This window comes from Cryptomeria japonica, chromosome 9 (genome assembly GCF_030272615.1).
Source record: "Cryptomeria japonica chromosome 9, Sugi_1.0, whole genome shotgun sequence".
Classification (NCBI taxonomy): Eukaryota; Viridiplantae; Streptophyta; class Pinopsida; order Cupressales; family Cupressaceae; genus Cryptomeria; species Cryptomeria japonica.
In genome coordinates this window covers 368,107,495-368,179,583 of record NC_081413.1, presented here as the reverse complement: position 1 = coordinate 368,179,583, position 72,089 = coordinate 368,107,495, and the positions used below count along the sequence as shown (strand labels likewise).

Below are 72,089 nucleotides of genomic sequence, written 5' to 3'. Positions count from 1 at the left end.
CACTCATGGTTCAAAATAATGTTGTTGTCTTAGAAGATAGTACTCATGGAACTAATGATCAACAATTTTCTCATTCTGAACAAGGCATGGATGTCACCTTGGTCAATTGGCAAGGTGAAGAATTTTGCGGAGCAAATCAACCACAAACTCAAAATCAGTCCTACACTTCTATTGCAACCAATACACGGTCCAAAAAGAGAGCCATTGATATAGGACAACAAGCTGATAAAGGCATCAATCAGGCTTCTATAAGCCAACAAGCACCACCTGGACCTCAACCCACTCCAAATACACAAATCCTACAAAAAGGGCAACCGATGGTCAACAAGGATCAGCCAAGAGGTCAATTACAAACATCACAAGTTCAAGAGGATGCTGCTATTAAAAGAGGACAACAGAAGGTTAGTACAAGTTCATTTAATATTTTGGATCAATTGAAAAAGATGCATGTGAGTGTCTCAATGTGGGATTCCTTAGCTCTTCTAGGGCAAAAGGATTTTCTTAAAAATGTCTTGTCTAACATCTCTTTGTCACAAGAGCTTCCTAATGAGCAACCCAAAGTAGTCTTATCCAATGCCCCTCAGGAAAAGAAGGACGAACAACAAACTCAGAAGGTTAAACCCCCTCCTTTTGATTTGACTTTAATTATAGGTCAGCACCTAGTGCATAATTGTATGATTGATTTAGGTGCAAGTAGTTCTGTCATGCCAAAGAAGATAGTTGATAAGCTGGGTTTGAGATATGAGCCTCTTTCGAAAGGGGTAGTCCAGCTAGATGGGACAACAGTAAACATAGTAGGTGTGATTAGAAATTTGGATCTCATATTGCATGCATGCCCAAACTTCTCAATCCCACAAGATGTCTACATCATAGATCTTCCACCTTACTTTGCTTTATGCTTGTCCAGAGATTTCATAGCCAAGTTGGGTGGGTATTTATCTTTTGATTGGTCACACATGTTTTTCAGAACAAGATATGGTACCAAAGTGACCATAAAATCAGAATTGTTAGCTAATGATCATATAGAACCGTACATCCCAATTGTTGTTAATACAAATTTGTCTAGCAGGTATCCCATATACAACCTAATATCCCAGATCTAAACACCCCAATAGAAGGGATACCTGATGTAGTATTAGATGAATGGGCAGTAGAGAATGAAGAGGAAGATCCATTCAAGCATATGGAAGAATTAGAGCTAGGTGTCTACATGATCCATGAAGAAGGTGTCGTTGTCCCTAATCTTGAAAAGGGTGACAATCAATTGTCCAATCAATAGGGTGAACAACAGAGCAATGAATTGTGACAACTCTATTTTGATGGCTTGAGGAGCAAGGTTGGTTCTGGAGGCGGTGTTATGTTAATCTCTCCTGAAGGTAAAAAATACTTTTCAGCCTTTAGATTTTCTTTTAGCTGTACTAATAATACAGCTGAATATGAGTCACTTGCACATGGATTGGAGTGGGCTAGAAAAATAAATGTAAAGTGTTTGAAAGTATTTGGGGATAGTGAGCTAGTGGTAAATCAAGTAAGAGATGTCAATGTGACTAAAAATGATGTCCTTAAAATGTATAAGCATAGGATATGGGACATAATTGAAGAATTTGATGCTTTCAATCTGCTGTCCGTGCCTAGAAATAAAAAAAGGAAGCAGATAAGTTGGCTGCCTTGGGTGCTCAATTCGACATACCAGATGAGGTAAGCAATATTGAAAGACAACAGTATGTCAAAGTGGTTGTTAGGCCTTCAATTTTAGATAATATTGTCAATTGGCAAGTCTTTGATTCAGATGAACAAATTATTAATTTTCTTATTGAAGAGGCTGAATTTGCAGTTGGTAATCAACATAAATTTGTAAAGCAATATGAAAATCAGATTCTTCAATTGAAAAATAATAAGTTGCCAAAGGGATTGGTAACCCTTGAGTCAATCTTTAACACTGATGATCAGGTTAGAAAGGAAAAGGGCAGCATGCTAGTTAAAGAGGAGCACTACGAACCTATTGAGATCTTCACAGATAAGTTATTAAAACTTGGAAAGGTATGTACAGCTGAAGATAAACGAGCATTTGTTTTGCTTTGTCAAGAGTTTAATGACGTGTTTGCATGGCAGTATGAAGATTTGAAGGGATTTAACCCCGCATTAGCCCAACACACCATAGAGTTGGAAGCTGATGCCAAGCCTGTGAGACAAAAGCAAAGACCCCTTAATCCAAAACTTGAGCATCTCATGAAGACATAACTAAACAAGTTGATCCAAGGTAATATAATCTTTCATATAAAGCATACATCTTGGGTTTCAAATTTGGTTCCCGTAAGAAAGAAGAATGGTGAGCTTAGACTTTGTGTAGACTTTAGAGATCTTAACAGAGCTTCTCTAAAAGATCATTACCTACTGCCCTCAATGGAGCAGATCTTACAAGTAGTTTTAGGTTCAGATAGATTCTCACTACTTGATGATTATTCTGGTTATAATAAGATTCTGGTAAAAGAGGATGACCAATTTAAAACTGCCTTTACTACAAAATGGGGAACAATGGCATATAGGAAAATGCCTTTTGGTTTGTCTAATGCAGGAGCAATCTTTCAGAGGGCAATGCATATGGCTTTCCAAGGTCTTATAAATAAATTTGTTTTGGTTTATCTTGATGACGTAACCATTTTTTCAAAGCATGCAGAAGAGCACTTTTCTCACTTAAGGCAGATTTTTGAAAGGTGTAGAGAATATGGAGTATCTTTAAATCCCAAAAAGTGCATTTTTTTTGTACACGAGGGTAAGTTGTTGGGCTATATTGTCTCCAAACATGGAATAACCATAGATTAGAAGAGGGTAAGTGCTATTTTAGCTTTTCCTTTACCTGCACATAAGAAAGGCCTTCAAAGCTTTATAGGCAGAATCAATTTTGTAAGGAGATACATCCCCAATATAGCATTTCTTATGAAGCCATTGACTAGCATGCTTAAGAAAAATGTTACTTTCAGCTGGTCCAAAGAGGCTAAGAATAATTTTGAAGAAATTAAGACGACCGTAGCATCAACGCCTACTTTGATTAATCCAGACTTTGCAAACGATTTTATATTATATGCTTTTGGTACTTTTGATACTATTTCAACTATGTTGATTCAACAGAATGATGAGGGATTGGAGCAACCAATTGCATTCTTTAGCCAAGGCCTATAAGGGTACGAACAAAATTATTCTTTTGTTGAGAAACATGCATTAGCAGTCACTAGAAGTCTAAAGAAATTTAGACACATGCTTTCAAATAACAAAATTCACCTAATGGTTGCTTATCCTAGTATAAAAGAATTTTTGTTGAATAGAGATTTTAATGACAAAAGAGCTAGTTGGATCACGAAAGTGATGGAGTATGATGTCAATATCAAGGTAACGAAGATGATTAGAGGTAAGGGACTATGTGAACAACTTGTTGATCACACATAAAACAACGAACAAGAGAATGAAGAAGCTATCCTAGTTCATGAAGATAATGAACCAATTGCTGTAGCAACACCTCCTACAAGTTGGGTGCATGAAATGATACATTTTCTTTAGACTGGTGAGTGTCCCTAAAGGCCTAAATAATGCTAAACGAAGATACTATAGACTTCAAGCTATCCCTTATATCATTTTGAATGGAATTTTGTTTAGAATTTCTTTTAATGATGTATTGTCAAGATGTGTAGATTCAGATCAAATTGAGAGAATATTAGAGGAATTCCATAATGGACCAGCTGGTGGTCACTGTGCACCACAGACTACAACATTAAAGATCATGAGGGCAGGATATTTTTGGCCTGATTTACATAAAGATGCATATGCTTGGGTAAGGAAATGTAAGAATTGTGCAGTATTTGCAGGCAAACAGAAGATGGCAGCTTTACCCCTGCAACCTGTTCAAACTGAACAACCATTCATGAAGTGGGGTCTTGATTTTGTCGGAGTCATCAATCCACCTTCAAGTTCTGGGCATAAATTGATCTTGACAGTCACTGATTACTTTACCAAGTGGACTAAAGTTGTACCCTTGAAGGAGGCAACTGAAAGTGCAGTCCTAAACTTTTATCAGGACTTAGTAGCAAGGTTTGGTATTCCTGATTCAATTATTTCAGACAATGCATTAGCTTTTGTAGGATTTAAGATTACTGATTGGGCTGTCTAGAACAACCTATTTTTGAGTACTTCGTCCAATTATTACCCTTAGGGTAATGGACAAGTTGATTCTACTAATAAGAACTTGATTAGGATAATCAAGAGGACAATATAAGATAATTAGAGAACTTGGCACACTCAGCTGAAACATGCATTGTGGGCTGATAGAATCACCCCTAAGGGAGCTACAAGTATATCTCCTTATGTCCTCATTTACGGTAAAGAGGCAAGATTCCCAATTTCAGTTGAAATGCCTACACTAACTCTGATTAGAGAGCTAGAAATGTTGCAAGAAGAACCCATGCAGGTTAGGTTGGCATAACTAATGGAGTTAGAGGAGGCGAGAAAGCAAGCATTGATGATTATTGAAAATCATTAAGCTCAGATGAAGAGGACTTTTGACAGGAAGGCAGCTCTGAGAGTTTTCAATGAGGGAGATTTGGTTTTGAAATGGGATGAATTAAAAAGTAAGCTTGGAAAGCATACTAAATTTGATGCCATATGGGATGGCCCATACATCATTACTGGGAAAAAGCAACATAATGCCTTTCAACTTTCAAAGTTGAATGGTGAAACCCTTCCAATCTCAGTTAATGGGATTCATCTCAAAGCTTGCCTTTGATTTTTTCTTTTTAGTTAATAAGTGCCGATGCACATTTTGTTTTCTATTTTTGCTATTCCGAGTTTCAACAAGTGCTTACACATAGTTTTGTGGTTTCTATTTTAGGAAGCACCACTTGTTTTTTCCTAGTTTTCCTGTTTTGTTTTGCTGTCATGTTGCAGAGCAGCTAAATTTCAAGAAGTTCCATTTGGAGAGAGGGTTGAGATGACTCTATAAGCCCAATGGATAAGCCATGACTGGTCTATAGTGTTTAGTAGGCAAACACTCCACAGAGGTTGCAAAAAATGTTACCAAATTTTTGCACATGCTAAATTTGGTGGCCTAATGAGGCTTGGCCTTCATTTATATTGAAAGGTGTCAAGCAAATCAACAAATATCAGGTCAAATCATTAGCAAGAAATCAGATATGCACTTTTTTTTAAACTTGTTTGCTTCATGTGCGGATACAAAAAAAGTAAAATACAACATGTGGGTCAAAATGTGGCTCCCATGAGGGTTGAGCCCAACATGCTGATGGAGATGGGTGTTGCAAAGATAAATAGATCACAAATATTTTCATGCTCCATTGCACTTTCAAGAATGGCGTGACTATTAAAACCTTCAGGCAAATTCATTTGGCAAGTGTATCGCCAAATCCCCTGCGTGGATGATGGAAGGTAAAAGAAACTTCAAAACAAATGCAATCGGCTTGTGTAAGGCATTGTTTACCTGGGCGCCAAGTTGGGTTTATAAAAGAAACGAACTTTCAAGGGAAAGCATTTATCCCACATTGGTAGTGTAGAGGAAATTCATCGCATTTAAAGGCAAAACCGCATATATCCTTAGTGTCAAAGCTTACGAGCTTTTGACAAGGAGAATCTCAGCGTTGGTGGGTCCCCTGCATGCGTGCGCATCTCAAGGCACTCAAATTTTGCAGTAGAAGGGAAAATTATCCAACGAGCAGAACAAGGAAGATCAACGGTGATCAAGAAAGATCCAACAGTGGTCGCTATACCGCGATAGAAAGATGCCCACTGAATACTCCTGTGACTTGGCGACAAAGCACGTGTCGAAAAGAGGTGATTAAAGGGCATGCAGATCAAGAAAGGTGGCAAACAGGTGGTGCCTAGATGGTGGCTAGCTAGAAGCGTAGACAAACCTGAGAGTGACTTATCGAACAGACCTTGGCATCGATGGACCTCTAAAAGGATTCACCGAAAGCATCGGTTCCATCAAAGAAATCATAACCGGTCCCACTGATTAAATAAAACGTTTCAATGAAACTAAGGTATCAATGAGACATGTGAGCAGTTCGCCAAGGGAGGAAGTTTGGCCGAAAGAATAATATCGAACGAACCAAGGCGGACCCAAGTCTAGTGGCAGGTCCAAGTGGCAAGATAGGTGAATCTCATGAGCAAACCAGTGGCTGACACGTGGTGACACCATGTCATAAGAGAGAGTCGCTCAGAGAAATTAAAGGTTGGGCATGTCAAGGAAGATGAATGGTGATCAAGAAATATTCGACGGTTGTCGCTATGTCGGGATGGGAAGATGATTGCCGAATACTCACCACGACTTGGTGATAAAGCACGTGCAGAAAAGGTGAGCGGCTTAGGTGTTAAGGGTTGAGCAAGTTTGAGCTGATCCAACGGTCGTCGCTGTTCCGCAATGAAAAGATGATCGCCTATTAGTCATTGCGGATCAGCGACTGATGACGTGGCAATTAAGGTGGTGCCCAGTTGGATCCAAAGGCGAACAGGAAGTGACACGTGGTGAAGCCGCTAGAAGAGAGAGTAGTCCGGGTGAATTAATGGGTGGGTATGTCAAGGAAGATCTAGCAGTTGTCGCTATACCGCAATGAAAAGGTGCCTGAATGTTAATCCTCGCGACATAGCGACAAGCCGTCAGTAGTCCCGACGGTTGAATGTTAATCTGTCATGTGTTGACGGTTAATGAAGGCAATTAAGTCAAATGGTCAAGTAACCGGTAGCATCCAGGTGGACTCAATGCAAAATGAGAAGTCATCAGGTAGTTTGGGGTCCGATTTAAGATTGAGAGCAAGTTTGCATGAGTTCTTCTCATGATTTTGAGCCTATTTTGGTGGCTTTTTATTTCCACTCAAGGATCAATTTTCAGAAAAGATATTTTCAGTGGGAGTTCATCTTCAGTCATTCTGGAGTCATCTTTCCTCTAACTTTTTGGAAGGTTTTTGTATAAAGTGAAAAGGTTTTATCTTTTTTCAGAAGTTCTTGATCATTCTCTTGCTGGTTTTAGCAGAGAATACATTCTTGTAGCTCATGTGCAATTTTATGACAAAATACTGAATAAAATTATTAGCTTATGCCTTATATCTTAGGAGTTCATTTTCTTATTCATGATTGAGAGTTAGTTTATTGTGTTATTATCTAGATAACCTTTAATTTTTATGTCTCATTTGTAAGTCACAGGTTGTGCATTGTGATAATTTGGTTCATTTGGTTGATTGTGAAAGTTTTCTTTCCTTTCAATTTCTTGAAGTTTAAATCCTTTGCATGAAATATTTATGTGCTATGAACCAGGAGTCTATTTGTGCAGATTGGTGTTTTTAGGAGTGTATTTCCATCATTTTGAGATATCATATTGATGCTTCACCTTAGTTTAGCATTCGTAAAGTCATTCTATTTTCATTTTTAGTTTTCCTATCCCTTTTCTTGGTAAAGAATTTAAAGTTATTCACAGGGAACCAACCCTTCATCTGGAGGTTAATTCTCATTATAGGCAACCCACAGGCCTGAGAATTATCCCATGTGTCACCAAGTTGCTTGAGCTTTCAACTTGTGCATTACGGGTGCAATTTGAGTGACAACGGGTACAATAGTTGGATCACTTACTTTATGTTAAATTATTGCAATTGGATAAGATAGAATGATTAAATGCAAGAAATAGGGCTAATGATGCAAAATTGAGAGTAATCAACATAAACAGTAAGCTATTGATCGAATATGCAGACTCTAAGTATAGATCTAGAAATGAGAGTTAGAGATGAACTTGTGTCAACAATTTGAGACCAAAAATGATGCACTATGTGGCTAAGTGACCTAGTCTTGCATGTGTCTGATGTAGATATTGGAAACAGATTCAGGATTAGGAAGTCTCTTTGAATATCTTACTAATACTAGGTTTAATGCCCACCAAAATACCCTAGAGAAAATAACTAAACTATCCAACAAATAGAGATAATTTTTTTGTTCAAATCATCTACTAATGCAACATAGTAACCTATCATTACTCGAAACATGGCTTTTCTTCACATCTACGCATAAAACATTGTAACGTAGCAATATCTAATACACCATATAACACAAGCAAAAATAACATCTTAACCATATACATATTTCCATTCATCTATTCATTCTTTTATTCATTCATTCCCTAGGGTACTTCAACGTCACTACATACTATCAATAACACATAAACACATCCATAACATGAAATCATTAACACCTATTTCATTTAAGTTCTACTCAAATACTTTCTTCCTATCATGAGATTCATTTATTTCCAATGCATACCTATCATAACCCATTGACTCTTGGATTCATTTTAAACACTAAACCAAATGTTCCTAATTCCCTTGACTTTAACCATCCATCACAACATGAATCTGTATGCGGGAAAAGCGGGTCGATAGAACTCAATATGTGAAAATATTCTAAAAGACTTATCCACACACACATAGAGGACTTCTTGGTGCAAGCTATGGAGTAATGAAGTCTTACTCAGCTTCCCAAGGTTGGTCCCATGGTTCTCTATCTTACAATGTCCCTCAAACCAATGTTTTTGCTCTCAGATCACTGAGCAAAATGGTTTAGGGATGGCAAATGTAAGAACGAGGGATGCTTTGATAGATTTTAGAATGAAATGCATCCTAAGCTATGCATGATCCTATAAATGCAATAAACTAGATTATAAGATGACAAGGTTAGTATAAATACTATCCTAACATGATATATATTAGTCTATGATTGAGCTAAATGATAAAGAAAGTATTCTAAACATGCATATTTAGACTAATTCCTAGTTAAAGAGAGGCTAAAATGATGAGCATAAAAATGATATATGAAAGCTTGAATGTATTTGAGCATAAGTATGATACTACAAATTTGGAGGATGATTAAAATGGAGGAATGAGAGCTCTATTTATAGCAAAAACAGGGCAATGGATGGTCAGGATTGAAAGGTTTAATCAAGGGCCAAGCTTGAAAGTTGGGAATCCATGTTTGCAACTTGCACTAATGAAATGGTGACAAGTGTCAACATAGGGTTGGGTTGAGAGAAGGTGTTGGAGGCATTAAATGCCTGAGAAGACCTTATGGTTATCTAGAGATAAGGGTTAAGCTTAAGTTAGGCTTACCCACTGGATTAAGAGTTAATCCAAGGATAAACCCTTGTGCAAATGATTAAGAGATAATCATGGTCAAAGCATTAAAGGCTTGATGAGACCCTTGGGTTGGATGAAGGTTGAGTTAAAAGAAATTCTTTAACCATGTAAGAGGGTTTGAGTTAACCATTAATGGTTATTGAAGACTTTGGGGAATTAAGTGGTTGAAGACTTGAAGCCTTTAATGGTTATCAAAGACTTTGAGGATTTGAGAAGTGACCTCCCCTTGCTTAGGGATGTGACAAAGTTTAGAAGATGGGTTAGGCTAATTAGAAGCGATTAGAAGAGTCTAGAAGGGATTAGAAAGGGGTTTAGGAAGGCAAGTGGGAGATGTAGGATTTTGCAAGTGGATGGAGGGATAATAGGATTTAATTGAATTAAAGTTAATTTAATTCAATTTGGTTGTAATTTGGGGAAATTAAATAAATTAGATTTATTCAATTTAGGATAACTATTTAATTAAATTTGAATTTAATTAAAAGTGGATAGGGGGGATTTAATTGAATAAAATGATTTATCCATTATAGTGAATTTAATTTAAATAAATTGAATAATTTACTTAATTAAATAGAGGAATGTGGATAATTTAATTAAATTGGATTTAATTAAATAGAGAAATGAACATAAAATATTCATTTAGAAATATGGTCATTTTTATACGTCTACATTTTGCCCCTCTTTGAAGTGACGTGTGTGCACATGTTATTTCAAAGAAAACGATGCGTTATTGTAATTTATGATCAAATGCCATTTTTGTGTCGCTTTTTTGATTTGCAAGCCGTGCCCCAATTTTGATTTGATGTGTGATGCCCCAGATTTGATATTTGATGGTGATGCCCCCTCGGGAGATGGAATCAATATTTTGAAATTTTTTGATTTGATTTGATGAGTTGCGTGTGATGTGTAGGATTTCGTCTATGTGAAAGGTGGGTAAATTGATTCATCTCCCGATAAGTTACAACTGGTAGGGTATAAGGGAGACCGCGACCATATTACAGGTCCGTTTGGCTAACCCTAATTTCATTTTCCTCCTATAAAAGGGGAAAAGGGCTTTGATTTGATTCATTTGTGCCTTGTTGACTTTGGAGAAAGAGAATTTGGTCTGAAGAGAAAATGCCTATTCCGTATTTCAGACACCGTTTCGAGCACGTTCGGAGGTACCGGAGACCTGCAGCATATGGACCACCAGTAAGTCAACATTTTTGACCCTCTTTTGATTTCTGATTTGGTCGTGTTTAGTCATTTTTTTATTTTTAAAACTCGGTTTTAGCGTTTTAGCGCGTCAAAGTCATAGATTAGCGCCTACAAAGTTTTAAGTAGCGCATCAAGTCTATTTTAGGGGTGCGTCCAAAATAAAATAGGGTAGCGCATAAGAAATATAGGTTAGCGCATAAGCATAGAATAGCGCATGGCGATAGTCGGGTAGCGCATCAGGTCAGCAAGTTAGCATGTAGGATAGACCTAGCGCATAGGGGTCACAGGGGTTCGCATAGGTAAGGGGGTTTAGCGCGTAGGGTTAACCTAGCGCATAGGATCAAACAGGTAGCGCCCGGGAGGTATAGATTAGCGCGTGGGTAGGGTTTAGCGCATAGGATAGGTTAGGTGGCACATGGGGTGAAAAGATTAGCACGCAGAGTCAGGCTAGTGCATAGGGTGAATAGATTAGCGCGTAGGAAAAATAGCCTAGCACGTAGGCGGATTTTAGCACATTGAGAATCTGTTTTAGCGCATCTGAAAAAATTTTGCAAGATGAGGTGATTTTGTGAATTTGTCATGTCGTGCTGTCATGATTTTTATGGATTTGTCCAATATGAGTGTTGATATAACTTGTTTTGATTTGCGATATTTCAAGTTATGTATAGATATCAATGTGGTGTTTTTGATCGAAATATGATTTATTTGCATACCCTGTTTCAAGTTCAATGTGTGAAGCCTGATTTGTGTTACAAGCTGATATGGGTTGGAAACTTGAGTTTTTTTACAAGTTGATATGGGTCGGAAACTTGAGTTGTTTTACAAGTTTATGTGATTGTGGAGACTTGAGTTGTGTTACAAGTTTTGATATGGTTTTTGATAACTTGAGTTGTGTTACAAGTTGATATGAAATGATAGGATTTTGAACTTGATGTAGATGAGCAAATTGTTTCATATTGTTGATGTGAGTTTGATTTTGATATCTGTGTTTTGATGTGGAAACTGATATTGGATTTGTTTTGTTTGTTGACAGGAGCGATTGGGTGTGGTGCAGTCGCGAGAGAGATTTTTGAGACCGTGGTCATTGATACCGCGGTTGACCCAGGCTGATCTGGACATTATTGAGAGATGTGGTTTGACCTCCCTTTTGGATATGCCTCGGTTCACTATGAACCAGGGGCTACTAACAACACTTGCAGAGAGGTGGCACAGTGACACAAACACCTTTCATTTTGCGACCGGAGAGATGACAATCACACCAGAGGACTGTTACAGGATCCTACGCATTCCCGTAGTAGGTGCACTACTACCGTATGAGCAGTCGGAGGAGGGTGGGACAGAGGCACTGTGTCGTATCTTCCACAACGAGACAGTCTGTGGTTATGAGATCCCATGGCAGGAGTTTTTAGACCTAGATTACGCACCCCTACCATCTGTACTAGCAGGGTTTATTGGTGGATTCCTTTGTCCTGATCGCAGGTCAAAGGGATTTTTCGTGTGATGGGGACTGGTATTGGAGGAGATGGTCACACAGGGCCGGAGGTTTTCATGGGGATCAGCTATGTTGGCCCATTTGTACAGAGGCTTACATGAGGTGGTATACCTCGGTTATGACAGTTTGTCAGCTGGCGTGACACTGTTACAGGTATGGTGCTAGGAGCACATTCCAGCGGCGAGGCCACTAGCAGATAGAGACAGGCCCGTGGGGTGTGCATATGCATATGGATATAGGGGTCTAGTTGTCCAATGCAAGCTGGGCAAACTAGAGCATTGGAGAAGAGTACTCGATGATATTGATATGGTCACCTGGCGACCGTATACAGGATGCGAGGTGTGGGCAGAGGACGGGCTGGAGATGCCCTTTGTTTTTATGACTAGATACCTGATCAGGAGGACCCCGTTTGTGATAGAGAGGTTTGTGGTGATCCGAGTTTTGAGATAGTTTGTGTGCCAGTAGGGTATTCCACAGGGACATTTCCTATATGCACGACGGAGGCAGGATGTAGCGGATTGGGGTCCGACCATTGATAGCGCAGTGGTGGTGGAGGAGTTTGTCGGGTTGGCAAGGCAGATATGGGATTATGCCCCAGAGATTCTGGATGCGGGTATGACCGATGAGTTTGCCAGATTGTTTGCTGTGCGGGCAGTGGCCAGGATATCAGATCCGAAGGAGATGAGGCCAGCTTTTGATTCCGATGAGATGGAGGGAGAGGGAGATGATGATGATGATGGAGAGGATGGAGGAGATGGATGAGGGAGAGGAGCCAGAGGGAGGCGAGGAGGTAGAGGGAGGAGAGGAGATAGGGGTGTGGAGAGAGCGGTGAGACAGGGGGTGATAGACAGGGGGAGAGGTGGATTGGCGATTGGAGCTGGTGGAGAGGGGAGAGCGGGGGAGGTGTTAGCTGCAGTGGGGGGCACTGATGAGGCGAGGCGACCAGCGTAGAGGAGGAGGACGGATGTGCTCCCACCCCCAACACCGAGGATAGGCAGGGTTGGAGGGGTTGCCCCTGCATAGGTACCACTACGGGTTCGGGTCCCTACACATGTTGAGGATGCACACATCTAGACCCTACAGGTGACTGTACAGCAGCTGCAGGCACAAATTTTGATATATCAGCGACAAATTGCACAGTTGACCACTGAGCGAGACACCGAGATAGAGCGGAGGGGGTGAGTGGAGGAGGTGGTATCCAGTATGCAAAGAGCAGCGACGGGTGGTCCGATGAGAGACACCCTGAGAGAGATAGCATTGAGAGCTCAGGAGGTGGAGTACTATCGGCGGCACTATGAGGCGGCGGTACCCAGGGATCGTCGAGTATAGAGCTTTGCACAGTCGAGATCTAGTCGATCTCGAGATACTGGGTCGCGGTCTGAGAGCTAAGGTGTCATAGGGCCACCGAGACAGGACCCTCCTGGAGATCCAGGGGCGGGTACATCTGGAGCCAGACCATCTCCGTCAGAGGATAGTCATACTTGAGAGACGGGGTCTCTGTTGTATTTTTTGATCATTGTATTCTTTGTACTGGACACAGTGATGATATATTTTGCACATTTTGATCATTTTGAGAGATATATATATATATATACGGCACCATTTTCTTTGATCATGTGGTGTGTTTATATGGATGCATGTTATGTGGGTTATTTCTTCATGATGATTCAATGCTTTAAATGTATGATATAATGTATGATGCAGGATGTATGCTTTTATATGCTGTGAGATGTATTTTGAAAATGAGATGTATGATAATGATATACTGTGAGATGTATCTTGAAAATGAGATGTATGATAATGATATGCAACTAAATGTAAAATGATATGCAAATATGTTAAAATGATATGCAACTATGTTTTTGGTAGCATCCTCATTCTATATTTGCCATCCGATATAGCCATATGTTGTTTGCTTTCTTTGTAGGTATCATCATTGAGTATTGATTTGTTTTAGGATATGTTGAAAATTTATACAAGCATAATGGTATAATTGAACCATAATGACCTGAGAAAAATTTACATGATGTTTGATTTTGCAAGATAGCACAAGCATCAAGGTATATTTGAACCAAGGCGACCTGAGTGTGTATTGCGTAAATAGACAAGATTAAATCATTTGTATGCGTGAAGTGGAATCAGGCCTTCAGTGATATTCGATGTATCACGTCTCGAGGCAAGTATTCACACAATACAAGTGATCGCCTCCCAGATAGAAGACTAAGAAAATATTGGAAGTTCCTCATGATCTCTAGCTTTGAAGCATTTAGTGAGACAAGGAAGAGAATCCAATAATTCAAAAAGTTCAAAAATGCAAAACTAGTTAAGATTTTTATGCGATAATGCAACATTTAGTACTTCAGAAAATCATCCATCCTTGGTATTTCTGTGAATTGTTTTGTTTTGTTTTGCGATGAAGCATAGTTTTTGGGTGCTGGATGTCATGCTTTTGAGTTTTGCAAATAGCTTTGATGTCTGGAATGTTTGCAATATTTAGATGATTTGAATGCCCCTAGCTGAGTGTGCCTCTTGATGTGAATATGTACAGTGATTTCCAAGCCATGGTGGATTTGTGGTAAGAGGATATATATGGATAAACCAGGATAGTGGCTACGCTAAGTATGTCTTGAATGGATATGTGCTAAGTGTCGGGCGATGGTCGATAGTGTGTGTACAGATAAAATGGCCTGGCGATAGATAGAGGAGCCGTTCTTTCACAAGAGCACCTGTTTACCAGGTTTTCACCATTTGTTTTTATTGTACTTTGTTTTTGCTTTTTCTGGATTTTTTGATTTTTTTGCTTGTTTTGTCTTTTTCCGTGCACTAGGCTACTTAAGTGTAGTATTTCTTCAGATGGATGTTGTTAATTGGTTCATCGAGCACATCTCCTTCTGAAGTTGTTAGCTGATAGGCACCTGATCCATAGACTGATATGATAACATAGGGACCCAACCAGTTAGGTTCAAATTTCCCTTTCTTTTCTCGATCTTGCTGATTTCTTGGATTTTCTTTGAGAACTAGGTCACCAACTTTGAAGTTGCGGGGGATGACCTTGTGATTGTAGCTCCTGCACATGCATTGTTGATATGCTTTGAGATGAGTATAAGCATGCTGACATCTTTCATCTAATAGTTCAAGTTCTTGGAGTCGGTTAACTCGATACTCTTCATCTGGGATTAGGCCTTTCAAAGAGACTCTGAGAGATGGGATTTCTACTTCCAGGGGTAAAATGGCTTCTGATCCATATACCAATGAGTATGGTGTTGCTCCTGTAGGTGTGCGAATGCTGGTTCTATATGCCCAAAGTGCTGGATTGAGTTGTACGTGCCAATCTTTGCCTGCATCATTCACTATTTTCTTGAGGATTTTCAGGATAGTTTTGTTAGATGCTTCCGCTTGACCATTTCCCTCTGGGTAGTATGGTGTAGAGAACCTATGTTAGATTTTGAATTTTTCACATAGTTCTTGGACATCTTGATTTTTGAAAGGCCGTCCATTATCTGTGATGATTGAACTTGGAATACCATATCTGTAGATCAGATAATTGAGGATAAAAGAGGCAATTTGTTTCCCAGTCACTGTGGTCATGGGAACTGCTTCTATCCATTTGGTAAAGTATTCTGTTGCTGTTATAATGAACTTGTGTCCATTTGAAGATGAAGGATGAATTTTGCCCACTAAGTCCAGTCCCCACTGACAAAAGGGCCAAGATGTTGTAAATGGCTGCAGTTCCTATGCTGGTGCATGTATCGGATTACCATGGATCTGGCATTTAAGATATTTTTTAGCGAAGTGATATGAGTCTTTCTCCATTGTAGGCCAGTAGTATCCCATCCTTAGAAGCTTTTTAGCAAGAGTAGTACCGCTTGAATGTGTGCCACAAATACCTTTGTGAAGCTTGTGTAAAGCAGAATCGAAATCATTACGATCAAGGCAATGAAGAAGAGTACCATCTAGACCTCGACCATACAAAGTATCAGCGATAAGGGTGTAATGGGCAGCTTGTCGGATAAAGTTACATTTTTGGTTATGGGATTGGTCAATTGGTAAGATATTGTGCTTGAGGTAGTCGTATATCAGTCCATATAACGGAGAATCTGAACCAGTCAAGGCATAGATAACCTGGGATTCAGAGTGGTCATAGGCGGGGGAGAACAATTGCTCTACCAGGAACTCGTAACGACTCTGTTGCTCTGGAATTTGTAGTAGTGAAGCGATAGTAGCCATTGCATCAGTTGCTTTGTTGTTTAACCTTGGTATTTGTTCGAAGGTGATGTGCACAAAATACCGTTTGAAGTCATCCACCATTCGTTTGTAGGGTAGTAGCTTGTCATCCTTTGTCTGATAGTTGTTGTTGATTTGATGGATGACCAGTTGTGAGTCCCCATAGACTTTTAACTCTGTGATTTTCCATTCTACGGCCATTTTGATACCTATAACCAATGCCTCATATTCAACCACATTATTTGTGCAGGGAAACATAAGCCTATATGATCTTGGTATAGTGTGTCCTTCAGGAGTGATGAACATAATGCCAACACCTGAACCATGTTGTGTATAGGATCCGTCAAAGTATAGGGTCCATTGTTTGGTAGAAAGAGCAAGAACGTCCCTGTCTAGAAATTCAATCTCCATGGTGTGTTTGCCTAGTAGCGGTGCTTCAACCAACTAATCTGCAATTGCTTGTCCTTTGATGGCTCATCTTTCTGTGTATTGGATGTCAAATTCATTGAGAATCATGACCCATTTAGCCAATCGGCCTGTAAGAGCTGCCTTACTAAGTAGATATTTGAGAGGATCAATTTTTGCAACTAGTTTAATGGTGTGTGCTAGCATATAATGTCAAAACTTCTGAGATGCGAAGACCACTGTTAGGAAAGCCTTTTCAATGAATGTATAGTTGAGTTCATAGCCATTCAATGTCCTACTGATATAATATATGGCGCATTCCTTTCCTTGTTGATCTTCTTGTGCCAATAGTGCCCCCAGCGATATATCTGTTGTTGAGAGATATAGAATAAGTGGTTTTCCTGCGACTGGTGGTACTAGAACTGGTGGATTCATCAGGTACTGTTTGATTTGGTAAAAAGATTCTGCACACTTGGTCCCCCATTTTAATGGTATATTTTTGTGTAGTAAATGGTTAAATGGTAGACTTTTATCTGCTAGTTGAGCGATGAATCGCCTGATTGATTGAAGTTGTCCTTGTAGAGATCTGAGTTGACTGATATTCTGTGGTGGTGGCATGTACATAATGGCTTGTACCTTTGCTGGATCTACTTCAATACCTTTAGCTGAGACAATGTAGCCTAGTAACTTGCCTAATGTAACCCCGAAGACACACTTCTTAGGGTTGAGCCAGACTTGAAATTTCTCCAATCGATCAAATATATTTGTTAGAATGCTGAGATGTTCTGCTCTGGTAAAGGATTTAGCTAGTAAATCATCCACATAGTCTTCCATAAATGTGTGCATCATGTCATGGAATATTGTTGTCATTTCTCTTTGATAAGTAGCCCCTGCATTCTTTAAGCCAAAAGGCATAACATTCCAACAGTACGTTCCCCAAGGACAGGTGAACGCAGTTTTATCTTGATCTTCTAGAGCTATTTTGATTTGATTATAGCCTGAGAAACCGTCCATTAGTGAGAGCATTGCATGGCCTGCTGTGAGATCTACAATTATGTCAATACTGGGCAGAGGAAAGTCATCTTTTGGACAAGCTTTGTCGACGTCTCTGAAGTCAGTACATATTCTAATACTACCATCTGGTTTTGACATCGGAACGATGTTGGAAATCCATTCTGCATAGTCAATGGGTCGGATGAATCCGACGTCTAATAGTTTCTTTAGTTCAGTTTTGACCATGAGTGCCACCTGTGGATTCATCTTCCATAGCTTTTGCTTGACTAGTTTAACTCCTGAAGAGATGGACAAGTGATGCATGATTAAGTGTGGATCCACTCTAGGCATATCAGCATATGACCAAGCAAAGTTAATTTGTTGTTCTGTAAAGAAAAGGATGAATGCTGATCTTTCTTTCTCTGTCAGAGATTCTGCAAGGTGTATGTTTTTGGCTGCTTCCGTGGTACCAATGTTGATTGATTGAGTGGGCTCAATCAATATGGGTGATCACTCATGAAAGTGCTCAGGAAGAGTGTCAAGTCTCCCATCATTAGGTGCCTTAAAAAGGTTTTCACCCTCTGATGCGTCCTTTGTTTTTACTTTTTTATGATTTAGAGCTACCATTGACTGGTTTTCAGCATCAGACCCTTTACTTGGTGCATTTTTGCGACTGAGAGACTTGGCACTCCCTGGTTGGTAGAAATTGTTACTTTGTTCACTGGTAGAGTCTGTTTCCGGATTTACGGTACATAGGTAATGGATAATAGATTCATCATCTGGGAAAATTGGTATATCATGGATTTTAGGTTCATCCCAGTAGATGAGGTTAGGAAAGACAAGCGGTAAGGAATCGTTAGGTGGATCTAGTTCGGCTACTGTGAATGTTAGGACAGAGTTTTCATCGTGATTGTTCTTGGTTTTAAAGAAGTCCAGGATTTCATTGAGGTCTTCGATGGTATTATCTTCCACATAGACTTGTTCATAATGTTTCTGTTTGCTTTCCCCGGTGTCATAGATATTTTGCGGTCCAAATTCAAGAGGTCTATCTTCTGCGTTATGTTCTTCTTGAGAAAGGGATATAGAATCAGTATCATTAGGGATATCTGTAGTAGCATTGGAGCAGGTACCCCATTCATATTCATTGGAATCAGTCTCTGAGGCATCATCCCAGATTCTATTAGTGCTGTAAACTGGTATGTTGTATGGTGAAAACAAATCTTTGATGATAGATACCATTTTGATAGTTTTTGTTGATTCTGTGTCAGATCCGTCTTCTATTTTCTGTATTTGTTCATAGACTGTGCTTCCTCGAGGAGAAACAAAGGTATCCGGAGATGATTTTATTTGTTCTTGAGATATTGGTATTTGAATATGAGCTACTGCTGTAGATATGGCCCTTTTGTGTTTTAGAAGCTTTTCCTGATGTAACTTCTGATCTTGACGTTCCCGTGCTTTGCGTATTGTTTCTACTGATTTAAAGAGTGCTTCCTGCCAGGATTCTTCTTTGTACTTCATCTTTACTTTCCATTGAGGTTTTGTAGTTAGGTGGGGTGGCCTTTTTAATAGGAAAGTGAGCTCACAACCCAATCCTGCTTTGTTTCCATTGGGCTATGAAGGAAGATCTATAGGTTCAGTGACTCCTCCTTTGCATTTCCCAATAGGTCCTTTACCGTGATATCCCATTTGCTGCATGATTAAGTATCCTTTTCCATATAGGTGTGTAGGTAGAACAATGTCTAGAGCAGCTGCTCTATTATCTTCTTTCTCATCTTTGTATAACCAGCTAAGAATATCCTTGTCTTCTGATTCATGTGCTAGAGTGCCCAATTGGATGAAGGTACCATCAAATTTGGTGATGAGCTGAGTGACCAGATGTGTTGATGTAGTAGGCAATCCATGAGATCTAGGTGATGTTGGCAATTTGGCCAAACATAAAGGCTCCAAAGAGTATTCTCCTATGCCTTGGTCTTTGATTTGCATTTTCTGTTTGAAGTCTCCCAATAAGGAGTTGGATTTTGCTATTTGTTGATCTGATGTTGAAGATCGCTGCTTTTCTCTATTATGAGGAACCAAATTGTCTTGGGCTGCCCCCATTGCGTTGCAATGTTGAAATGGATTGTGATCAACAAATATGGAGACCTCTTGTCTGTCATAAGGAAATTTGACACACTGGTGATACGTAGAAGGTACTGCTTGCATTTCATGTATCCAGGGTCGCCCTAACAAAATATTGTAGGTGAGATCTATATCTAAGACCTGACATATAGTATCTTTTTGCACTGGCCCTACTTGAATGGGTAATATCACAGTTCCTTTAGAGGATCTTTCCTCATCATCATATGCCTTTATGGTAATCTTTTTATAGGGATCAATAGATTCTTCTGAGAAGCCTAATGCATAGATAAGCTTTAAAGTACATATATTAAGTCCGGCTCCTCCATCTATTAAGACTCTTTTTACTCGGTGTTTGCAAACAATGACTTCGATATGGAGAGGAGTATTATGCGGATGGCTTAAGGAAGCATCGTCATGCTCTGAGAAGGTGAGGTTATGGGGTCCTGTCATATGGGCGACCATGGCTTGAAATCTGTCTGTATCCAGATTTTGAGGTACATTAGTTTCCAATAGCGCTTGTTCCAATATGTCTTTGTGCTTTGGTGATAGTTTTAGCAATTCTAGTATAGATATCTGAGCTGGATTTTTACGTAGTTGGCAAACCAAGTCATATTGGATTTTTGGTGTGGTAGTTGTAGGTGCAGTATTTCCTTTCAAGACATATTTCTGAGTTCGGGTTGTTACATTGACAGATTCATGATCATGCTTATCTCGGATGGTGATGACATTTACTTGATGATCTTCAGCTAATATGTGACTTATGGTGTTGTTGTAGATATGGTTGACACGAGCTCCGCGTGTATTATCCGAGGTTGAAGCTCCATCTTTGTAATTTGGAAGAGGATTTTTAAAGGCTCCATGATCACCATTTGTTTTGAGACCATCTATTGTTAAGTCACCTCGATCAATCATATCCTGCACCACGTGTTTTAACCTCATGCAATCGTTCGTCTGATGACCCTTGTTACGATGGTAATCACAATAGTGTGAATCATTCCACCAAGGTGGTTTGATTTGGGGTTCATAGTTGCTGATTGGGGGCAAAGAAAGAATCTTGTGTGCCAAAAGTCCTCTGAATGCTGATTCTAGTGATTGCCCCAGTTGTGTGAAGATACACTTTTGGAAATTGTTTGTGTTGTTGCGTGAATTGTTGTTAGGTCCTGGATTCATGTTTTTGTTTTGAGTATCATTGGTGTTGTTTGTGTTGAGTTGTCCTTGATCAGTGTTTGATGTATATGTGTTAGCATTTGGATTAGCATTCTTAGGATTTTTCATGTTTTGAAGATTCCTAGATAATGCGAGCACTGGTTGCTTAGATTTGGGATCATATGTTTCATTGTTGCCTTCGTTTTTGTTTCAAGTCCAAAATCGAGATTTGTCAAGGTTGGTGTTGTTCTGGTTATTGTAGTTTGATGAGTTTGTTCCTTCCTTGTAGAATTTGAGTGTTCCTTTTTTGACACATGCTTCTTCTACTTGAATGCCATTCTCAATTAATTTAGCGAAAGATGGTATGCATTGAAGTTTTAGTCTGTAACTCATTTCACTATTCAAGTTATCGATGAAGATTTCCATTTTCTCCTTTTCGGGAATATCTCGAGGATATCTGGAGACCATACGTCGCCAGCGCTGAAGAACACCATGAATGTTTCGTTGTTCTTTTGTTTGGTGTTGCAAACATCTAGCATGGTTTGGCATGTTGGATGTTATAGGAATATTGGGTTATGAATTTGTTAACCAATTCATCAAATGATCTGACAGGTGGCGTAATTTTGGATAACCATTCCATTGTTTGCCCTCCCAAGCTTCTTGGGAATAGCCTCATCAAATAGGTGTCATCATGAGCAAATTCAAGGCTCATGGCATAAAATTCTCGAACATGATCCCGGGGATCACTTATCCCATCATATTTATCAAATTTGGGAACATCTGAGTTGGGAGGAAAAGGCACCATGTTCAATCTTATGTCGAATGGATAAGGACAGATTTTGTTTAAAGAGTACCGTACTATTGTCCCTTGTTGCATATCCTGTATTTGCCTTTGCAACATTTGCATTTGTTGAGTAAGGGCAGCCAAAGGTATATTGTCTTGTCGAGGGAAAATATCTTCCCTTGTATTTGTTCTCAGTTGAAAAGGTGTGGTAAATGGTATATTTTGCTCTGGTGTTTCTAGTTTGGGTATACACATTTCTGGTATGCGTTGTTTTGGAATGCGTTGCTCAGGTATGTGTTGTTCAAAGTTATGAGTTTCGTCTTCTCTATGTTGCTCTTGATATGCATATTGTTGAGATCCAGTTTTAAAGATGTTTGAGTCTAAATCTTTGGGAAGTTTAATGCCTTTACTTGTAAGCATGAGCAGATATTTTTCTTTGTCATTCTCCATGAGCCTTTCTACAAGCTTTTGGAATGAAGGGTTTTCCTGACATTCTTGAAGAAGTGCTTCAGAAATTTCAGGTTCTTCTAAGTGTGGAACTTCAAAAGGATTTGACAATCTTCGATTCATACTAGACTCGACGTGTGTCTCGCTTTGTTGGTTTCTTTGAGAGCGAGTAACATGCATTTTAGTAGAAACTTTCAGTGATGAAGGGGACAAAAGCCTCGTTGATATGTTGCTTGGGGGTGGGTGGTTCTGGTTGAGGTGTGTTATAAGTGATACACTCGTCAGGCAAGAATGCTGGACTGATTTTTCCTCTGCGGTTTATGATTTGATTAAAAGCAGATTTTTGACAGTAGGCTCTTGTCTTCAAGGGTTCTTTGTCAAATTCATTGGATTTGTTTTGGATATAACATTTGACGTGATGAAGGAATACCCGATGAGATTTGAATAGTTGACGATTGATGTATAAAAACTTGTTTCTTTTGATGAATTTGGAAAAACTAGGTTGTTGTTTCTTCAACGTGATGTTATGATAAAGGTTCTTTCTTCTCAGAATATGAGGATTAGTCATGCATGAGTGATCAATGGGTTCCTTTGATTTGTTTGGATTCAGTTGATCTTGTTTGAAAAATTTCAAATCTTACTCTATCAAAGTGAAGGTTTAGATGCCCCTTCACGACAAAGTGTGTCAAATGATAGGGATAAAAGCCTCCCGATATGGAAACTTGATTTGACAACTTGAAAGTTTTAAACAAGTGTTTTTGTGAGATAAAATCCATAAGATGGTAAGGATTCTGTTGATACTAATGATGAGGTTTCCAAATTATGATAAGATAGACATGTTTTATCGTGTGATTCGTTTAGGATTTTACAACGTTTGTTTTGACACAAATTTAGCTCAAGAAATAGTCTTAACGGTTTGTTTTTGCTACTCTGTTTTGATGAAAAACGATGTTTGATGAAGAAGGCTTCGGAAAATGTTTTCAAAAATTTAAAATTCCTCACTGTTTTGGCCTCTATTTTTATGTTTTGGATCACGCGCTAAAACAGAGACTATATGCGCTACAAAATTTACCCCATGTGCTAAAATAATGACCACACGCGCTAGGCTGCCCCCAGACACGCGCTAAAGTTTTGACCGCTCAAAATTGTTTTCTATTTGTTTTGAAAAACCTATGCGCTACCCTGGGCCTACAACGCGCTAACCTGTGAACCTGATGTGCTAATGTTTAGCCTCCACGCGCTAAGTTGATGCTTTCACGCGCTAGACTGTTTCTTTGATGCGCTAAATTTTTTTCACACTGTTTTGTTTTGAGATGAAACGCTACTGTTTGGAACCGACACGCTAATTTAATGGTTGGATGCGCTAACAAAAAGTCCTCATGCGCTAAGAAGTTTCTCTTATGTGCTAAACTGCCCTAATTTTTCTTTCGATTGATTTTTTTTTGCAATTTTTGAATTTTTGCCTTGAATTTTTCAAGTTTGATGGATGGTTTTCTGAAGTAGTAAATGCAAGCACAACACAAAAAGTACAACCATTTTGCCTAATCTAACAAAAAGTGTATGTTCTGCGAGGATGTGTTCAAATCCCCAATGTTTTAACAGGTTTTGATATGAATAATACACTTCAGAAAGACTCTTTAGTCAAGGGTCATAAATAACATCATAGCCCACTAGTCTCGATACTCCGTCAGCTCAAACAGCCATGTCACCCCCTAGAGGGCACCCATTTTTTTGCCTTTTGCCAGAAATTAACCCAAAGTGAATTGATTTCACAATTGAGTAGTTATCTTGGGAGATATATGGTGAGTAATCTTGGGGGCGGATTCTTCCTCACCCTTGCACTATGATGTTATAAATGTCTGGTTACTGACTCGGTTCAAAGCTTCTATTTCTATGGTTTGTAATCAGGCTTCCCATTCGGCCGTCAATGATAAACTCCCTCAGGAGGCTTCCCAACCTTTAGAACAAAGGCTTTACGTATCTCGAGGATACTGGGGGAAGGCTAATCACTACGCACAATCATTGAAAAGGACTTTCGTCACTTTCCACGTTTGATTATAGTGGGTTGGAATTCTTGGCGTCAAAGTCATTCCCCACTTAGGTCGTTCCCTTCACACTGGCCATAAACGGCTTTAAGAGTTGATTTCAACTCCTCGGGAAGGTAGGCCTGCTAAAGGATTTATGCTTGAAGTAAAGAAAGCTTTAAGAGTAGTCTAGATTTTTGATCACCCAGTAAAGGGGAGAGCATATTCCTTCCACTTTCAAGGCAAGGCAAACAAGGTTTTTTTTTTTTTTTAATCTTTCAAGGCAATGATTTGCTAAAATCTATATGGAGATGTTGCTCCACGAAAACATGGTGTTTATTTTATCCTTTTAAGGCAATGATTTTCTGATCTATGAAAAATAATTGGTCAACAAAGTAAATTCGATGTTTTGTCAACAAAAGAAATCGATCAAAAGGGGAAGATCTTCCCTCTTTAGTTGCAAATGACTTTGGACATGTGTGATTCTTTTACTTTGCAAAAATTTGAAGTGAATCCTTTTATGCACCAAAGGATGGTGAAGTTCTTTTTAAATACCTTTGTTTGCAAAAATGAAAAATTGACTTGTTCTTTTTAAAGCCCAAAATGAAAATTTTGTCTTCCTAGGGAAAGCAAGAAAAGATTGTTTTTGTGGTTCTTTTTATAGCCCAAATAAGGTGAGTTCAATTTTATTTAATAAGAATTAAAAAGACTTTAAATTCTAACTAACTTAAACAAGCTAGTAAAAATTTAAACAATTTATAATTCGAAAAATAACACTAAGCTCCTCCCTGCAATAAGATGTCAGAAATCCTGTAAAATACCCACCACAGTAGTTAGAAAAATATAGGATTTTGTGGACTTCGACAAGTCTAACTTTAAACTTGGTTACAATTTTAATTTTTGCTTTCTGTCTGTGATTCGCTACAGAAAGGACTGTACGCGCTACAATATATCCTAGATGCGCTAAAATAGTGTCTCAATGCGCTACACTATTTTCTGGATGCGCTACTCTGTGCGTCGAAAGCGCTGCTCTATTTTTCTCCCGCGCTGATACCTACAGAAAACTGTTATAAATATGATGCGCTAAGGAAAAGACTTCACGTGCCATAGAATAGACTGCATGCGCTAAACTGTGAGCCAGATGCGCTATCTGACAGACCCGACGCGCCAAACTATTTTTCAGATGCGCTACTCTATTTTTCTCCCGTGTTGATACCTACAGGAAAATATTAGTGGAAGTCATGCGCTAAAGAAAGGACTTCACGCGCTAGAGTATAGACCCCACACACTAAACAGTAAGCAGGATGCGCTATACTGTTAACCGGATGCGCTAAACACTAAACTTAACATGCTAATTCATTTTTCCCGCATGCCTGCAAAAGTGGTTATATTTGAAAACCGATTTGATATATGGGGTTGGGCCCCACGGTGGGCGCCAGAAATGTATGCGGGAAAAGCGGGTCGATAGAACTCAATATGTGAAAATATTCTAAAAGACTTATCCACACACACACATAGGACTTCTTGGTGCAAGCTATGGAGTAATGAAGTATTACTCAGCTTCCCAAGGTTGGTTCCATGGTTCTCTATCTTACAATGTCCCTCAAACCAATGTTTTTGCTCTTAGATCACTGAGCAAAATGGTTTAGGGATGACAAATGTAAGAATGAGGGATGCTTTGATAGATTTTAGAATGAAATGCATCCTAAGCTATGCATGATCCTATAAATGCAATAAACTAGATTATAAGATGACAAGGTTAGTATAAATACTATCCTAACATGATATATATTAGTCTATGATTGAGCTAAATGATAAAGAAAGTATTCTAAACATGCATATTTAGACTAATTCCTAGTTAAAGAGAGGCTAAAATGATGAGTATAAAAATGATATATGAAAGCTTGAATGTATTTGAGCATAAGTATGATACTACAAATTTGGAGGATGATTAAAATGGAGGAATGAGAGCTCTATTTATAGCAAAAACAGGGCAATGGATGGTCAGGATTGAAAGGTTTAATCAAGGGCCAAGCTTGAAAGTTGGGAATCCATGTTTGCAACTTGCACTAATGAAATGGTGACAAGTGTCAACATAGGGTTGGGTTGAGAGAAAGGGGTGGAGGCATTAAATGCCTGAGAAGACCTTATGGTTATCTACAGATAAGGGTTAAGCTTAAGTTAGGCTTACCCACTGGATTAAGAGTTAATCCAAGGATAAACCCTTGTGCAAATGATTAAGAGATAATCATGGTCAAAGCATTAAAGGCTTGATGAAACCCTTGGGTTGGATGAAGGTTGAGTTAAAAGAAATTCTTTAACCATGTAAGAGGGTTTGAGTTAACCATTAATGGTTATTGAAGACTTTGGGGAATTAAGTGGTTGAAGACTTGAAGCCTTTAATGGTTATCAAAGACTTTGAGGATTTGAGAAGTGACCTCCCCTTGCTTAGGGATGTGACGAAGTTTAGAAGATGGGTTAGGCTAATTAGAAGCGATTAGAAGAGTCTAGAAGGGATTAGAAAGGGGTTTAGGAAGGCAAGTGGGAGATGTAGGATTTTGCAAGTGGATGGAGGGATAATAGGATTTAATTGAATTAAAGTTAATTTAATTCAATTTGGTTGTAATTTGGGGAAATTAAATAAATTAGATTTATTCAATTTAGGATAACTATTTAATTAAATTTGAATTTAATTAAAAGTGGATAGGAGGGATTTAATTGAATAAAATGATTTATCCATTAAATGGGTATAGTGAATTTAATTTAAATAAATTGAATAATTTACTTAATTAAATAGAGGAATGTGGATAATTTAATTAAATTGGATTTAATTAAATAGAGAAATGAACATAAAATATTCATTTAGAAATATGGTCATTTTTATACGTCTACATAATCTAATTAACTATCTGCCATGATAGGACTAGATCATTCCTTAAGAATCATATCACTTCTCATCAAGGTTCTACTCACATACATGTTCAAGGATTAGAAGAACAAGTATAAAACTTATTCCAAATAGAATCCCATATGTATATGCAAGGGTAACTCATGAACTCATACACTACAAGAACACATATAAACCAATAATTTATTTTCTAATCCAATATAGAATCCATATTTCTATCTCTTACACATTGAACATTGATTACACCATCCCACATCTTTACAAGCCATAATCTCAGCTACTACTTCATATCTTAATCTCATATACTACAAGGCATAAGAGTACATAATCTCTTTTACATTTACAATGTCATGATGATACATAAGACCATTTCAACACATAGAAATCAGCTCCGCATAATGAAGAGTCATAGAGTCCATACAAATCTACAACTACCCATTCATATCCATATCCCAAAGATAACTAACATTAAGGATTAGCAATTTTCAAATCAAGGCATACATGATCGTTACCATATCCACTACCACCCACAAGATAATCCAATCATATCACTCAATCATTTAATTCCCTTCCAATCTAGAATTGTATACAGATTGAATATCCATTTACATCAATCTTATCCAATACATCTCATTCTGAAATCAAGCTACTACAAGTCCTAATACATATGTTCACAAGATACTAGCTGTTACATCTTTCTCGAGATACAAAAACACATGATATCAATTCCAATTGCATAGTTTATGCTCCAAAGATCCATCCACATGATGAGATAATATAAATCCATATCCACGCATGCAAACATCCAATGAAGAACATCCCAATGGAAGAAGACATCAAACCATCTGACCACTTGGAACCAATTAGGAACCACCCTTTGTGCTAGGAGATGAAATGGGTCCCAACTCACACACAAGACCTAGGCTGACACCTAACAACCAAGGGACTTAACATGACATCCACAAAGATAACAACCAAGGACAATGGATCAAATCATATCATGAGGTTAATCATAAATCAATAAACTCCTAGAGGCATAATCAACAAAAGGCATAAGGATAATGGACACATGTAGGGAAGAGTTCCAACACATGCTATCCTCTCAAAGAAGGGTATAATATATAAGTATCAGGATCTCCACCCACACCCCTAATAGATGTGTGGAACCATCTCAACCTATGAGAAATCAAGGGATTTTGGCTTACTGTCTCCCAAGTCTTCCCAAGCTCATCCCAAGTCTCCACTCAAGGGCTATGAGGTGGGGCACTATAAATTAATTTAATTATCTTTATTAGGTGAATTTCCTAATTACCCAAACCCACTAATCAAATTATTAAGGTTATCACTTGCAATTACAAAGGAAAAATCTTCATGTGCTTCCATCCGGTCTAGACCCCTTCCTTGAGGCCTATTGCTTATGACCCTAGTCCTACACATGCAAGAGACCACTCCCCCTAATCATGGACCAATACCTCAGGGTGAACATAACAATAACATCACATGAACATTTAATCCAATAGCATAAATGATAGCCATAATCATTTACAAAGAACTATACATCAGGAATCAAGCCATACAGCTCACGATGCCAAATTACAATGGTAGTCAAAAGCCTCAAGAAGGAAAAATACACATAAATAGGGGCAAAACATAATTCCAAAAACACCACATAATCCTCTACAACGAGGGACATCATATCCTCTCGCTAGAGCAACAATAGTCCATCCTCAAACAACAAGGATTCACTCAACTTGCTAGAGCAACACTACAAAGCCTCAACAAACAAGTATGAAACTTCTCGTTGAAGCTCAAATGAATACAAATTCATCATATATGAATAGCACAATGCCCCCAAGAATCTCAAACACATCAAATCAAAGCCTCTGGAAATCAAACAGATCAGGAAAACCAACTTAGAAGGGTCAAAATTGTCAAAAACCCCAAAATAAGCAATATGACGCTATTGTCACTTATAGTAGCACTTTTGTTTCATAAAGTGGTATTTTTGTTCATAATTTTAGCACTTTTGAAATAGAATGCTAAAAACTCAGAAACGGGACCCATAATGACTTAAACTTGCCCAGATTTGGACACAGGCCTCATAATAGCGTAAAATCAACCCAGAAGGCTTGTAAAACCATAATGAAATCAAAATAAATCTCTAATAAGGCTAACAAGGTCAACCTCCATCCATTTGACAACATTTCAAGGCAATACATTGCACATATTTAGACACAAACCCAACCATTCCTTAATTTACTTAACCAAAGGGACAAATGACACAAGAATGTCCTGAAACAAGGTATGCAATGACAAATAAAGCCTCAAACAAAACCAAATCAATACCACAATGAAAGGAAATATAGATTTGTAAAGAACAATGCAAAATATACACTCCCAACAATACTTCATTTTCAGATTTTACACATATATTATTATACATATAAATCAATTTCCAAAACCAAAATTGCAATCTTGAAACACTAAAATTTCCCCTACAAACAATCTTTCAACATACATGATGAAAACAATCATTTTGAATTAAAATGCAAAAGAAGGGTTGAAGCTCCAACCTGGAAAAATCAAAAGGTAAAGAAATTCAAAGTAGAGTAAGTCCAACCGCCAATTCCAACCAAGCAAACTCCAAATCCAAACCTTCAATAATCCAACTTCAACCAAATTCAGAACTCCAAATGCAAGCAAGATTTTTTTCGAAAGGTAACCTGACAACATTATTAGAAAACTAAATAAATAGAAAATTGAATTTAACTATAGAAAAATCTCCACCAATCAAAATATTCCAATAAACTATATTACTTACCTACTATGCATAGTTACGAAGTAAATAATATAAAATAATATTATCTACTTAACCCCACAAAATTATCCAATAGAATAATAAGGTAGGTAAACTCTATAATATTTATTTACCCAATTAGTAACAAGAGGATATATTAATAATATAATATCCACTAATAAATAATACATCAAATCCCAATAAAATAAATCAAGGGCAGTATAAATAAATGCTCCAATTAAATATAAACTACAAATAATATAGATAAATAAACAAACAATCAATAATTAGATAACCGATAGTTAAATAAATAAATAAATGTATAGACATACATAAATACTCAACCAGTAATTAAACAATCAAGCAATAAATAATCATGTTCAATTAAATAAATCAAAACCAATATAAATAAATGTCATAAATAAATATAAAATCATAGCCAACATTAAAAACAACAATTAAACAATAAATAAATAATCAACTAAACAATAAATCACTAAACCAATTGAATAAATATCAAGACACCAATAAATCAATAGTATTAATCAAATAAATTAAGCTCAATAATCATTAATCAAGCCAATAGAAATAAATATTAAATAATCATCCAAATAATCAACTATCGAATAAATCTATAGTATAAATACTATATTAATGAAATATATTAATTAAATATTAATCACATACTCACAACACCTTAAGGAAATTCGACATAGGGTTGAACTTTGACACAAGACTCTAACCACCAACTCGCACCACAACACAAACTAACAAGGTAGAGAACTAAAGCCTAAAGTATAAAGAGGGAAACACATGTCATCTCCACAACTTGCCATTGGGATAAGACATGCTCAAACCTGTGAGACTAGGTGGAGTCGATGTCTAGTACTTGCAATCTTGTGAACCCCAATAACCACAATACAACATGAAAAATAATATATCATAAATAATCAAGCAAGTGATAGAGAGTCACAACACCATATCATGCTTGCAATGAGTGGTATGGCAACACCCCTATCATGAAGACACTAGAAGACAGTCACAATCGTCATAACATCAACTCAATCATCATCATAACCATGGAGTAGGGTTAGCATAATCAAGATGCCATCATAACCTCACAAGCAATATAATCCATACATGAATAGTGAGTTCATAAGCCTGGTCAACATATTAGTCCAGTACATAACTTCATCTACATAAATCATAATGAATCCACTAATGTCAAAGAGACTATCAGAGCACAAATCTAAAAGTGTATATTACACCCTCTCATAAAGGATGAGTCGGGGAGGGGCACTACAAATGATGAATCACTGTGTGTCACTAGTAGCTAAAGTTAAAGCTTTTGAAAATCTTAAAGATAGCTCATGATTAATCTCAACAACTTCATCCATATCATCAAAAATAATTAGTATTCACATTATTATTATCAACATCATAATATTTAAATTAATCACAATAGGAGATCTCATGTGTGGTGGACATGAATAAGAAGAATAATTTTGTATAAATTTCAATTTTTGATGAGGATGATTAAGATAAGATCCTTCCTAAGATTAGCGAAGGTTGGGAAAATGGGACCAAGTCAATAGTCCATGAATTAAGGGAGGAAACACTTTGAGAAGCAACCTCATGGCCTTGGAACAATGTCTTAGTCAACATTCTCTCACACTATGATTTCTTTAGTTACGACTTGAGGATTGGGAAGGTTGGGGATCACTCAACATAAGCTTCTATTTTTCCTTTGTAGGAGGAATAGAAGAAACCTCACTAGGTTGATAGATATAGGATGCTAGATGCTTTTATCTTTGACCTTTATAAGATGTAGTAGGGGGAACCACAACACATATATGAGGAATAGGAAGAATAGGAAGAATTATAGGTCTGAGATGTGGAGGCAAAATATCCATATCTATAGGTGAAGAATCATTAGGATTAATCAAGGTCAATATCATTTTAGATTTAAACTTTTGATAGGATAGGAAAATGACATCTTGATGAGATTATAAAGGTTAAGGTTTATGAGGCCAAAAGAAATCAAGGGTCAAGTTTCCACGATTAGCTAAGGGATTAAAAAGATTATGATTGATCATTATAACACACCCATTGAGGAAAATTCAAACGCTTATGAATGGTAGAAGGTATAAATTTCATAGAATCAATCGAAGAGTGTCCCAATTTCACATGAAATTGGTTTGAGGTAGGGATGATGACAAATGTGACATCTTTGCACTTACTACTTATTTCAAGGGGAAGGGTGATGGAACTTATAGTAGGACAAATGAAACTATCATGCACCTTAATCATAACATCATATTTATCATATGCATCTTGATATAATTGGTGAGTATAGAGATGTTCTTCCATGATAAAATTCACCATACATACTGGATCTATGAGTACTCCTCATGAGAGCTTTCCTTTAATCTTCGCAATAATGTATAATGATCCATTAGGGGTTCTAATGTTATCTCTTGAGTCAAAGGTGATGCAAGGGTTACACTTAGGCTTAGGTTTCTCAATCAAACTCACAAAATTGATGGCTTCACTAGATATATCATCAATAGATATATGTCCATTATCATTATGCCAAACAACATTGGTAGAGTGTGAATGCAAATGATTGGTAAAGATCTACAAATTTTGATTAGGAGGTGCTAAAATTTTATTTCCTTTATCATTCACACCATCCACTGCTATAGTATTAGAATAAAAAAGATCTTTAATGTCATGCTTCAATCTATAGAACTTCTCAATAATATAGCCAACTTGATGACGATATTGGTAATAGGCTTTGGTATCAAAGAAGATGTCAAAGGCTTGGAAGTATCTATGGGATAGATGAGATGAAGATTAATCACATTAGAATTAATCAATTTAAGCATGATGTTATGCAATGATTCATAAAGAGGAGTGAAGTTACGATGACTAAATTTTGATGAAAAGGGAGCTACAATTGGTGTTGTGGCTGCCACTTGAGAATCAATATGATTGGAAGATTTATTGTTTATCTTGATGAAATTTTTTCTTTTCTTTTGAAATTTTTGAAAAGTTTGATGGGCCTCTTCATTCTTATCAACTGGATCCAACAATGAGGAAGGTTGATATTGACTCACTTGAAGAAAATAATTATGAAGCTCTATGCACAATTGTGTGAAATATGAATAATCAAAAAACAAAATCTTATCTCTAATATTTTTACAAATTATTAGGTAAAGAGATGGTTGGGAAAGAAATGGAAGATTGGTTGAAGGAGGTGTTAACGTTTTTGGCCCTTTTTGGCACAAAATGTCATTAAAGTTACCACTAGGTGAAGTAAAGGCCTTAGGTAGTCTTATATGATCTAATTGTAAGTTAAAAGGCAATTTGGAGTCTTAGGCGCCAAAAGGGAAAATGTAGAGAAGAATAGGGGAAGAGCACTAGTAGTGGATATAGCTAACTTTGCGCACCTAGAACTCTCAAACCGTACATCAAATTTCAATGATTTTTTTTTGTTGTCTCTATATACGACTTATTTACTGATAACTAAGGTTATGGCTTTTGGTTAGTAACGATGCACACTATGGAATTTGTTATGTGTGAAAAGGTTAAAAAATGGTCATTTCAAAGTGCAACTCAATACATAGTCAACTTTGCGCCAATAATGGATTACAAGACCACCAATAAAAATGAAAATAAAAACCAATTCCAAATATAAAAAATATACAATTATAAAATAAAAAAGACCTAACTGTAAGTGTTTATACATATGGGCCCACGCACATTTGTCACTTTAATGTTAGGAGTGTGTTGCCACTGAATCAGTGGCACACAATTTTATGTCCAGTCCCGACCACGTACATGTCTTCATTGACACACATTTGAAATATTGACCGAGCCCTAAAAACATTTTATTTTGGCAAATTTAGGGTTTATTTTACCCATGACTTTCCTCCTGCCACGACTCTGCAATGATTTTCCTATCCTCATCGCCTCTGATCGACAAAATGAGCACACATACCTAGGTAATGTGCACACATCCTTCCTCGCAATTTTCAAGTTCAATAATGGATTTTTGATCCTTTGTACTTGCATTTTGCTTTGTTTTTTTTATCATTTCTGTTAATGGCATTGAGGGTATCATTTCCACGATCTCTCACTTTATAATGCATAAATCATTACACAGAATGCAAAAAAGTATAGATAAATGTCTGATTTTATTTGAAACCCCTCATGTTTAATTGTGATATTTAATGGGATTAATGCTATGTTGTTGAAGGCTTCATTTCAATTATCTCTGTCACTTTATAATGAATAAATCATTACACAAAATGTGAAAGGGTTAATTATTGTCTCTTTTTGAAACCCCTCATTTTAATCGTAAAATTTAATGGGTTTACGATTATGGTGTTCACGATTTCATTTGAATTATCTCTCACTTTATAATGCTTATAAATCATTGCATAAAATGCAAAAAGGATATATTCATGTTCCATTATTTTTAAACCCCTCATTTTTAATCATGAAATTTAATGGGATTATTGTTATGGCATTGAGTGTTTCATTGCAATTATATCTCTCACTTTATAATTCCAAAATCATTACACAAAATGTAAAAAATGATAGATTATTGTCACATTTTATTCAAAACCCCTCATTTTTATTCATGAAATTTAATGGGATTACTATTATGGCATTGAGGGTTTCATTTCAATTATCTCTCTCACTTTATAATTCCAAAATCATTACACAAAATAAAAAAAAAGATAGGTAATTGTTTGATTATATTCGAAACCCCTAATTTTTATTCATAAAATTTAGTGGGATTACTATTATGTTGTTGAGGGTTTCATTTCAATTATCACTCTCACATTATAATTACAAAAACATTACACAAAATGTGAAAAAAGATAGATAATTATCTAATTTTATTCAAAACCCCTCATTTTTTATTTATGAAATTTAATGGAATTACTATTATGGCGTTGAGGGTTTCATTTCAATTATCTATCTCTTTATATTACTATTATGTAATATGTATGCATATGCATTCATATGCATACACATTCATATGCATACAAATTCATATGAATGCATATGCATACATCTATGCATTTGAGTAAAGATGACAACAAACCTACATATGAATGCATATGTATTCATAAGTATGTATGCATATGCATACATTTACTATTTTGAGTAAAGAAGACAACAAATATATGCCCCAAATTTTCCAAAAAGAGATATTTTTAGGGATCAGTTAATATTTCAAATGCGTACCAACCAAGCTATGTACATGGTTGATGCCACATAATATTTAGGTTTCTAATTGGTTATTTTTAGATTTCTTATATAGATGTTTCCATACATGTATATCGTTGTATGTTACATTGTAGTCCTAAGCCTACACAAATTGCAAAATAAAGCAGGACACACTGTATATACGTATGCATATGTCTACCTTCCATTTTTGTTGTCCATAATATATATGCATACATATGTATGTATATTTATACACTAATACATTTGGCATAAAAGTCCGATGGAGGTTTATGACGAAGAAGGTATATTGTGACCAAATTTGATTTTTTTTTGAAAAAATGCGCGCATTCGTCGGAATTCTGACGATAATTCAACATTTGGTTTCGACGGAGAAGGAATTGGCAATGAAATTTGTGTTTTTTAGAAAAAGTACCCGCATTATTACAACGACCGCAAGCATTACTTAAAAAAAAAAAGACCAAGTCATTTGATACACATTATTCCCGCCTCTTCGTCTCATCAACCTCTGCCATTACAAAAAAATTGGGGCACATTACTACAAGGAGGGAAACAATTCTAGATTGGGGTGCCGCCAAGATCCAATTGAAGAAAAAAAGTAGTGTAGAATCAACCAATTCATTGTTATACATATTGTGTTGAAAAATATTATTTTCTTTTCAAATGTCTAGATTCAAAGTTTATTATAGATTTATCAGAGATGGTGAGAGGTTTCTGTAATATGATATGATCGATTTAAAAGAAGAATTTCTTACAAGACCTAAACCCTTGAACAATCCTACAATCATGTATTAATTAAATCACTGCATTTTTTTCCATATCGATAAGTACTAACCAAAGGGGGTTAGTTCCGTTATGACAGAAATAAAACCGACTAGACACAGGTCCATACATCCAATCTTGAGGCTATACCTATAAAGGAATCTATAGAGCCTGGAGGATGATGGCCAAGTGCACTTCAATTTCCATTACTTTGCCCACAGCGGTCCTCGTGAGCCAACAAACATCTCTATCCAGCAGCCTTTGGAAGGGGGAAAAATTCCTATTGATGACTCCAATCCGGTAGACTTCCCAGGCATCTTCTATCATGGATTTCAATATTTCCTTCTCTGCCTTGGCACAATCTCTTTCCTCATCTTCAAGGCCCTAGTCATCTTCTGAATCTGAGGAAACATAGTTATCTGAGTTTAAGTAACTACCCAATCGGCTAACCCACCTATCCGCAACTAGATTCAAAATCTCATTAGCAATGGCTTGCCCATGCATCGCGCAGATAAAACCATCTATCCTCGGGATGCATACTTCCTTCAACCCCAGCATATCTATCATTGGGCAAATCACTACCTCATAAATGAAACCATCACACCAGTGTATACCTCCGCCAAGGATGGATGCCACCAATCTCCAAACTGCATCGAGGACACTCAATCCAAAATAATGAACCATATTTGCACCTCAAGACTCGAATGATTTCTCCCTTCATCATGATAACCATTATACAATGATCAACTCAAGAAGCCTCGAGTAACATATGAAATCGATAAGACCCATCTGCATCATTCAGTCTGCTTATTGTCCTCAATATCTCTGTAAAAGTAAATGTGTATAAGGTTAAGGTTTAGGATAGGATGTAGGAAAGCGAAGGAGGTTAAGATAGGGGATATGAAAGGTAGATGGAAGGTAATAATGATAGGAAGTGAGGTAAATGTTATGAGGTGTGGGTTAGAAAATAGGGTGTAGGAAATGGAAGGAAGGGTCACCCATGCTGTAGTGCTTCAAGAGGAGCACATTCACATGAGGGACAAGAAGAGTCATATCACTTTGAGAGTTTTCATCAAGATGAGTAGCCCGAGTATGGACCTCAAATCTTACAAGCCTTATAGAATTTGATAGGTGTGATACATGATAGGTTTTCACCCACAATAGAGACACCTCATGAGGATCCACTTGTAGTAGAGGAGAATATACTTGCATCTTGGGAGATTATTAGGAGTTCACCTTGAATTTGGGAAATACACATAGAGGAGATAGAAGATTTATCAATACACATTAACTAGCCTCATCATACATAAATACAAGAGGTAAATTCTATAGCAAGCACATATCATGAGCCAAATGATCATATTTGAGAGTTGCTTCATCTCCAATCCTATACATTTTTAAGATCCAAAAATGGGGTTGAGGCTAAGGCTTGGTTACTTAGCCCTGACTTATGCTTTGGGTTGCATCTATATGTGAGCAACCTAAACGCATAATTTGTAATGCAATTTTTGAGAGGACTTTCTTCCACCTTGTGGTACAGGGAGGATAAAATGCACCCTCACATTGGAAACCCTCTCATGGGATACCATTTTGGAGTGCTTCAAAGTGTGTTCTATTTAAAAATATTTTTGATAGATGCATAGATGAGTTCACAACTTACATAATGAGGTTTTGTAGTGGCTCAACATGAGAGTTAGTTTCTGGAGCTCTTGTAGTTTGTAGATTACATTCAAGACAAGTTACTTGTCAATTATTTCATTAGGGGTGGAAAGCCCAAAATTTGTACATGGGAGGACACAAGAGGCATGAGAGAATTTTGTAACCTTGATCAAGGGATTAAAGTGTCCATAGGCCTCCCCATCCTTCAAACGAGAATTTAGACTTACTATAGGATTTCAAAGAAAAAACCAATAGTATCAATATTAGGGACAAAGGTCAAGAGAATAGTAGGGGCCATAGGGTAGTCACATGTAACCATCATCGACACAAGGATATTTTAGGTATGAGAGACTATAGCTCTATCAAGCTAGGCCTTCTATGACTCAACAACCTTTTAGGGGAGAATCTATTATTTTTAGTAGTTAGGATCTTCTAATTATGGTGGGGCATAGCCAACATAGGGTTATATGAGAGGCACATGTTATGTATATGTTAGTATCAGATAGAGAGTTCCCACAAGGTTTTAGAGTAGGTGGACACCATCCTATAATGTCAAAGTAGATAGTTGATATGTGGGTCTTTACCCTCCCAACCACTTAACATATACCACCATGGGTCTTTACCCTCCCAACCACCCAAAGGTCAAAGGAAGATTCACTGCTGCAACACTCACTTTTTGTGATAGTCTCAAGCACTTAGGATAGTCACTCCTTTCATGCCATTCTTCTTCACAAAACTCTCTAACATTAATTATGATGATAGTGTAAAGACCCACATATCAACTATAAAAAATGAGAGAAGAAACATTCATGTTCTTTTGGTACTTTGTGATTTCTAAACCATGTTTGAATATTTCTTATCTTATGTGAAATAATCTTAGCATGATGCCTTTAAGTACACAACCTTAGATACACAATTCAAAATTTATGACATCATACCAATCGATAACAATTAGATCTAGGAATCGTCAACCTTGAAAAAAATATGAATTTAAACAACTAAAATTTGGACCATGTCCATTATCTAGCCTAAGGATAAAATCATATATGTGATTCTTATATGATAAAAAAACTAGCACATATGAATTTTTAAATCTAGCAAGATCAAACTGCAAAAGGTTAAAAGGTAGGAATCTTATGTCTAAGACTTTTGTTGTGGAAGTTAGGGTGGTTGTCACCTATGTTGCTTTTACTCAATAAAATTTGTAGAAATTTGTTGAATCTTTACACCTCAAATTAATCATTGATAGTGTTGAGTTGGTTGATGATAAGTGATGATATGAGGGTAGAAACAAATACTAGCTCCCTCATCTTATGTCTATGTCTATTTGGCTTGTGGTACACTAGGTTATTGTAAAGCATGACAAATGTCAAGGTTCGTATAAGAGTGTATATGAATGTAGTGTGTTTGCTATGTAGAATGTTTTTTTTTTAAGATCGATTATCAAAATAAAATCAAAGTACAAAGTCAGGTTACAATAATAGTGACCAATTTGATTACCCCATCAAATTCCCAACCAGGCTAAACCGCCTTAAAATTAGAAGAAAAAAAAAGAATCAGTTTATACAATGTAGAGCTTCAAGTCAACATCAAATTACATCAATATTATATCATCTATTGACAACATATTCAAAAAGATAGATTGTAATAGCTTATTAAGATTCATTATCACTATCATTATGTGGATTCTCCTCTTTCTCTTCATTCCCCCCATCTTCATTATTAGCTTCTTTGTCTTTTCCTTTGTCATTATTCTTAAATTCAATCCTACTAATTTGGAAAGTATCAAATTCTCTTCCAAGGGTCGCAAAGATCCTCTCTCAACTAGAGCAATCAAAGTTTTGGTGAGCCATTTCTAGGTGTCTTATAGCTTCACCCCTCTTTAATTGATATTGGTGTTCTTTTTGGCATTTATTGTAAAAGTCTATATACTCTTCCTAGAATTTCTTCCCTATCTTTCTTAGATCTTGGGGTCAATAGGCAACATCCTAAATTTCTTCTTTATATATTGAAGAGGAACCTTCATCCAATATCTTCATGAATCTTCCTGTTGGCATCTTCAATGTAAATGATACCTATTCAATAATAATTAGCATTATGATTCTAAGATTACACTCAATAAGAACCCCCCCTTTACCTTGGAACACATTCTCATTCCTTCTCTTCCAAAGAAACCAAAGAATTTCAATAGACAATAAAATCCAAAAATAGTTAGAGTTTTTACTTAGATTGTAAACATACCTAACAATAATTTCAAACCATGAGAAATTATCAACAATATTCCCGCCTAAAATGTTATAATGATTGACAATCATGAATTTTCTCTTGATTAATATCTTCCATGGTTCATTCCCTTCTAAAGCCTTGACAATCTATTTGATTTCTAAGGCAATACCTTGTTGCCTGAGGTCTTTGATCCCCAATCCACCTAAGCCCTTACTCAAGCAACACCATTTCCATTTAACAACATGCATCCTTTTCTTACCTCTTCCATCTAACCATAAAATTGCACCAATGATAATGTTGTGGGTCCGACAGTTTGGCTGTCGGTGCTTGAAAGCATTGCATGAGTTCTACTTTTAAAAATTACATAAAACATTTTTTATTTATTTGATTGAGTCTTATTTGAAAAAAATATTATCAATGATGTTTCCTTTCTCCAAGAATTGGATCTAGGATCTTTCCGTCATAAATATGTAACATCCAATGACTAAATCATTTTTTACAGATGCTTATTTTATTTAATCATCTGAGCCAGAATCATAATTTATATCCGTGCAAAAGAAAAAGATACAAGATGAAGAGTCATGTGTAAGTAAATTTCGTAAAAGAAAGCAAGCAGAGATTATCTTGAATGACATGGAAACAAGCTCATCAGCTGCCTAGAAGAGAGCAATTGGAGAAAAGCAGAGGAAAGTGTTAAAGGGTGATAAATACATAGAGAGTATGCAATCCAAACAAACAATGTCTGGAGTGTGTGATGTGACGTCTGTAATTTATGTCCGGAGGGACTAACTGGTTTTGGAGTTCCTGGGAAAGCTATTGGGCCACTCTTGGAGGAAATCAATGTGTACATTCAAGGGCCACCTTTTTTCTATTATGAGAATGATTCTTTTGCACCAAAGGATATTTGGAAGACAATATCCAAAAATTTCTATAGTGTGAAACTAGAGTTGGTGGACTCGAAGTACTTTTTAGCTTCCAAAAGACCAAGAGGTTATGTACACAATCTCCCAATAGAAGGGCAATTTCAAACATTACCTCTCCCCCCCCATGACTATTCAGGAAGCACTTCCTTAGACAAAGGACTATTGGCCTTCGTGAAGAAATCTGTACTATAATTGAAAATTCACGAGGGAAATTGCAAGATAGTGAACAAAAATACATTCTTGAAAAGTGTGAAGAATGGAATTTGGTTTGGGTGGGGCCAAGTCAGGTGGCTCCTCTAGAGGTTGACGAGATAGAAATTATATTGGGATTTGAAAAAGATCACACTCATGGAACTTCTTGTGCGATTGATCGATTGCACTATTTGGGTAATGCATTCCAAATAGATACAGTTGCATACCATTTATCTGTCCTAAAAGAATTTTATCCTGATGGCATTAAAGTTCTTTCTCTATTTTCTAGTATTGGTGGAGTAGAGGTTGCTTTGCATCGACTTATCTTAGATTTTAGTTCAAGAAATTAGTGTTGAATGCAACCCTTTAACAACAGATGATAAAGCAAAGTAGCAAAAGTCTTGGTCTGATTTGCACAAGATACTTTGACAAATTCATTATCTTCAAACTTTCATAATCGCCTTGCACAAGTTTGCATTAGAGAGAATCGCTGCTAGTAGAACAAATAGAAAAAATATGAATTGTGTTGTGTCTCCAAATGACTTCATCTTGGAGCATTATATACCAACCTTAGGCGCTAATCACCCTCAGGTTGGCTTGCAAATAATAATAAATTATTATTCTATATTCCCACATTGGATATTGGGTCCAACCCAATAGTTGTTTAATTTCCCTTAGCGTGTTACATTTTGGGCCCAGCCCAATGACACATTGAATTCCTTTATCATGCTACATTTGGGTCCAACCCAATTTAAGATGACTTTCATGTTACATTTTGGGTCTAGCCCAATGAAATATTTAAATAAAGGATAATACAAATGCATACAATAGGTATCCGAGCTAGCTATTGTTTCAACAAACCAAGGTCTGAAAATGGTACCTGGCTATGATAGGTTGGAATCACTCTGAGTGATGTTTATTTGAAGTTTTGAAACAAAAACCCGTTGTAGAACATAATGGTTAACCCTATGTTAGTGATCTCGGGATTAGGTAGAGAAAACACATGAAAATGAATACAAATGTATTAGAGAGCACATATCAGTGTCACACAACAAGACAGATTCAAGAATGAGAAGACACTGTGCTAAAACTGTAGGTTGCAAAATTGTTTATGCAAAAGTATCTGCTAGGTGTCTATCTTTTGTAGTCTTATATTCTTTTGTCTAGGAACAAATTTATTACATTATTATACAAGAGTAAAGATGAGTGTCATGGAAGTTACAAGACCCACAACCACTCACTTTCTGTCCATTCATGTCCTATGTCTTTTTGTTTTCTTGAGAAATTGTAAATGAAAATAACATTGTCATTGTCAAAGTTGTGAAATTAAAATGAAATGGAGCTAAGAGTGCTGCAATGTGAACACGTGTTTTAGGAAATGTGCTAAAGGTAGTGGTGAAGAAATATATGTAATGAAGTACTACCATTTCATTCAAATCCATCAAAGTGTCATATCCTCCTAGATCATTTGCCTCTCCTTGAGAAGCAACAATGTCAAGTTGCAGAAAATGTGGAGAGTTGCTAGAAACCTGAGCTTTGGTAAACCATTTTCCTTAGGAAGGAATTTGACATACATTATAAATCTAGTAAAGAAAATTTTCTTCAATTTTGGAGCATTTTACCCTACCTTCAATGATTTGATCACTTCTACTGGTATGCCACAACCAAGATTGATATTCGCTGGCTAAAGTTCTTTTGAAAAGTATCGAACAAGGGTAGAAAGTAATGGAAAAAGAATTTTTCAATAAAAACATGATGTAAATTGTTACACGATTACTAAAATTTTAGAAAACAATATGTCAAATTCAATTAGGGCCAACCTAATATTGCCTAAAATTATGGCCGACCAGTTTTGTCTTTAATAATATGAATAATTGTGTATTTATATCACTTGCACTTGTCCTCCTTCTCTCATTCATTTCGTGGCAGTCTTCCAGTCAGCAACACTGAAGAAAAGATAATGACATTAAGGGATTGAGATTGGAATCCTCTACAATAGAGTAAGCAGGTAAATCATGTAAGGCAAAGTTTGAAGTGTTAAAGGAGTTCAAATGCAACATTGGCAACTCTAGTTCAAGACAACTTCAAAAACTCTAATAAAAAAATCCAGTACTTCTGTATTCAAATCTTGGACATCTTCCCTTTGAATCAACCTACCTGTTTGTTGGTTTTTTATCCACCAACTATTAAGGACAAGCCTATTCTTTTCACATATTTCTGCAAATAAAACACAACTTAAATGTATCCCAAGTTGATGCAAAGCAACCTTTGCTCCACCAATACTAGAAAATAGAGAAAGAACTTTAATGCCATCAGGATAAAATGCTTTCAAGACAGATAAATGGTATGCAACTGTATCTATTTGGAATGCATTACCCAAACAGTGCAATCTATCAGTCGCACAAGAAGTTCCACGAGTGTGATCTTTTTCAAATCCTAATATAATTTTAATCTCGACAACCTCTAGAGGAGCCACCTGACCTAGCCCCACCCAAACCAAGTTCCATTCTTCTCACTTTTCAAGAATGTATTTCTGTTCACTATCTTGCAGTTTCCCTCGTGATTTTTCAATTATAGTACAGAGTTCTTCACGAAGGACAATACCACATCGTCTAGAGTCTATGCAATTCAATTTTTTTCTTTGATCCCATGGAGGCCAATAGTCCTTTGTCTGACGAAGTGCTTCCCGAATAGTCATGGGGGAGAGAGGTAATGCTTGAAATCACCCTTCTATTGGGAGATTGTGTACATAACCTCTTGGTCTTCTGGAAGCTGAAAAGTACTTCGAGTCCACCAACTCTGGTTCCACACTATAGAAATTTTTGGATATTGTCTTCCAAATATCCTTCGGTGCAAAAGCATCATTCTCATAATAGAAAAAGGTGGCCCTTGCATGAACACGTTGATTTCCTCCAAGCGTGGCCCAATAGGTTTCCCAGGAACTCTAAAACCAGTTAGTCCCTCCGGACATAAATTACAAACGTCACATCACACACTCTGGACATTGTTTTTTTATATTGCATACTCTCTATGTATTTATCACCCTTTAAAACTTTCCTCTTCTTTTCTCCAATTTCTCTCTTTTGGGCAGCTGATGATCTTGTTTCCATGTCATTCAAGATAATGCCTTCTTGCTTTCTTTTACAAAATTTACTTGCACATGACTCTTCAACTCGTATCTTCTGCTTCTGCACATATATAAATTATAATTCAGGCTCAAATGATTAAATAAAATAAGCATCTAAAAGAAAAAATTTAGTCATTGGATGTTACATATTATCTAACGGAAAGATCCTAGATCCAATTCTTGGAGAAAGGAAACATCATTGATAATCTTTTTTTCAAATAAGACTCAATCAAATAAATTAAAAATATTTTATGTAATTTTTAAAAGTAGAACTCATTCAATGCTTTCATGCACCGACGACCAAACCGTCGGAGCAACAACATCTGATGACATTGGAATCCCAACGAAAACTAAAGAAACATCTGACAAGGATGTTGTATGTCCGACGACACTTCCTTTTCGGATGGTCGTTGATGCATGGTAGTGGGGGAGTGTTGGAATTACGTGTTTTTTTTTTTTAAGTGGTTATTTTCAAAATTATTTTTGTTGTATAAATACATACATACATATACCTCTCTGTGTGTGTGGGGGGGGGGGGGGGGGTGTGAGTGTGAGTGTGTGGGTGTGCGTGTGTACAAATCAGACATAAAACAAAATATAAAACAAAATAAATTGAAGTCATCGTAGAAATCAAACAATAAATTGCAAATGCAAGTATGAAATGACATATTGTTTCCCACGTATATTCAAAATTAAAAACCATCTTCCAAAAATTAATGCATTCTTAAGGAGGAATTGCCATGGTCATTTTCATTACAAGTATTTCTTTGTTTTCACTAAATATCCTCTACAATTTTCGGAGCTTACGAATGCATATATGATTATTGTTTATATCTTGGTGTTTTCATATATACATATGCATATGGATATAAATTTTTGTAAGGATCCAATTGCATGCAATATTGTGAGGATGATTTCATGTGATAACATTACTACCCCCAATTATTACACTTTTTTTGCAGTTATGCGAGAGAGTTGAGAGCTAAACCAAGTAGATGATCAACCCATTCCACGTAATTGTGTTTCTTAACACACTATTTTTATGTGAAAATTTTCTCATTAGGCTTTAATAGTTTTGTATTATGTGATTTTATTTTTCTCATTAATTTATTCTTTTAATATGTTTGTATGATACATGTATGCATGAATCTATTTTGGCAAGCAATAAGGACTTCTTAGAAATTTTTAGAAGACAACAAGCCTTTACAATAGGTAAAGTCTTTATGACTTTACTGTGGCAATGACCTAGTAGACTGTCTGTATTTATGTTTTGTATACATGTATGTATGTTTGTATTTATGTATGTATTGCATGTATGTATTTATGTTCTTTCTCTTATTTACTCAATCCTTGAAATCTCTTTATGTTCTTATGTTGTTTCTCTTCTTTACTGAATAATACAAATGTATGCATTTATATCCACATGTATGGATATTATATGCATACATATGTATTCATATGCATACATGTGTATGCATATGCATATGCATATAAATATGTATGCATATGCATATGCATATAAATATGTATACATATGCATACATATGTATACATGTTATTGTTTGTTCTCTTCTTTATTGAAATGTAAATCTCTTATTTACTCAAATGTAGTAATGTTCTTTCTATTCTTTATTCAATACTTGAAATCTATTTATGTTCTTATGTCCTTTCTCTTTTTTTTGTTATTTGACTTCTTTTTTAAATGCTACAAATGTACGCATATATCCATATGTATGGATATTATATGCATACACATATGCATACATGCGTATGCATATAAATATGTATACATGTGACTATTTGTTCTCTTCTTTACTGAAACGTAAATCTCTTCTTTATTGAAATGTATTAATGTTCTTTCTTTTCTTTACTGAATACTACAAATGTATGCATATATATCCATATGTATGGATATCATATGCTTACCTGCGTATGCATATACATATGCCTACATGTGATTGTTTGTTCTCTTCTTTATTGAAGTGTAAATCTCTTCTTTACTCATGTATACCTGTATGCATATGAACTAAGAAAATAATAAACATATAGGGCACCTTCAACATAGACAATAAACACATATGACTATAATAGGTTCAATATATAAATCATGAAATATAAGTTCAATATATAACAACAATAGTATCATGACATTTTATAGTCATAATAGATAGCTTTAAGTCAACATTTGATGTATCAAAAGTGACGTTTGAAATATTACAACATCGATATTATGCCATTATTTAATCATATCAAAGTTATATCCTAACTCTGTCTACATCAATAGATTGTACAAAATCAATAGATACCCAAAATATGTTGCAACGTTGATTAAAATACAAAATTCATCAAACTTAATCAATTGAACATACCAGTAGGAAAAGGAGGAGCTATCACATAGCCATGGTCAACACTATTTGCTCCAATTATAGGTGCAATTTGTGACATAGGAGGGGTGTGGATGCAACTTGCTATACGAGTGAGCAGTGTCTAGTTTGCCTCTGAATTTAGTTGCAAGTGGTCTGAGCTATCAGGTGCAGTCCCAACTTGCATATTACTAATAGCTACAAAGGTTGGGGACAATAGGTTGATCATATCAATCACAATGGGGTGTTGGGGGGGTAAATAATCCTCGCTTGTACACATCTGTCTTCTTTTGTCTTCTTGTTTTGCTTTCTTTTCTGCTGCCTTTCATTCTTGATCAACCTCTGCCTATTGTTGCACCCTTGCCTTCTCCTCTTTCCTAATCAAATTTACCTCATCTTCTTGCTCTTTTCTTTCTAGCCCCACCGCATTGCTTCCCTTTCTTGTTGGCATTGTGTTGTCATTGATGTCAATCGGTATAGGATGGCTACTGGTATAAGAGATGTATGTGCAATAGTGTCATTGATGCATACTAGATGTGATGTCTTTGATGTCACCCAGCTTAGAAGGACACTGGTAAAGGGAAATAATGTCTTTTAGCACAATGGCCTTTGGAGTATTTGATACACAAGTTAGTGCTTGATGTGTGTTGAAGATATGGACAAGAGACTAGTATGATATAACAACCAGTAAATGATGTCATCTGTAAGAGAGCAAGATGTTGGTCGGTTGATTGTGATGAAGAGGGAGAATGTTATCTAAATCAAATCAATACTAGAAGAGAAGGATGCACAGGTCACCGGTATGCTGTGTGGATGTCAATCAATAGGACTCCCATCAGATAAAGATGCAGTCATCATTTGAAGAGAAGACTGACGGAGAGTATGCCCACACTGGATCACATGTGCATGTTTGAAGATATGCTGCTCAAATAGGGAAGCCACATTGGTGCATTGCAGGATGCAGATGACAAGGATCCACTCCTACTGGTAAGTGGAGCTTATCTCCTATTATGCATGAAATGCATAATTGTCCACTGAGATAAGAGAGAAGAGTAGAAGGTAGGTGATTGAAGGCTCACATCGAAGGAACATGTGAAACCCTAAGCTACCTTATGTGCATGAGATTAGGGATGTGCACCGGATCAACATGTGAAGACATGATGTGCTACCGGGACAAAGAATGAAGAGTAAAAAAGTAATGTGTTTGCCACTTTGACAAACCAGTTGAGATGATGTCTGGGCTGATGATGAAGAAGGCAAGGTTGAGAAGCTCCATGTAGAGAGTGCAACCGGTAGGTAGATTCCTCAGATGGAAACAATTGAAGGTTGATGACATGGTTTCATCAAGGTGGTTACCTGTAAGTATGTCCACCGGTAATGTTGACAAAGTGTTGATGCAAAAGAATCCCATCTGATGAAGATGTGCATAAGGTTGGTTAGAAAGTGTGCTGACTAGTTGAGTGTTCCACCAGAAGAGAAGCATAGTAAAAGGGTGAAAGAAGACCGGTTAGGGTATAACCGACAGAGTCTATGAATCGGTAGATAACCCAGGTGAGTGGCTGGTTGGTGATCTTGTCTAGACCAACATGACTGACCTAGCAAAGGTGGATGCCGACAAAGGGACCATGTGGAGGTGAAGTGGCAAGCATGCACAAGTCAGTGTGATGTATCTGTGAGATAGTTGGCGATTGGTTGACTGCGTGATTCATGGGATGTGTAGAAGAGGTTTACAGCTCAAGGTCAAACATACAACAAAGATCCAGAACAAATTGTTTGAGTAGATCAAGGTAGGTGAAGGAAACTATAAAACCATTCTTGGTGATTGAACAAGAAATCAGTTGATAGATTAAAAGCAAGTTGCTAAATGAGGAAGGTGTGTTCTAGAAGGCACGACAATGGTAGGATTGATTGATGAGTTGCAGTTCATCAATCAAGGAGATCAGATCCGATAAGATCTGTTGGATTTGGTTTGCCTCGAGGACAATGATGAAACCCTAACCACCTAAAATTTGAATTGGTTTTTGGTGGGAAAACCAGTTTATAAATATTCAAGCTAAAATCGATGAAGGCTACCACTGAAGGAGAGGGTATTGTTGCTGAAGAAGTGAATTCAGTCAAGTGCTCACCAAGAAAGAGAAGAAGAAACTGAGTGTGAGAGAGAACTATTGGCCATTTGGTGGAATTGATTATGTGTTGCATTGATGTTTTATCATTGATGCCAACACTAGCTATTTTGATGCTTTATCGACACCCTTCTGGTCCTGGTAGGTTGAGTGGTTTCTGGTTGACTTGGATCCAGTATGATCCGGTAGGCTCTGGTATAGTTTGGTGATCGAATTGTCTTGTTCATGATGCTCATTCTTTTATTTGGTTAGTTGGTTTTGGTTTGATTATCGGATGTTATCCTACTTTCTTTGAAGCTTGGTTTTTGGTTCTGGTGAGGGTTTCATCGACAAAGCTTTTGGTGGAGATCTTTGATGAATTTCATAAGTGGTGTTGGTGCATCTTCTGGTGGAGTTTCAAGATGCTGTTGGTAATCATGTTCGAGACTTGGCTAATGGAGATCATTGATGTAGCGTGTGGACCTATACTGGGTCCTTATGGACTGACTTTAAAGTAAAGTGTGGATTGGACCTATTGATGTATTTTTAGGATGTCTTATGCGTTGGATATTATTTGTTTGGTCTAAGGATGACATGGTTTGTAATTATGTCATTGGTTTATTATCTGGTGGCTGACCTAATTGTTTATAGTCGAGGGTTTGTATATATAGATGTAAGATCTCATTGCAGATCATCATGGTTATGGTTAGAGGTCATGGTCAAGGAATGTAATGTGTGAATAATATAATATCATTCAAGAAGAGGAGTTGGTTGATCATTGGAGATCAAATTGGGTTTATGTAAGAGGATTTAGTCATCTAGTATTGAGCTTAACCAGAACTGTACTTAGGCATAGGAGATACTATCTTTTGTAGTTCAACACTTCTCTGGATTGTAGTTTGGATTTCTATGTAGTTAGTGAGGCTCCTTTGTGATGAGCAGTGCGCTCTAGGCTATTGGCCTTTCTGCAAGTGCAGTCCCCTTAATTGTAATTCACATACTTAGTGCAAAAGTATTATTTGACTATGGGTAGGCTTCCCACCATAGTTTTTCCCTTTACCGGGTTTTCCACGTACAAATCTTGGTGTTATGTGGATGGATTTTATTCTATGATTACTGTTTATGCTTAATTGGTTTAGATGCTATTCCAGTATTAATGTTTTGGGTTCTGGTATTAAAGTTTAAATTGCTAATGGTTCTGGTAATATGTGACAACTAATTCACCCCCCCTCTTAGTTGTCTTCCAGTTATTTGAATTGTCTAACAATTGGTATCAGAGCTTTGGTCCTCTCTACAGAAAGCTTAACTGCTTGAGGAAGATCCTATGGTGACTAACAATTCAAGTTCATCTAGTTGTTCTAGAGCTATCTTTCGAAGGGATATTCCGAGGCTTGATGGAACAAATTACACAGTATGGAAGATTCAGATGGAGACTCATCTGAGATGTCTTGGCAAGGAGATTTGGGAGATCACACAGAATGGTGTCACACCCTATAATTTGAGATCTGGAAATCCTCCTACGGCAAACCTGGACAAGGAGCTTGAGAATGATTATAGAGCAAGATAAGCCCTCTTGTGTGCACTTTTTGATCAGCAAATAATGGGATTAACCAACAAATCATCTAGAAAGGGTATATGGGATAAGTTGGAGACTCTTAATGAAGGTGACCCTATAGTGAAGATTGCTAAACTTGATGGTTACCGGGTGAGATATTAAAACCTGAAGATGGAAGAAGATGAAAGGATTACTGCATTCATGGAAAGGGTAAATGCGATTGTTATAGGAATTCAATGTTGTGGTGGAACTCTGAGCGAAGATGAAATTATTTCTAAAAAACTGAGAGCCCTACCAATGGCTTACAAAATGAAGGCTACTGCTATTAATGAGTTGAGAACAATGGCTAATACATCTGTCAACAAAGATACTTTGGTTGGGAAACTATCTGCTTTTGAGCTTGAAGAATTTGGACCTTCTGGAGCTGTGAATTCTGAACTTGCTTTTCATGCATCTACATCTACAATCGATAAGCAAGACTGGAAAGATTTGTATGCAAAGTAATTGGAAGATATGAAAAGAAAAGATGATGAGTTTGAGAAACTTGAAGCACTATTTGCTAGAAGAGTACCTAAAGGACCGGTAGGAAGTAAGTATGAAGGAAAAGTACCTTTTAAATGTTTTGCATGTAATAAGATTAGTCATTTTGCATCTAGATGTCTTGAAAGGAATTCATGATTTGAAGAAAGAGTTAGAAGATCATTTAAACCTAATCCTAAATATCTAAACAAGTATAAATACAAGAAAAATAGAGACAAATCATGCTACATAGCGGATAAGAAGGCATTACTGATTTTGATGATGAACCGACACAAGACTCTCCTAGTGGATCCGACAATGGGAAGGAATGGGTGTTTCTGGCTGTCAAGGAAGATGATCCAACACTGGAAGAGAATGTACTTGAAGAGAAGGCACTTGCTGCTAAAATTAAAGACAAGGATGAATGGGTAATTGATAATTGTTGTTCACATCATATTATTGGAGATAAAAGGAAGTTTCTGTCTTTGCAAGAATTTGATTGCGGTCTAGTTAGATTTGGAGATGACAAAGCATGTATGATAAAAGGAAAATGAACTATATCATTGGATGGTAAGAACAATACTGACAATGTTTATTATGTTGAAGGTTTAAGGCATAATCTTTTGAGTGTAGGACAATTGGTAGACAAGGGATTTCAATTACAGTTCAAGGATGGAAAATGCAAAATCATTACCAGATCTAGTTTGGAGATTGCAACCGGTACACAAACAAAAGGTAATATATTTCATTTGAGCTCCAATGAGAAGACATGTTTGATTACACATATTGATGAGAGTTGGATATGGCATAAAAGGCTATGCCATGTGAATTTTGATTGCATTGTGAAGATCAGTTCAACTAAGGCTGTTAGGGATATACCTAAGATTATGAAGCCCTATAATCTGGTATGTAAAGAATGTCAAATGGGTAAACATGTCAGAACCTCTTTTAGGATTATACAAGATAAATCAATTGATGTTCTTGATCTTATTCATACTGATTTGTGTGGCCTTGCTAGAGTTAAAAGTTTTCAAGGTGATAGATATTTCATGCTAATCATTGATGATTATTCTAGAATGATGTGGGTTACTTTTCTAAAAGAAAAATATGAAGCATTTGAAAAGTTTAAAATCTTTAAGGCTAAAGTGGAAACTTAGACAGGATTGAAGATTAAATGTTTGAGGTAAGATCATGGTGGAGAATTCACATCCGATGAGTTTAATAACTTTTGTGAGAAGCATGGTATACAGAGATAATTTTCTGCTCCCCGGACACCTCAACAAAATGGAGTTGTGGAAAGGAAGAACAAAATTATCTTGGATGTTGCTAGAACAATGATGATGGAAGCTAGTATACCTCATATCTACTGGAGAGAAGTAGTAAGTATAGCGGTTTATACATTCGACAAAGTACACATCAAAGGAGAAACTGGTAAGACACCTTATGAATTATGGTTTGGAAATATACCTACAGTTAAGTATTTCAGAATTTTTGGTAGTAAATATTATATCAGGAGAGATGATATCATTGGAAAATTTGATCCTAGATGTGATGAAGGCATATTTCTTGGTTATTATAATGAAAGAAAAGCATATAGATATTATAACAAGAGATTGCAGAGAATTGTGGAGAGTGCTAATGTAAAAGTAGATGAGATGAACAAAAGTCAAATGAGAGTTTATAAGAAGGAACCAACAGTGGAAATGATTATATATGAACTAGTAGCACCTTTACCATATTAGAGACTTGAACCAGTTACTCTGATAGTATCAAATAATTCTACAACAATTAAAGAACAGGGAAGAGGAATAGAAAGTCAGAAGACTCCTAGGTATGTGAGATTGAATCATTCAGAAGATCAGATCATTGGGGATAAGAGCAATGGAGTGATGGCAAGAAGACTGGAAATGAATGAGGTATGTTTAATTTCATAAGTTGAACTGGTATCAGTAATTGAGGCATATAAAGATGAATATTGGTTGAAAGCTATGGAAGAAGAAATAGATCAAATTGACAAAAATAACACTTGGACCTTGGTTCCCCAACGTAAAAATAAAAATGTTATTGGAACTAAATATGTTTTTAGAAATAAATTGAATGAGGATGGTCAAGTTATAAGGAATAAGGCTAGATTGGTTTGTAAAGGACATTCTCAAAAAGAAGGAATTGATTATGGAGAGACTTTTGCACCTATAGCTAGGATTGAAGCTGTAAGATTATTTCTTGCCTATGCTGCTTATAAAAACTACAAGGTTTATCAGATAGATGTTAAATGTGCATTTTTGAATGGGGATCTTGATGAGGAAGTTTATATTGAGCAACCTAATGGTTTTTCACTATCAGATAATACAGATATGGTTTGCAGGTTAAGGAAAGCTTTATATGGATTGAAACAAGCACCTAGAGCTTGGTATGCAAGGTTGGATAAATATTTTTAGAAGCTTAGTTTTACTAAGGGCAGTACTGACAGTAATTTATATTATAAAATCATTGATGATGATATATTGATTATTGAAGTATTTGTTGATGACATTATTTTTGGAGGTGAAGATAAGTTATGCATAGAGTTTTCTAAAAATATGGAGAAAGAATTTGGGATGTCTATGATTGGTGAGATGAAATTTTTCTTAGGTTTGCAAATTACTCAGACTGACAAAGGTATTTTTATCTGGCAAACTAAATATGCTAAGCAAATTTTGAATGATATAAAGGTAGATTGTGATGCACCGATAGTTATTCAATGTGATAACTCTGCCGCTATTGATATATCAAAGAATCTGATATTTCATTCTAAAACAAAGCACATATCTATCAAGTATAACTTTTTGAAGGAAAGGGTGGAACAAAATGAAGTTAGACTGGTTTATGTGAACACTAAAGAGAAGATTGCAGATATTTTTTTCCCAAAGAATCATTTGAGTACCTGAGAGACAAATTGGGAGTTTCTACCCCTCAGGTAGATACTTGATTGATGTGGTTTGGCATCAATCTGACATGCATTATCAGAGATACTATTCATTCTAGCATTGATGTGGGATGCTACTGCTCAGGGGGAGTAGTCAAATTTGTGATTCAATGGTTTATATTTTTGGTTTGATATTTATGTCAGATTTCTGGCATTGATGTCAAAAGGGGAGAGATATTGATGTGAAAAATAAAAAGAAAGTGAAAGGGAGAGAAATTCAGAGCTTTACAAAGATATTATTCACAAGGGGAGATTGTTGGTTGTCTTCTATTGGGGGAGACTTGTTTGGTATTTCTTGGTACTTAGATGTTCTTCACATCTAGTGTTGCCATCAATGCCAAAGGGGGAGATTGTTGGCCATTTGGTGGAATTGATTATGTGTTGCATTGATGTTTTGTCATTGATGCCAACACTAGCTATTTGGATGCTTTACCGACACCCTTCTGGTATTAGTAGGTTGAGTGGTTTCTAGTTGACTTGGATCCAACATGATCCGATAGGCTCCGGTATAATTTGGTGATGGAATTGTCTTGTTCATGATGCTCATGCTCATAATTGGTCAGTTGGTTTTGGTCTAATTATCGGATGCTATCCTGCTTGCTTTGAAGCTTGGTTTCTAGTTCTGACGAGGGTTTCACCGAAAAGCTTTTGGTGGAGATCTTTGATGAATTGAATAAGTGGTGTTGGTGCAGCTTCTGGTGGAGTTTTAGGATGTTGTTGGTAATCATGTTTGAGACTTGGTGGATGGATATAATTGTTGTAGTGTGTCAACCTATACTGGGTCCTGGTTGATCTAAGTTATGGACCGACTTTTATGTAACGTGTGGATTGAACCTATCGATGTATTTCTAGGATGTCTTATGTGTTGGATATTATTTGTTTGGTCTAAGGCTAACATTGTTTGTAATTATGTAATTGGTTTATTATCTGGTGGCCGATCTAATTGTTTATGGTTGAGGGTTTGTATATATAGATGTAAGATCTCATTGCAGATCATCGTGGTTATGGTTAGAGGTCATGGTCAAAGAATGTAATGTACGAATAATGTAATATCATTCAGGCAGAGGAGTTGGTCGACCATTGGAGATTGAATTGGGTTTATGTAAGAGGATTTAGTCCTCCGTTATTGAGCTTAACCAAAACTGTACTCAGGCATAGGAGATGCTATATTTTGCAGTTCAACACTTCTCTAGATTGTAGTCTAGATTTCTATGTAGCCAGTGATGCTCCTTTTGTGATGAGCAAATCGCTCTAGGATGTTGGCCTTCTTGCAAGTGTAGGCCCTTCAATTGTAATTCACATACTTATTACAGAAGTATTATCTGATTGTGGGTAGGATTTCCACCGTGGTTTTTCCCTTTATCATTTTTTCCACGTACAAATATTGGTGTTATATGGATGAATTTTATTATGTGATTATTGTTTATGCTTAATTGGTTTAACTACTATTCTAGTATTAATGTTTTGGGTTCCAGTATTAAAGTTTAAATTGTTAATGGTTTCGGTAATCTGTGACAACTTATTCACCCCCCCTCTCAATTGTCTTCCGATTATTTGAACTATCTAACAAGAACTAGGTTGAAGAGTTCAACCGACAATAGTGAGCGGACTGGTATTCAGCCATCGAGTCTGATAGAGAAGTGAACTGATAGTGATATAACCAGCAGAGAAGAATTGCAGAAGACTGCAGAGAAGGCAAGCAAAGAACTGACAATGTAGTAGCAGTGGAGAGCAGCAGTGTAACAGAGAGAAGAGAGAACCGACAGAGAACATAACCGATAGAGAGAGAATTGACAAAGAAGAAGAAGAGACTGAACCAGTGAAGATGAAATAGAGAATAAGTTTCATTAGGAGATAGGGTAGCAACGGAGAGGTGAGCAAAGAACTGACAGAGAATTGGAGAGAGGAGAACCGGTGAAGAGATTTGCAGAAGTGTTACAAATCTCATTTGTAACAAGGCTTTTAATTTTGTAACTGATTATGTTTGTTGAAGATCACTGAGTTGGAGCTCGGTGCAGGGGTTGGTGCTCCTTGGGTTGGTGCCCTAAACATTGTAGTCAAAGTTTCATTGTGAGGCTAGATTGGAGCAGTAGACTCCAGCAACATTTCTCACCAAGGTTTTTCCCATCTTGGGTTTTCCTCGTATATGTTGGTGTTATGTGATGTCCCTTTCATGTGTGATTTCATTTGTGATAGTCTCCCATCTAACCAATAAGTGTTCTTTCCGTTAGACCTATTAACCAGTATACACACATGGGATAGAAAAGGGAAAAGTTTGTAAACCACTGATTCACCCCCCTCTCAATGGCACATTGTGTCTAACAATGGGTATCAGAGCCTAGGTTCTTGGTTGATAAGCTTTCTCCAGCTTGGGTAGATTCTAGCTTAAGGACACAATGGTTTGTTTAGCATCAATCCCAGCTCTGATATTTGATGAATTAAACTATTCCATTTGGAGTTGTAGAATAGAAGTACAATTGTCCTACCTAGGGTTTGATGTGTGGATGTCTGTTGTAAATGTCTGCCCTAGTAAAGTTAGTCCTCCCACCGATTCAGATGCAAAAAGAAGAAACCAGTGTAATGATGCAACAATGAAGGCTATACTCTGTGGGTTATTAGATGATGTCTCCTCATAGGTGGATAGATGCAGATCAACAAAAAGCTTATGGGATAGATTGAAGAAGCTCTATGGAAATGATCCTACTACTGTAGAACCGACTTGTGAAGATATGATGAGAAATGCATCTCATGTATCTGCAAATGATGAAGACAAATCTATTAGCAACCACAACATTGATGAAGAATAAACTCACCTCTTCATGGCACAAGAATCAGAAGATGAGAGACACACATCTGAGAATGATCATGCAGATAATTCCCACCGGCAAGATGTGTTTGGTAGTGATAGTGAAGGTGAAGAAGAAAAAGAAGCAGAAGTAGATCTAGAAGGAGAACTTATTAATGCACTTGAGGAGCTCGGTAGAGTAAGAAATGAATACATGTTATTCAAGAATGTTGCGGTTGTTAGGAAAAACCCATTGATCAAATTCCTTGAAGAATTTGAGAAGTGTATCTTAGAGTTAAAGACTCAACAAGGTGACACCATGCAGTGCAGGTGCAAAGATCTAGCATCTGAGCTAGAAGTCAAGGACAAACAATATCTACAACTTGTAGGAGAAATGGATATTCTCCGAAATGACCGTGAGAAATGTCAGGATGAGCTCAAGGTGAGAATCCGATTTGATGGCAGCAGTGATGCCTTGGATAAGATGCTAAAGAAACAAAATCATGCCAAGGATACATGAGGGTTAGGAAGCGGTGCCGATGAATGCTCCACCAGCAAGAATGTCCCCCATAATGACATTTTGTTTGTCTCCTCAAATGGAGAGAACAAGGGAAAAAATTTCAGTGTCCAAAATGCTCCCCTAAAGAAGGTAGATCTAACCACAACTAGTGAAGACATGCAAACAAGGATGAAGACCAGTACTGCAAGAAGGAGGAACAATGCAGATGAAAAAGGAAAAGGGAAGATGGGAGAAGATAGCTTCACCGGAAGCAAGAACATGAGAAGACATCAAAGAAGACCTCCTACAGGTAGAGGACATGGAAATGCTACTGCCCATAAGAAAAAGCGAGTGTGGGAAAATAAGAGATCAAATGGAAGAGCTACAAAGTATGGACAAGTCAGGATCCATCCCCAGAGAAGTAGAAATGGAGATGCCAAACTGGTAAGATCTCCCCATGCATGGAAGAATAAGTTTTTAAGTTATAAACCTTCCTTCTTTGGCTATTGCTTTGCATGTAATGGTCATGGCCATAGGGAAGAACAATGTAGAAAGGGATCTAGAATGAATAATCTAGGATCTCATAGGTATCATGCATATGATAAAAATGTATCAAGGAGTAGAAACATGCATACTTCCTCTCCCAGTTATGCAAATAGTGTTTGTTATAACTATAATAGATCTAGCCATAGAGAGTTTGAATGCAAGATGAAATATTTGCAGTCATATGGAAGCTGGTATAGTTGCTATGCTCAACACAAAAATGAATAGAGAGCATATGGGAGTCAGAGACCTGCATGGAACCAAAGGAGAAATATCCCTGCAGGGTCAAGAGGTCCACCAATTTTGGTTGCTAGTCACAACATGACCAGAAGAAGATGGTCTAACCGACATGTTCGAAGGTTCCCCAATCATGAGATTGGCATGGATGTTGTGTGCTACTATAGCACTACTTCTTGTTATGTGGTAGAATGCAGAAATGCAAGGACCCATCAACAAAAGAAGGTAAGACCTGCTCCCAAGATTGAAAATGGGAAGAAGAATGAGACCATGCAGGTATGGAAAAAGAAGCAAGAAGATGAAACCATGGACCATCACTGTGCATTCAATGCACATATGATATCTCCTGAGGATTAAATGAGATGTGGTACCTTAGGAGGAGTAGTACATTGATCTTATCATTCACCCCCTTAGTGGAAGAGGACACATGGAAGAACAAGTTGCTGCCAGTAAGAAAGAAGAAAATGAGATGGCAAGTGTGTGTGGTGGCTACCTTGGCTACACACCTATAGATGAGAGATGGATCACTACTACATGTGTCAATGGATGGGTAACTTGGATTTGGGATCAGATGCAAAGTGACACAAGATGTCAGGAGTTACAAGAAGGTGCTCCGATAGTGATGATCAACCGGTACAAGAAACCGATATGGGCAAAATGTTACCGGTATGAATGCTAATAGGTACTTACAGGTTATGTAAGACAATGAGGTACGAGATCATTGCATTAGCCCTGGTAATATGGAATGAAGAGGTTATGTCTCAGGTGGTATTGGAAAAGACCTGAATGACATATGATGGCCTGATTGTTGATTATGCATGCATGCATCCTTTGAGGGCTAACCAGTTTGATTTATTGCATCATGATGACATTGTATGACATTGTGTACATCCAGGATCATGTCAAGCTGTGGTGGATATAATGGAGCTGAAAGATCATCAAATGATCACATTTGCATAGCTCAACTGGTATATGGGGAAGATTGGAGTTCCAAATTTGGACGTGACTGACAATGAGGACCTGAGATGTATGACTTAGGGGTATTTCAAGTGCTTAGGAAGTAGACCCAACATGCTTGAACTTATGGGTGTAGTAGCTCCATCGACTGTAGAAGATAGAAATTATTGTAGGAATACCCAAGAGAATTTCATGATTAAGATCTTGCATATGCATTAGGGTTCTAGTTTGCATATACACTTGGGTGCTGAGAAAATTGGTGTCAGTTGATGGTCAATCCCTCCATCTCAAATACTGTGATTTGAGAGGATGAAAAGTATGAAGGTTGAAGGAGGAGAGGATACATTTGGTAGAGAAAAAGGGGAGAAGAATTTATGTCAGTGCCCAGTAGACACAAGGAGGAGAGAAACCTTGACAATGCCCTTTTCCATTGTTGTCAAAGGGGGAGAGAGATTATGTAGTATACTGCATACTACATGTGTGAGAATCCATGGATCACATCAAAGGGGGAGAGATATTATGTAGTATGTTGGATACTACATGTGTTGACATCAATGCCAAAGGGGGAGATTGTTGGTATTGTGTTGTCATTGATGTCAACCGGTATAGGATGGCTACTAGTATAAGAGATGTATGTGCAACACTGTCATTGATGCATACCGGATGTGATGTCTTTGATGTCACCTAGCTTAGTAGGTCACCGGTAAAGGGAAAGAATGTCTTTCAGCACAATGGTCTTTGGAGTCACCGATACACAAGTTAGTGTTTGACTTGTGTTGAAGATATGGACAAGAGACTGGTATGATATAACAACCGGTAAATGATAACATCTGTAAGAGAGAAAGATGTTGGTCGGTTGATTGTGATGAAGAGGGGGAATGTTATCTAAATCACATCAACACCAAAAGACAAGGATGTATAGGTCACATAACTCCCATCAGATAAAGATGCAGTCACCATTTGAAGAGAAGATGCAGTCACCATTTGAAGAGAAGACTGATGGTTAGTATGCCCATACTGGATCACATGTGCATGTTAGAAGATATGTTGCTCAAACAGGGAAGCCACATTGCAGGATGTAGATGACAAGGATCCACTCCTACCGGTAAGTGGAGCTTATCTCCTATTATGCATGAAATGCATCATAGTCCACCGAGATAAGTGAGAAGAGTATAAGTCAAGTGATTGAAGGCTCACACTAGATGAATAGGTGAAACACTAAGTAGCCTTATGTGCATGAGATTAGGGATGTGCATTGGATCAACATGTGAAGACATGATGTGCTACCAAGATAGAGAAGGAAGAGTAAAGAAGTAATGGGTTTGTCACTTTGACAAACCACTTGAGATGATGTTCGGGATGATGATGAAGAAGGCAAGGTTGAGCAGCTACAAGTAGAGAGTGCAACTGGTATGCAGATGCCTAATATGGAAACCATTGAAGGTTGATGACATGGTGTCATCAAGGTGGTTACTGGTAAGTATGTCCACTGGTAATGCTGAAAAATTGCAGATGCAAAAGACTCCCATCTGATGAAGATGTGCATAAGGTTGGTTAGCAAGTGTGCTGACTGGTTGAGTGTTCCACTGGAAGAGAAGCAGAGTACAAGGTTGAAAGAAGACTAGTTAGGGTATAGCCAACAGAGTCTGTGAACCGGTAGATAACCCGAGTGAGTGGTTGGTCAGTGATCTTATCTGGACCGACATGACTAACCTAGCAAAGGTGGATGCCGACAAAGGGGCCATGTGGAGGTGAAGTGGAAAGTATGCACATGTCGGTGTGATGTATCCGTGAGCTAGTTGGCAACAAGTAGATATTTATGTCGACTGTGTGATTCATGGGATACATAGCAGATTTTTGCGGCTCGAGGTCAAATGGACAATAGAGATCCAGAATAGATTGTTTAAGAATATAGAGGTAGATGAAGGAAACCACAAAATCATTCTTGGTGATTGGCCAAGAAATCAGATGATAGATTAAAAGCAGGTTGCTAAATGAGGAAGGCATGTTCTGGAAGGAATGACAATGGCAAGATTTATTGATGAGTTGCAGTTCATCAATCAAGGAGATCAGATCCGATAAGATCTGATTGGATTTGGTTTCCCTCGAGGATAATGAAGAAACCTTAACCACCTGAAGTTTGAATTGGTTTTTGGCCGAAAAACCAGTTTATAAATATGCAAGACAAAATTGATGAAGGTTGCCACTGAAGGAGAGGGTATTGTTGATGAAGAAGTGAATTCAGTCAAGTGCTCACCAAGAAAGAGAAGAAGATACTGAGTGTGAGAGAGAACTGGGTTGAAGAGTTCAACTGGAAACAGTGAGGGAACCAATAGTCAACCATTGAGTCTGACAAAGAAGTAAACCGGTAGTGACATAACCAACAGAGAAGAATTGCAGAAGAATACATAGAAGGCAAGAAAATAATCGATAGAGTGTAGTACCGATGGAGAGAAACAATGTAGTAGAGAGAAGAGAGAACCGACAAAGAAGAAGAAGAGACTAAACTAGGGAAGGTGCAACAGAGAGTAAGTTGCATTAGGAGATAGGGTAGAAGTGGAGAGGTGAGTAGAGAACTGACAAAGAATTGGAGAGAGGAGAACCGATGAAGAGATTTTCAAAAGTATTATAAAGCTCATTTGTAACAAGGCTTTTAATTTTGTAACTGATTATGTTCATTGAAGATCACTAAGTTGGAGCTCGGTGTAGAGGTTGGTGCTCCTTGGGTTGGTGCCCTAAATCAGGGGTTGGTGCCCTAAATCAAGGATTGGTGGTCCTTATGTTGGTTCCCTAAATCAGGGGTTGGTGCCCTAAACATTGTAATCAAAGTTTCACTGTGAGGCTGGATTGGAGCAGTAGACTCCAACAACATTTCTCACTGAGGTTTTTCCGATCTTGGGTTTTCCTCGTATATGCTGGTGTTATGTGATGTCCCTTTCATGTGTGATTGAATTTTTGATAGTCTCCCAAACTCCAAATAATTAAATACCCATACTTTATAATAAATGAAATAAATTAATATAAACATTAATAAATTATATTAATCTAATTGTTAATTAAATAATAAACACACACTCATATCACCTCAAGCAACTGGACAAAAGGGTCAACATCAACACAAGACTCTAACCACCAACTTGTGCCATGACACAACTAACAAAGTGAACAACTAAGCCTAGAGTGAGTGAAGGAAACTCATGCCATCTCCAAAAACTTGCCATTGGGATAGGACACACTCAAACCTGTGAGACCAGGTGGAGTCGATGTTCGGTACTTGCAATCTTGCAGCCACCACCAAACATAATACGATACATATACAACATATATACATCATAATAAACAAGCAAGTGAAAACAAAATCACAACGCCATATGATGTTTGCAATGAGTGATAAGGCATTGTCCCTTTCATGAAGACAAACACACAATAATAACATCAATGCATCACATGAAACCATAATCAAAAAATAGGGGTTAAGACTACCATAACATCATAAATCATATAGTCCAAATAGGAATATCAATTGCATATAATCCATCCATCAAGTAATCCAGAATGTATCATCAATCATACAAGTCATCCAACACCATGAGTCGTATCAAATATCCATCATCATCAATAAGCATCTAGAGTCTAAATAAGATAATAAGTGTCGATCAAATATATAATCAAAACATCAACCATGATTCTAAACAAGTCTATCATAGCATAAATCAAAATGTGAGCCTAGGAGGGATACTACATGTTCAACATATCTTGAGATCTTAAAATATGAAATTATCAACAAGAATTCATGTAGGGACACTGAAATTGGTTATTATATAACTAATTAACAAGTTAACTATCACCTTAGATGTAGCATTGTGGGTTGGAATCACCTCAATCCACTTGTTGAAGTAGTTAGTGGTTAGTGTTTATGCTGAATTTTGAGCCTATTTGTAAATTCTAACAAAGATCCAACCATTAACCCTAGCTCTACAAACTAATTCAACACAACATCAATGAAGAATCTAGCAAACATGCAAATACTAATGAAATAAAATAAAGTATACCTTTCACATATCCAATAAGCTTGTCTCCATTGTTCTCCTATCCTCCATGATATTGTATTTGATAGTATTGTTCTTAGATTTGTATGCAATTGCACAAGATCTCAAGGAAGAATGGATGTGGTTGTGATGATGTATGCTAGAATGATTTTGGTAGCGTATAGGTATGATTGCTTGATTGTTGATAAAAAAATGGAAGGAAAAAACCTCTTGATTTTCAAAAGAATCAAGGATTTAGATTAATAGGTTAAATGATGAATGACCAAGATAACATAGATGAAAGAGACTCAATAAGATTTAAGGGTAGGTAAAGATGAGGGGACGAGATTAAGAGGTGGAAAGGTAGAAGATAAGAGTGAATAATATTAAGACGTTAAATTTAAATGAAGGGGTAGTATTAAAGAGTAGGTAATTTAGGAAGACGTGTTGTCATGTGGATAAGAAGAAAAAGGTAAAATAAATTAATTAATCAAATTAAAGTATTTATTTAATTAATAGAAGAAAGCCCACATAAATTAAATAAATAATATTCATTTAATTTAGAAAAGGAGGTGCAATCTAAATAAATAGAAATATTTATTTAAATAGAAAGAAGAGTCTTAGTGAATTAATTAAATAAATAAATAATATTTATTTAATTAATAGTGGAAAAGGTTAATGAATTAATTAAATAAATAAAAATATTAATTTAATTAATAAAAGACATTGGGATTAAATAATTAAATAATAAATATTTATTTATTAAGTACCAATTTTAGGTGTCTACATTTTCCCCCTCTTTGAGACAACGTAGTTTATTGTGTTGTTTCAAAGAATAAAACATAGTGGGTAGGAAAGGGATAAGGACTAGAAGCATGATGCCCTAGTCATGGGAAGGGTGAGGGAGGATCACAATTGAGTACAATGATGCCACCTCAAGAGGACATATGGGTTAGGGGAACACAAGTGTTCTCTCAAAAGGAAAGATGGGGGATAAGGATAAGGAGATGGGAAATCGAGGTCCATAGAAGTAATTATGGATATGAATGGATGGATAGATAGAAATAAATGATGAGGGTGATGGAATCTTGTGCTTAATATAGTGCTATATCATCATTGAACTTATTATGGCAAGTGAATGCAAGCATCTAGATATGATAAAACCTAAATGACTCACATACTATTTGCAAGGAGTGATAAGACAAACCATAAACAACAATCAAATGATAAAAATAAAGATCCATCCTCGCTTATCTATGCACTTGTGGATATCCTTGAGTAGCATAGGATCATGACACAAGATAAATCAAATACAAGATAGGACTCACTGGGCCAAATGAGTCGACAACTATTTAGATCTTCTTGCCAATGTTAAGTGTTCTTATTAAAATGATGTTTGATAGTATGTACATTGCAGGAAATATGTATCCATAGGACATGATATCTGATAGGTTTCATTTTCTAGGAATGATGTATGTGTAGAGGCATGTTGTTTGATAAAGATGCTCAAACTAATAGGCAATTGATCGGTTAGGTTGTAGACTAGATTGGTAGTTTGTCTATTAATTCATGATTTGTTAAGCTCATTGTCCTAATTGTGTTTGTTCAAACTGTTGATGTCTTAACTATGGACAATTTATTATAGGTTATGAATTATTATTTTTAAATATTGTCTTTTTAAAGTTTTTTTGTTTTTTTTAATTTTTATTTTTTTATTTTGAATTTTTATTTTTTTTTAAAAACACATTTATTTATTTTCTAGAGTTTAAACATGTCAAGTGGTTTATGAAAACATGTTTTGCATTTTATGTCTTTAGTTTTGATCAAGATCAAGGGATGGATAAGATAGAGATACGATATAGATATAACAAGCAAGATTAAATGTGATAAGGGATGATGGAAGTAACAAATGGATAAGATGAGGGATATTGACTAAAGGGTGTGGATAAAGTGAATAAAATAGGATGCATGATTCCTATGGAGATCCTTAGCCTTGTCAAGATCAAAGGTGGAAAGGGGAATATGGAGGTAGATAGGGGAAATGAGGGATATTGGAGGATGAAGTAGATAAGATAGCATGGATGAAACTTTCACCCAATTCTAGATTGCAAGAGGGGAATGGATTGCACATGATATTTGTTTGCCAGGTTTTCATCATGGTACTTGCCCAAGGTGCCACAAGAAGTGGTTTTCACCATTAGATGAATTATTTTTCTTAACTTTTTTGTTTTTTCTTTTGGGAAGGTAATGGATGCATGATAAGAGATGAAGGACTCAAATATCTTGTTCTTTTTATGGTACCCCTAAAAAATGTGCTACAATGGACCATGGCTATTGAAGGTATGTTTAAAGATGTTGGTAGGGTGATGGTAAAGGGAGATGAAATGGATGATAAGGTGGAAAGGGGTAAGGACTCATGAAAAGGAATGGATGGGAGGGATGAAAGGATGGAAAGTAGGTGCTGAATAATGGATGGGGTGTTGGAATATTTGTGTAGGGCTGGATAGAAATGTTGGCAAGATCAACTTTGGTACACACCTTAAGGGGTAGTGGAGTGATGGAGGAAAAATGGATTTTGTAGTTTGAGATTTAAATGGAGAAATGGATGTGGATTTTGCGACATAAGGACCCAAAATAGATTTCAAAGGTGGGAGATGATTGGATGGAGGAGTGAAGGAAGCCTTTGGAATAGCAAACTTGCATGACAATTTTGATTTTTTTAGGATGCAATTTTCTATAAGCATCTTGGGAATCCACATAGCTTTTGATTTTTCTCTTCATTATGATTCTTTGGAATGCATTTATTTTCATGAGCAACTTAGGAATCCACATGGTTTTTTATTTTCCTTTTTGCTTGATAGACCTTTGTGACTTTTTGGATGTTTAGTTTTTCTTTTGGATCATATTTTGTTTTAATTTTTCATGTCTTTTAGATGGGAAATGTTGATCTTTAGATGTATTTTGATTTTTGTACCTATGAATTTTACACTTAGCATCCAAATTGATTTCAAGATCATAGGAATTCATGGGTCTTTATGAATGATATGGAGGTATTTAGGATGAGTTCATGTAGGTGGATGGTGGGAAATTTCTCAAGGATGTGTGACTTTGTTGATATTTATTTATGATAGGGTAAGTGGACTATGAGCTTGAAGTGAAATAGATAGTGGATGGAAAGATATAAGGACCTAAGATGTATGGAAGGGATGAAGGCTTTAGGTTTGGGGTATAAGGACCTAAGATGGATGGAAGGGATGAAGTGGGACGTGTATGTTTGGGTTTAGATGGAGGAATATGATACTTAGTAGGGATGGAAACTTCTTTAGAGTGATCTATGTACCCAACACCATGACAATTAGGATTCGATTTCCTATCAAAGGGTTCTAATATACCTTGTTCATGGATGCCTAACCATTTTCCTTGATAATGCATGATTTGACAGATCCTATTAGCAATGGGATACTTTTTTCTTTTGAAATATGATGTAAGTCCATTCTGAGGAGGATATGGTATGGAAGGAATGATAAGCTTATGGAGTAAACCAAATTTGATGAAAGTGGATGAACCAAGTTGATATGAGGTTCATGAATAACATTGCATAGGGTTGGTGGGATATTGAGGAGGATTAGGATCATGATGGAAATTTGGAGGGATAGTAGGGTCTTAAGGAGGATATGGAGGATTATGACAAGGATGTGAAGGGATACTTTGATCTTGACATGGAAGAGGATCATTGGATGGAGTGGAAAGGTTTCTTCTCTCTTGATTTTGAAAGGGATCATTGGAAAGGATGAAAGGGATATCACAATCCTTCTTAGGAAGTTGATTATGAGTCAGACTTGGAAGGATACTTTTCTCTTGAGATGGAAGGGGGTCATCTTTTATGGAATGAAAAGGTATAAGGAGATCACCATGACATTCTATGGAGATGGGGTCTTTGTAAAAAAATGGATGGGATGAAAAATATTGAGATCTTGATCTTGATTCATTTTGGGACTTGTTTCTTCGTACTTTAGATTATCCTCTTGACATGGGGTATGAGTTTGGATATGCATGGGGGATTCTTGGATGGAGTCCATGTTTAGCATGATGGGGATGGATTTTGAATAGGATTTTTTGGAGTGGGTTTGACTAGAAGTGGAGTGTATGGTGGCATTGGTTTTGAATTGACCCATGGGAGGGATTGATGCATTAGCTTGGATTTCTATGGTAGATAGCCCTTGGGGGTAAACTTGAAAGGTGTCATTGTTGGATTCATTGTTTGATGGAGATGGAGGGGATTATTTTTGTAAATATTTAGGGGATGAAGGAATGGTGGAAGAGACGGAGAATACATGTGATCCAAATTCTTCATGGGAGGTAGATATGTCATTGGTGTGATTATTATGGGATCAACCATTTCTAGACTTAAGTAGATGATTTTGGTCATGCTTGTCATAATTATCTTGACACATGCCTAATTTCTCATTAGGTGAATTATTAATAAGTTCTTCAATAGTAATATCACCTTGGTCAATAAGGTCTTGAATGGCGTTTTTAAGCTTGTGGAAATTAGAAGTTTTGTCTTGTGTTCCTATGGCATTCCCAAAATTCATTATCATTCCATCATGAGGGTTTGGTTCTAGGTTGCAAACATCCTTAGGAAGTGTAGTAAGATTGGAGGAAACAAGTCTCTTCAAGGTTGATTTTATTGCCTCTCCTAAAGGTGTGCATTTTTCATCCTCATGTCTTGTCAATGTTTACTAGAAGGATTTTCATGGATTTGTTGTTTTGAGAAATGTGTGAGTGGTTTTGGTTTGTTTGAGGTGTAGGTGTACATGTAGATTGTTGGTTGGGTAGAATATTATATTTGGGAATGTAGTTTGGATGTGTAACTTGGGGATTTGGCCTAGATGCTTTCACTTCCTTAACTATGTTTTCAAACTAATCTTTGAAATTTGGGTAGGAGTTGTATGTATCTATGGAGGAGGTGTTTTTGTTGTTGTTGAGGTATGTATTTTTGGTTGAATGTTTGAGACATGTGTGAGTTGGATTGATATGTTGGTTGGAGGTAAAATAATAAGTTCACATATGGTCTCTCAAATGGAGAGATATTCTCATCACCTACCCTTCAAAATGTGTAATTCCAATCCATTATGTTTGTTTGATTTTTCTTGGTTTTTATTTTTATTTTAGTGGATTTTTTATTTTTATGTTTTTTTTTGGATTTTTTATTTTTTATGTTTTTTTATTTTTATTTTTTATTAAATATGAAAACAAACATTAAAGAAAAGAAGAATACAAAATCCTATGGCTTCATTTGGATGATGTGTTCCCCTTTTGGTTTCAAGTTAGGAAGGTGGTCTAAACATTCAAACATAGAAGCCACACCAACAAGCCTACTGAAGTGGGAGTATCAATCCTTGCATACACAAGAAATGATGGCAAAAAGCTTCAACTATAGGATTTACAAGATCGAGTAGGGGTATCCTCTATATACCAAAAGGGTATGTGAGGCCTAAATATTACCAAACAACTAGGAGGAGAGGGTAACCCACTCTCCACCTTCACTTCTCTAAGGCATAAAGTACTTAGAGGCTTATCCTAGATTGACAATATTCCACTTCCAAGATGCATGTCTTTTGATTCACCTTTTCTATTTATACTTGTAATACCCTAAAATTGGTCATCTAAACCATGGGCCCCTAATCTCAACAACATCACCAAGGTCCTAACCAAAGGCAATTAATAAAATTTGAGCACACAATTAATTAATTCTTCAATCATTAAATGTCACATGGCAAGTGAATTATTCTATATTAATTAAATATTTATTTATTTAATTAAATCATTCCAAGAAAATCATTTTGATCAATTATCCTATTTAATTTATTAAATATCCTAGCATATTTAATTAATTAATAAATTTTCCATTAATCATAAAAAAGGAATTAATTTATCACAAAAGAGGAAGCAATATGCAAAGCAAGAGTTAAATTGAAAATAAAATAAAAGAATTGAATTGAGAGAGAAATCAAACTTGAGATATTATTTCTTTCTTCTAAATTGAGATAACTTGAAATCAGAAAAGCAATTAAAGGAATTTAATCATTCTTTAAAATTGGAACTCAAAGCTTTTGAGAAAAGAAGTTCAGTTGCAATGAAAAGACTCTTTTCTTGAATAAATCAAAGAAATCGCATGGAATTACCTATTTTCATCTCAAGTGCATGGATTTAATTGAAATATATCTCTAATGCAAACTCAAACTTACAATCTGAATGTATTTCAATTAAACTATAATTGGAATCTATCTCAAGGTTAACTGAATCTGATTTATCAATTATTTCAATTATCCTAAATTGTGCTTTTTCTTGATCTCTCTAGTGATTTTCTATAAATTCAACACTTCATCTCTCATTCAAAACACCCTAGAGATTTATTGTTATTATGCAATTTTTGCTTTGGATTCATTGAAGACATTGTGCTTGCTTTTTGAGATTATTGCATCTTAGTTTAATTTCTTTTTACATATTTTATGATTGCTTGAATTCATATAGCTTACTATTCATCCATCTAGCATAATCTTGCATCCATTTAGCTTAATATCATGCTCATATAGATTAAATCCTCCATCTTGGTGTAGTCTAGTCACTGGTATTGCTTATACAAATATGAGAGCAAGTCTATACTCACATCTTTTAGAAGGCAATTGGTCGATTTGTTATGGTTATATTATTCATGCTTATATTTGTCTAACCATACATGTAATAACTTAATTGAAGTGTTGTGTCTTGTAGCTTACTGACTTATTTCACTTTTTCACACACACAATACTCTGTCGAAACATGAGAGTTGAGGTCATCCACTAGAGTGATCACTTCTAAGCAGGCCTCCTAGAAATAAAAAACAAGATCACTTATTTCTAACCACTCATGGTTATCGTTGGGTTCCAAGAGAAAATCATACATAAGTGATCTTGGGGATGAAAAGACACTTGTTCATTTCAAGTCCAAATTGAAATGTGGAAGACACACCAAGAAAGTTGATCTAAAGAAAGAAATTATTTAATGATGAATGTAAAAGATCATGATCAATTTTTAGAATGTATATGAGAGGTTTTAGAAAAAGTGTCCCTGAATTTTGTGTTTTCCAATTGTGTTTGAAACTCCTTGATCCAATGATGAGCTCTAAGCTAGCTTTTTATCAACCTCAAATCCATGTGTGTGAAAATAGACCAAAAATGATAAACCAAAGCAAAGAAATGTTATGCATGAGTTGATTCATTATGATATTAGAATTGATAATAAAAGCATTTTAAGCATGATGTATTAATATTATGATCCAATAAAATATATATGCAAATAAAATATAAGCCCATCACAAGATTACAATTTCTTTTCTTTTTCTTTTTTGTTTTCTCTTTACCTAGTGAACAAGATCTTATTTTTTTGCAATTATTTTGACTCCAAAAATTAAAACGTGAAAAAGATACCCCTAATTAAATTTTGAGAGATTTTTGAAAATGTGAAAATTTTACAAAAAATCCTTAATTTGAGCCTTGGAGAGCATATTTATGGAAAAACCTTGATTTTCATAGATATATTTTTTTGTGAATTATTTTTCATCAAATTTAAAAATACTAAGAATGGGCTCTCTTATAATTTGATAGATTTTTCAAACAAATCACTAATTTGCACCTAAAATTTAATTTTCATGAAAAATAATAAAAAAATTATAACGCCCTAAAAAATGATCCAAAAAAATACGATTTTTAGACTGAAATCTCCTTATACAATCCCAAACATTCAATAAAAAATTGTTGAAAAAATCACAACTGTTTAAAAGACATGATCAAATATTTCCAAACCCTAATGTTCAAATATCTATTTTTTTGATAATTATTTTTTGTCAAAATTAAAAATATATAGAACAAAACCCCTTTCTAATTATAAGGGATTTTTGAAAATATAAGATTTTCTAAAAACTTCATTGATTTACGCCCAAAATTTAATTTTCATGAAAAATAATTAAAAATTTATAACTCGTTCAAAAATGATTTTAAAAAATTTGGTTTTTGGAACGAGAACTCTTTATACCATTTTCAACCTAATGTAAAAAAAATATTGAGAAATTATAATCTGTTTGAGAGATATGATCATTTTTTTCCAAACCCCAAGCTTGTGTCTCTAATACTAGCTACAAAAGGCTAGTCTCCAAATTCTTGTATAAAATAGCAATATAAGGTTTAGAAAATCTATAAAAATATAGATCCAATAGAGATCCAAGTTCCAGCAAGCGTGCCAAAATGTTTATGCTATATTTTTTAATCCTATTTGTAAACCCTAACTAATATCCAACCACTTACCCTAGACCTAAAAACTAATTCAACACATCAATAGAGAACTATCATGAATGTAAATAAGTTATAAAACAAAAAAAGATTATACCATTACATCCATGATAGGATTGTCTCCATTTTTCTCCTATCCTCCACGATCTTGTATTTGATAGTATTGCTCTCAAATTTGTATGCACTTTCACAAAATCTCAAGGAATAATAGATGTGTTTGTGATGGTATATTGCTTGTGATGATGTATGCTAGAATGATTGTAGTAGAGTATAGGTATGATTACTTGATTATGGATCACAAAATAGAAGGAGAAAACTTATTTATAGAAATCTCCAAGAGAATCAAGGGTTTAGAATAAGAGGTTATGAGTGAATAAGATTAAGAGGTTAAATTGAAATGAAGGGCTAAGATTAAAAAGTGGGTAATTTAGGAAGACGTGGTGTCCTATGGATAAGAAGAAAAAGGTAAAAGAATTAATTAAATAAATAAAAGTATGTATATAATTAATAGAAGAAAGGCCACATAAATTAAATAAATAAAATATTTATTTAATTTAAAAATGCAGGATCTAAATAAATAATAAATATTTATTTAAATAGAAAAAAGAGCCTTAGTGTATTAACTAATTAAATATTTATATTTAATTAATTAACAGTGGAAATGGCTAATGAATTAATTAAGTAAATATAAATATTTATTTAATTAATAGAAGACATTAAGATAAAATAATTAAATAAAAAATACCTATTTAATTAAATGCCAATTTTAGGTGTCCAGAATTACAATTATCAGTTTTTAACCATTCTTAAATATTTTGTAGATCTCTCCAATAAAGTCTACACATACTACTAAAAAGAAGCTTCAACTTGTTTTAAGGGAAAGTGCATCACTTTTTTTTTTTAGCAACAACCTTAAATAGGGTGGGTCACCAATACCCTTCCCTGAGGATCTTATGCTCAATGGTTTTAACTTTGAAGTGCCCTCCACAAACACCATGGTGACCCTCATTTCATTATTTTATTAGCTTGTTTCTGGTCTAGAAATTTCAGTAGCAACCTATCATGATTTCTCCACTTATTAAATCATTGTGTACCAACATATACCATTGAGAATGGAACTTCAACATTCTTTGCCAATTTTCATTCATCTTGGGTGGGAAATTAATTTACTTTTTAAATATGTCAATATTTATATACCATGTTGTATTCCTAAAATGACAAGACACACCACTATAATTTACCTCATTCACATCAGCTACCTCCAAATTAACATCTACCATTAACATGGCTTCACCTTAACCTCTAACCAACTTTATAAATTTTACATCTATTTCATGCACTTAAATCTTC

General features: G+C 36.2%; 1 pseudogene; it reads right to left on the bottom strand.

Moving 5' to 3' along the window:
• Nucleotides 1-29,439: 29,439 nt before the first annotated feature.
• On the bottom strand, nt 29,440-43,553 carry LOC131858400 (DNA (cytosine-5)-methyltransferase DRM2-like; annotated as a pseudogene).
• Between the last annotated feature and the right edge of the window lie 28,536 nt (nt 43,554-72,089).